The sequence below is a fragment of the Triturus cristatus genome, chromosome 2_2 (genome assembly GCF_964204655.1).
Source record: "Triturus cristatus chromosome 2_2, aTriCri1.1, whole genome shotgun sequence".
Lineage (NCBI taxonomy): Eukaryota > Metazoa > Chordata > Amphibia > Caudata > Salamandridae > Triturus > Triturus cristatus.
Window position 1 is genome coordinate 868442113 of NC_140582.1, and position 72089 is coordinate 868514201.

Genomic DNA, 72089 nt, shown 5'->3' on the forward strand with positions numbered 1-72089 from the left:
GGGTGCAGACTTGTGCCTGACATTGTGTAAGGACGAGTGGTGTGTGAAATGTCCATAATTTACTTTTGCGTGGCAACGCAGAAATGTTGACAAATGTACCCGTAATTATGCAAAATGCAAATCTATCATTTCACACTGTATGCTAGAGCAAAATGATTCCTTGCATTCATTTTTGAATCATGAATGTATTTTGCTTTTTAAAAAAGTGCATCACAAACAAACGCAGCTTACGATCAGTTTTTCTTGTGCATTCACAGTAATTTTGACCTTGAATAGCATGTTTGCAGTAAATACGCTCAATGGTGCATAATTTCACAAAGTGAACATAATGCCATCCTTTCAGGAATTTCACTTAACAAGGGTAATACCAAAATACGCAAATTACATTGGCGTAATTTAAATTTCACCAAGGCTGAATAAGGGTGCCAGTGTCTGTTCTGTGTTGAGGGTCTGTTGAGACTTATGTGATTTGAGACAACTCCAATCCCCTGACCCGAGAGTGTTTAAGGTCAGCTGCATACGGTCATCCTCTTCAGTAACTTTTATGATTTGGTCTAGTGAGAAGGGCAATGGTTAGATTTGCTCTACCACTAGTTCTATGTATTCTTCTGTCTTGTTAGAATTCACTTCCACCTCCTCTGTTGAAGCTAGAGCATAGTGCAATAGAAAGGCTGCAGGATTCTGAGAGCCTGGCTTGTATCTATGCAATGAAGGTTTTCTGTTTCTCAACAGGGTGATGCCTAGAAGATAAACAGATGTCCGACTCACCAAATCCCTGGAATGTGGTATGGAGGTCAGGCACTGTTAAAAGTGGAGGGATCAGGAGGGATCCGGTCCTGTCGGAACTAGGGTCCTAACACACCCAGCAAACTAGGTGTCATGCTTCATCATTTGGACCTGCTCCTCGTTGGGTCGGCACTGCAATCCCCAACGGGCTCCCTTAAAGGGGCTCTTTGTCCGAGGTCTTTTGTTCCTTGCCGTATGATTAAGTGGGTGTGTGTGGCCCGTGAAGTGGGTGGTTAAAACAAGTTGGATAATCCAAATAATACTTTTATTCAGGTTAGTTATCCCCTTGACTAAAATCGTGTAGAGTGGCAGCTTTCCTGGCTTCTAGGTTCAGTACAAGCTATGCTCATCTCCTAAGGTCAACATGTTTCTTGCCTCTTGGTTCTAATAATCTGTGGCAATTCTTCAGGACCTATTCTATGTGAAGTGAATCTATCTACACTCAGTGATGGGGCTAGTAGTTGCCTACCACAAGTAGTCACTATGATAAAGTTATTCAATAGTGCAGTTCATCAATCTTCCATAATAGGGGATATCGCCTCAATCCATGTGCGGCGTTTCAATTGGACACCTTGTAGTGCGGTGCCCATTCAGTTGTTTGTGGATCAGCAGACTCACCTACCCTCCAGGCCGGCACCTCAGCCGCCACAGAAAAGGAGGATTTCTGGACATGCAGTATTCACTCCTTAATCCTGGGTAGAGGTGTGGAAGCAGATCCAATGGATGACTGTGGTCTCCCTCTCAATTTGAGAATACCATTTCTCTATGGAGAGTGAGGGCTTGGCTGCCATATGATACAGGGGCTTCATTCTCCACAGGCCTGCAGTTGCAGAATAACAGCTCCCAACTATTTAGGGCTCACACCTACACACAGCTCAGAGTCTCTTCAAAGATTTAAGTACACCAGGGTAGATTTCACTGACAAAGCAGCTTTGGGGCTCTCAAACATTAGCTTATGCTCCTCCTCCCAGGTTCAGATTTTAGCGCCTTCCTGCACCTGGTTTTCCACCGACTACACCACACACGAAGCTTAGTTTTACATGTGTTGAGTCATCTGCTTGTAACTATGAACTCAAAATTCTAAACTAGCCTTCAGTGCATTCTGCTTCAACACTTGCGTCACAGTGCTATGGAATCCATCAGAAGACAAAAGGGTTTCATCATTTCTAACTCAAACGAAACTAAATAACCCCCTCTGTTAAATAAACACAATACAATTTTGTTTTACAAAATATATAGACAGATAGACATATTCAATTAAATCTATTCAATCAATCTTTTTGGAGCTTTAACTGTTTGACCTGATCCAGGTCTCAGAAACTGGGAACTGTCAGCACCAATGTCCAGGATCTGCGTCAGCAGTGTACAGGTAACAACAGTCACTAATGGTTCAGACCCAGTCTCTCCTTAAACAGTTAGATCTGATGAATGATTAGTTAAGTTCCGAAAGTGAGAAGAGTCTCTGGTAATAGACTTCCCAGGACACTGGGCAGTCACCATGTATCCCTTAATAGACAGTACTTGAAAAGGTTCTGAATCAAATGAAGCATCAGATTTTCTTCTCCACATCAATCATGTGATCACTCGATCTCCTTTAATGTACTTCACACATCGTCTTTGGTCAATATCAGTTTTCATCTTTTGCTTGTTCACCAAGTCTTTCTCTTGAGTTGCTTTCTAACCTTTCTTTCTCTGGTTGGTCCATTAAAGTAACTTGGTGTTCATTGCTCTACTGAACAATAATTTCAAAGGAATTTCACCTGTGGTCAAGTGAGGTGTTGACTGTCAAGGTAGAATTCAACACCACTTTCAAATCAAGCTTCCCGAGAATAGCACGCTGCACTACTTCTTTAGCGTACTCATAAAAAGCTCAACAAGTCTGTTGGCCTATGGCAACAAAGGCGTGCTCTTCTGATGGTTTATATTCTAATGCTCCAAGAAATCTTTAAACTTTCTACTATTGAAATGCGGGCCATTGTCAGACTTTACTATGGATGGAACACCCCATGTTGCAAAGATGCAAGCTAGTCTTTCAATGACTCGTTCTTCAGTAGTAGATGATAGATCTTCAATTAATGGAAATATTGAAAACTCATCCATAATCACCAGCAGGTTATCGAGTGGACCGAAAAAAATCAATGGCTATCTTCTCCCATGCATGCTTTGGGAGTTCTGACATGCTAAAGGAGTGGTGAATTGTTTCTGTAGAAACTCAGTTACATAGATGACAGGCCCTTAATTCCTTTTCAAACCTGTCATCAAGATAAGGAAACCAGACTGGCAATGATACAATGATGCCCTTCATGGGCCACTTCAACAATTTCTGTTGTAGATTTTCCAGAATCAGAATTCTTGACCTTCGTAGGATAGCTCCTCTCTGAGACATGGACAATTCATCCCTAATTTGTGTGTATTTTTTATATTTACCCTTAGTGGTGAGCAGTCGACGGTGTTGGTTTTATGAATAAAGTGTAATTAAGTCTTTCAGCTTTAACATGTAACTATCACAGTTCATGGCAGTGATATTCTGGGCTAAAGAAATGGTAGCTGATGTGATTGATTGCGAGGTGACATTTTGGCCTTTGAATTACCAAATATATTCAATAAAGCTTGATGATCAGTTCCTATCATGAAAGGCTTTCCATCCAGGAATATATGGAAAACGTCAAAACCCATACCACAGCTAAGCCTTCTTTTTAAGGTTGTGAGTAAGCACGTTCTGTTTGGGACAAACATTTAGTTACAAATGCCACAATATGCTTTGAGCATTTGAGCATCCACTGTGTTGTGCAAGGATAGAACTTAACATGACTGGGCTAGCACCAACAACAACCTCTCTATGAAGCTTCGGATTGAAGTATGCCATTTCTGTAGTATTCTCAGTGACTTGTTTAATTCTTTCAAAGCTTTTCTCACATTCATGTGACCAATGAAATGAAGCATTATTTTTCATCGTCTCTCAATGGGTCACTTACATTGACAAAGTCTTGTATATATCTGGAACAGTAACAGGCCATGCCAAGAAATCAACGCACCATAGAAGCTTTTGTGCAGAAGCAGTAGTTAACAGTGCTTGTACTTTAGTAGGATCTGGTGTCATATTCCCAACTGAAAATATATGGCCAAAGAACTTTGGGGCAGATTTATGTTTCCTGGCGCATCCCTGCAAATCAGCAAGGATGCGCCAGGAATGATGCGTCACGCAAGTTTACCCTTGCGCCACACATGATGCGCCGCATTTACAATGCGGCGCATCAGGGAGCAGGAATAAACAGATGCGTGACGCATCCGATGTCGTAAGGTTGGCGCAGTGCTTCAGTTGCATCGCAAGCGCGACGCAACTCCAGCACTGTTCCAACCTACCCTATCCCTAACATGGTGCGTCAAGCCTTACGCCTGCTTCAAGCAGGCACAGGGTTTTGGCGCATCAGCGTTGGGAAAGTGACTCAGTCAAATCTTATAGATTTGACTGAGTCACTTTTCAGGGGCGATCCTGCGACGGAATGCCCCCCCCTCTGTCGACACGCCCACGTGAAACCTGACGCAGGTTTTACGTGGCGCAGGGCTTTACATCGTGACGCATCTCCATAGATGCGTCACGATGTAAATATGGCGCAACGTGGCGCAGGGTTTACACCGCCGCTGCGTCACAAAAGTGACGCAACGGCGGCGTAAAAGTGGCCCATCTCCAATATAGATCTGCCCCTTAAGCTTTGTCTTATGTAACTCACACTTATCGGATTTGAAAGTCAGACCTGCTTCAGCAAGCAAAGGGCATACTTGTGTAAGAGCTTTATCATGTTCTTTTTGTGTAGCTCTGAAAACCAATATAAAATTGCTACAATTGAGGGCCTTCATGTCAGGCTGTACGATACCTCGAATGATGTCTTGAAACAGTTAGGTAGTGGATAGCACATCAAAACGTAGTTTTTTTAATCAAAACAGACCAACATGTGTAGAAAAGGTTGTACTGTACCTGCAATCTTCTTCAAGTTGTAACTGATGATAACCTTCATTTAAATCAAGGTGACAGAAGATCTTTGTACCATTTAATTGCATTATCATGTCAGCAATGTGTGGACCTGGATGTTGTTCTCGTTCAATTGCCTTGTTTGCCTGACGTATATCAACGCATATATGTACAGCTCCTTCACTGTCCTTTTTAGGCTTTGTAACTATGGGAGAAACCCAAGGCATTGGACTAGTTGAACCCTCAATAATGTCATGCTTAAGTAATGCCTCAAGTCCTTTTTCAACAGTTTCTTTCAAATGAAAAGCAATTTGTCTATGTCTCTGAGCAATGGGATGGACGTCATCATTAATATGCAACTTTATTTTCATAGTCTTAAGCTTTTCCAAACCATGAAATAACAAAGGGAACTGACTTACTATTTAGCAGTGAGCATTCATGTTGTATTCAGGGAAATCAGTCCCGTATCAGCAGCTGTGATGAAACAGTAGACAGGCATTTGCCGCTGTGATTTGAAGCACATGGATGGGTGCTTGTACGTTAGTTTTCTTTTGTTTCACTGTTGCTGCAAATGAGCCTTGACTTTTTAAAGGTGTGGATCCAGCACATGTACACACTTTGGTCTTCGATGGCGTATATTGCTGCAATGGAGATAGTTCAGTGTATTTCTCCTCAGGCATAATGTTTATCGATCAAACACTGTCGATAATGAAAGATATCCAATACCCATTTGCTTTCAGTGTAATCTTCAGACATTGTTTGAATGACTTTCGTGCTTTGGCATGTGGAACTTTTCTTGACTGACATTTTTGTTCACAAGCGGCCAACCCAACTTTTGCACACTTTTCTGAGGTGAACATCTACATGGCACAATCATTTTTATAACTTACACTTAATACTGATACAGAAGAACTGTTTGATGATGATGTATATAATTATCAACTTTGTTCAGTGTCAATTTGTCTCAAAGGATGTCATCGTTTGGCATTGTGGGTGTGCGTCGAACGTTGCTTCTGGAACGTTTTGGTGGCCATTTTATCTTTGCGCTGTGACACACTTACTTTTTCCTTCGCTTTGCAAATCATCAAAATTGTTCTCCTTCCCACAGCCTTTACATATCTGTCCAAAAGCAAGAAATTTAACTTCGTGTGGAAATGAAAATCCACAACAGCTTCTTTTTACGTTTAGACATCACTTTGTATCCTTCAGTCTTTTGTTTTGACATACTTTTCACATTCATGATAGATTCATTCTGGGAAACACCAGCGTCCAGGTCAGCATCTTGTCAATCAGCAAGCTCATCAGCCCTGGCAACTATTAACATTCTCTCCAGACCAAGAGTTTTTCCCAGCATTCGTCATCTTTTAAATGCATATGACAAGCATTTGTCAATAACTCTCAGATTAATAGTTCTTCATCATTAAATTAATTGAACTTACAATGTTTGATGATTGTCAAGTCTCTCCACAAATTCATCAAAGGTTTCACAAACTGTCTGCCATTTTTGGTTGAATAGGTATCATATATAATCAGCATTTGGCAGTGGATTAAACTTAAGATTCAACACTTCTTTACTCTGACAATATGTGATTTCTTCATCAGTTCGCAGCATTTTCTAAATGACTTTTTTACACCATCACCAAAAAGATTTTTGAGATACTTGATAATCTTTTTGTTATCTGCCTCTTCAAGTGCATAAATGAAATCATCAAATGTCTCTATTCAAGCAGTCCATCCATTGCCAATATTTAGCTTTTTGGCGATATCTAACGGTGGTGGTAGTTTCAGGAAAGGTGAAGCATTGTAGCCATTTCTGGGAGTGGTTGAGATTTAGGGTGGAGCCGTCTTTGACTCCCTCCGTGGTTCATCTTGAATCGGTTAGTGTGAGCCATCTCAAAGGCCTTGAGATGTGCTGGCCTCTGGATCATCCATGATGACTTTTGGAAAGACAGCCCCAGTCTTTGCCTCCTTTGGAAAAACATCATTTAACTATTCCAAAGACATTGGAGTCTTTGGTGATTGTTGCTAGCCTGTCAAACACAACCCCTGTGCTTGGTCTCGGTTGTGACACCTATCACTGAAGTCGTACTGTATCACTTGACTCAGGTTCAGGTGAGTAAATAGCTCTTTTATTCTTTGTTGTTTCTTTGGGTGCTCTGTCTTCATCACTTTCAAATTGTAGCATTATTTGCAATTTGTGATTATTAATTGCTGCTCTTTGAAATCATGGTTGTATCTCCCATCAGTGTTAGCGCTCCAGATTACGTATGAGTGTATATTGCGTTGCAGCTCTGTACCTTTATGTATGGTCTGACCAGTAGGTACTCAGTCACCGTGTTAAAAGGTGAATTCTTTGATGAATGAAGAAGCAGGAAACAGTATGTCTTCTGAAGTAGATTTAATCTTCAAGTTGCTGGAGAAAAAACAGCTCAGCCACCCAACTGACAGCAGGCTCATCTTAATCTAACACAAACATTCTAACTCTGAGCCAGGGCAGCTTTGTATTCTAGAACACATACATGTCACCAAAGGATCGTGAAAGATATAAATGATATAAGTAACATTACAACACACCGATATGTATATTTCTTTGTGATGGTTTTGGTGTTTTCAACTTCTTTACAGCGACTGGAGTAGCACTTTGATTTCACATGCATTAAGCATTGATTCTGTACTTCGAATGCAACACAGTTTGCTTGTACCACGGCCACCTCTCTGGGAGAGAACTGTTGATCATCGGAATACTTATCTCCTAACTCGTCGCCAGTTGTAACACCTTCCCGAGACTGAGTATCTGCCAATGAGTACGCCGCACACGGAGCTTACTTTTACACATCTTCATTCTTCTGCATGTAACTGCAAACTCAACATTTTAAACCAGCCTTAGGTGCATTCCTTTCTAACACTTACGTCACACTTCTATGGGGACCATCAGGGGCCAAATGGGTTCCATCATATCTAACTCACAAGACACTACACAGCTCATTAAGGCTTTTATCTGCTTTCAGAGAGAGGCTTCGAGGGATGTCAGATTCTTATCTGCAGTAGTTGACCATGCATAGGAAACTTCTTACTGCTGTTACCAAGGACGGTTGGTGTTATTTCATGTCTCTCACTTTGACAGTGTCTGGGTGCCACCCCCTTGGCAGAGAAACAATATCCAAACAAACTGATGTCATTCCTCAGGAACTTGAATTTGTTCCTGTTCTGTGCAAGTCTCCCTCTTTGAGACTCTGGAGCACCTTCCAGAAGTGAGTGGGATGTTCTTATGGTGTTGGAGCATACACATCTATATTGGTGCTTACATTGAGGGATACAGTTTACTTTGAAAATACTCATTGCATTCTGGAAGCAGGTGCCACAAAGGATTTTCCAATGTTTAGCGACTGAGGTCAAGGTGAATAGAGAATTTTGTAAGGTACATGGATTCAGAATCCAGCATCTTAGAGAACCGTCATGACCCCCTTATTTCACTCACTACATCATCCACTGTTGGGGGTGATGTGCCTCTTTCCCTTGATTGCCAGATTTGCAAGGCACATGATTATGCAGACTATCATCTTCCAGGGCTGCTTGGATTTTCTTGGCACCACAATATGCAAAACACAGGGTGGGCTGCTCCACCCGCTCAATGATGTCAGCATCATCCAGCTTGTGAAGCTCTTCTTCTACCTTGGGCCATAGGTAGAATGCTATTCACAAATGATGTAGCGCTTTGGGATGCATTGAGTGGTCTATTTAGACACTCATCATTTGATTCCTCAGAAGACATTCTGGAATTCTCCTAGCAGGAAGAATAGCAGGAAGTATAGCTCGCTGGTATGTTCACTGAGTGTGAAATGAATCAGATGAAGGTTTTGTGTTATGTGACAACTCAGTAGTATGCCAGTCCCTCCATGAGTGGCATATATCTTGGCATGGATATTGACATTGATTGAGGGTCCAGTGTAATTTGGCTGCATCAGAAGATTGCCGGTTGAGGTGGCTGCCATCTTGGGGGTAGCAACAGGTAGCGGGCTAGTTATTTTGCCCTGACTGCATAAAAGTCTGCGATAGTGCGCACGTGCAGCACCTAGTGATTCCTGAGGCGGAAGCCGGGAGTCAACATAATCATTTGCACTCGTATTCACGCTTTGTTTTTAAATATAACTTGTATTACTTTTTAAACTGTGTTCTGCCATCCTGCGCACTCACCGTAACAGCCGAGTAGGCGCTGACCGGGGGGGGGTAATTTGGCTGTATCAGAAGATTACCGGTTGAAGTGGCCGCAAACTTGGGGGTAGCAACAGGTAGTGGGCTAGTTCTTTTACCCTGACTGTAAAAAAGTCCGCGATAGCGCGCACGCGCAGCACCTAGTGATTCCTGAGGCGGAAGCCGGGAGTCAACATAATCATTTGCACTCGTACTCGCGCTTTGTTTTTAAACATCACTTGTATTACTTTTTAAACTGTGTTCTGCCATCCTACGCACTCACCATAACAGCTGAGTAGGCACTGACCGGGGGGGGTAATTTGGCTGCACCGGAAGATTGCCGGTTGTAGTGGCCGCCATCTTGGGGGTAGCAACAGGTAGCGGGCTAGTTCTTTTGCCCTGACTGCATAAATGTCCACGATATCGCGCATGCGCAGAGGACGCGTGCAGCGGGCGTGCTGCCGGCGTACCGCCTGGCGTGCCAAAGGCAAGCCCGTCTGCGCCCGTCTGCACCCGAACGAGCCCAGAGGCAGGAAATGCTGCACAAATCAGGGTGAGCACCTTAACCACAAACCAATTAATTTATTCGGCCAAAACCCTGCTTAATATTAGAACTAGGGAATCAACCAAACACTGTGCCAACATATGTTGCTCTAGAAAGTTCCCAACTGTCCTGGAAGGACCGGTAGCGTGCAGGACCTGCTTCTTTCAAAGAGATCTGATTATGACCAGCACACTGCATCATAAAAATGAAATTGACCAAGACATTACTAGTCCCAAGAACATTCTATGTAATGTTAGATCTCTAGCAAAACATCCCATTGAAATATGGGATATGATTACTACACACTCCCCAGAGCTCTGTTTTTTTACCGAAACTTGGTTAAATCCCGCAAACCACCCATTGATCAATCTAGCCATCCCGGATGGCTATACATTTATTCATCTAGACAGGGATGGCAAAATGGGTGGCATTGCTATAGCCTTCAAAAATCATCTCAAGGTACAATGGACTTCCACCTTAAGTAATGACAGCTTAGAACTGGGTATCTTCAAAATAACTAACTAAACATGGACAGTTGGAATGGAGCGCTGATTTATCGGCCTCCAGCACCTAGAGCCACTTTTTCCAATTACTAGATTGAGCAAATAGCCATGCAAGTCTTAGCATCCAGCAAATGTATTCTGCTCGGGGATTTTAACTTTCATGGCAAAGATTTCTCTAATCCAGAAGTGAACAAGCTTATAACTAGTCTTAATTGAATTGGACTTTCCCAAATGGTCCCCGGCTCTACACATCAGGCTGGCCACGCCCTGGATTTAATCTTTACTAATATTGATCACCTGCCCTGTAACTCTCCTTATCCCCTAACATGGACTGACCACTCCATGGTCATGTTTTCCATCCAATCTCAGTCCACTACGATCCCAGCAGGGACTGCAGGACGGAAGAAGGAGTTGCGTAGACCTTGGCATAACCTATCCCTGGAAACTTTTAAGGAGGTATTGTGTCCATATACACCAGAGAGTGGCTCATATGATTCTGACGTCTCTGGGATGCTGGAAGGGTTTAACGCCACCTTAGTGACAGCACTAGACTCCATAATCCCTCAAAAAAATATAGCCCAGCTCAGCGGTGGCAATCAGCCCCCTGGTACACATCGGAGCTAAAAACTGATAAATCCAAGTGCAAGACATTGGAGGGACGATGGAGAATTAGTAAAGATTTGTTGGACAGACAGGCATATAAACTATCTCTATCTAGTTATCATCAGAGTATAAAAACTGCTAGGCGAACCTTTATTATGAATCAAATTGACCAGGCCAGTAACTCATCCAAAGTCCTGTTCAACATTGTTAAGGACTTTGTGTCACCCCAAGCTTGTAGACAATCCCCGACGGAATCTCAAGAACTATGCGACTCATTAGCAGCCAATTTTCATGAAAAAATTGCACATATTTATGCTAATTTTTCAACTACTAAGTCCCAGAATCCTGAACCCCCCACTGGACCAGGAGAGCAGGGAATATCGACAGCGTGCACTCTTGATCAGTTTGAATAAATAACGTTAGATGAGGTCACCAATTCTTTATCCTCTGCTAAATCTGGTTCGCCAAGTGACCCCTGCCCCCCCAAAATAATAGCCCTTCTATCTACTAGTTGTGCTTCTGAAATTCAAAAAAAGTTTAATTGCTCAATTCAATCAGATATTATCCCCACACCATGGAAAGAAGCATATGTACGACCCATATTAAAAAAAAACAACTGCAGACCCTCAGGTACTCAGTAATTATCGACCAATATCCTTGTTACCCTTGTTGGGTAAACAATTGGAAACTGCAATAGGCAGCTAAGCTCATATTTTGAGTCAAATAATATTCTGGACCCATCACAATCAGGGTTACGTCCAGGCTTCAGCACTGAGACCGCTATCCTGACAGTGACTGACTCCCTTAGGCAGGTAATGGATGCTGGAGGATCGGTAGTCCTGATCCTCCTAGATCTCTCCGTGGCATTTGATACCATCTCACACTCAAAGCTCGTGGAGAGACTACATTCCTGTGGTATTCAAGGCACAGCCCTAAAATGGCTGCAGACATTTTTGTCTGATAGACGTCAAACGATTATGCTAGGGCCCTACCTTTCAGAGAAAACTCACTTAGACAAGGGCGTACCCCAGGGCTCTTGCCTAGGTCCAACATTATTTAATGTTTACATGGCCCCTTTGGCAAAAATTGTAGAACCATTAAGGTTCAAGATAATTTCATATGCTGATGATACTCAGCTTATGTTTACAATCGGCTCCAACATAGAAGCTGAGAAAATCCGATTTTCGGCAGGTATGCTCGCCATCTCAAATTGGATGATGGAGAACTGCCTTCAGTTGAATCCTAGCAAAACCGAGGTTATGCTAATGGGGAAAGCTTCAACCATTTGGACGGATGATTGGTGGCCGTCTCAGCTGGGAGTTGGTCATCCCCAAACAATCTGTGAAAAATCTTGGACTAAAACTTGATCAGACATTATCTATGAAAGATCATAATATGGCCATTACCAGCTCCTGTCATTAGAGCCTACGTCTCCTATGCAAGATTTTGCCCTATCTGCCCACCAAACACCGCAGAACCCTGGTCCAGGCTATGGTGATTAGTCGCCTGGACTATGGAAATGCACTGTTGGCTGAAGTAGGCGAGACGCTGCTTGCTAAATTGCAAGTGATTCAAAACACAGCAGCAAGAATGATTCTGAATCGCCCGGCAGGTTCCCCCTTGGGCACCTTGCTGAGAGAGCTTCACTGGTTACCAGTAAGGAAGCGATCTAACTTTAAGATCTGCTGTCTCAACTACAATGCCTTAAACGGCAAAGGCCCCTATTATCTGCAAAAGAAATTTACCAAACAGATATCTGGTCGTAACCTCAGATCTAATTCCTTAGCTCTCCTAAAGGTCCCCCGAATACGTCTCAGCCGCACAGGGGGCAAAGCTTTCTCGTACCTTGCCCCTCGGTACTGGAACCAATTCATTGCCCTGCGTGAATGTACCTCTTATAGCATCTTCAGGAAACAATTAAAAGCCTTTCTGTTTTGAATTTATGTATCAATTTGATTCTGGTTTCATCCATCAGTCTCCTATCACTATGTAAGCACCGCGATGCCCCCGGCTGAGTCGTGCGCTATAAAAATGCACCTAACATAACAACATAACATAACACTTAACATCCCACTATTCTTCTCAAAGACCTGGAGGGATTAGTGTCTAAAATGAAATCAGGGTCCCCAGACGACCCCCGAAGACCTGATACTTTCAGAAAAGCGCAACAGGCTCTTCTTCCAAAATATCTGGATCTACTCGATCTATCTCTTACCTCAGCGGTGGTCCCAAAATCATGGAAACACGGAAATACCTTCACTGGACACTTCCAAGTCAGAACACTACCGGCCAATATCATTGCTTCCATTTCTGTCCAAAACTTTGGAAGCCTTTGTGAATTCGACATTAACTCACTTCTTGGAAGCTAATCACATACTTGATAGTTCCCAAAATGGCTTCCGACCGCCATATAGCACCGAGTCAGCACTGCTGATGGTGGTAGAGCAATTGAGATCTGCTGCGGACACCGGCAGGACCTCAGCATTTGACACGATCTCCCACGAAATCTTGCTCCTCCGTTTGGAGGAGATAGGGATTAGTAATACAGCCTTGTCATGGTTCTCTTCCTTCTTGACCAACCGGACCTTTCAAGTTATAGCCCCTCCCTTCGCCTCCCCTGTCCACTCTCTGCAATGTGGGGTCCCTCAGGGCTCGGCGCTGAGCCCCATGCTCTTAAACTTATATATGAGTCCTCTGGCACGGTTGGCCAAAGTAAGGGGAATGTCCCTGGTGTCATACGCTGATGACACTCAACTGTTGATCACCCTGTCCAACAATCCCAGCCAGGACAGAGCAAAATTCAAAGAAGATATATTGGCCATTGCAGAGTGGATGACGGCAAACTTTTTGCAGCTGAAATCGTCAAAATCCGAGATCCTTCTGATTGGCAAAGAGTCCCACCTCTGGAACAATGAATGGTGGCCTCCAGCTCTTGGAGACCCTCCGGCCCCCAAACTCGCAGTGAAAAACCTGGGCATCATGCTTGACAAAGATCTAACCTTCGAGATACACGCCAAATCTGTGGCAGGGAAATGCTTTGGGCTGCTACGTGGCCTCAAACCGATACTTGGTCTATTTATTGCCCATATGCGGCAGCTGATCATCCAAGCCTCCATACTAGCCCAATTGGACTACTGTAATGTGCTTCTCCTTGGCTCTAATAAATCTGTGCTGAACTGACTGCAACGGGTCCAGAACGCTGCAGCACGCGCCATGTTCTCCCTCCCCAAGTACAGCCATGTTACTAACCTCCTTCTCCGCCTACACAGGCTGCCCCTTGCACACTGTGTACGCTTTAAAGCGCTCTGCACCGTGCACAAGATCTTGACCGGCACCTGCCCACACATTCTGAGCGACATGTGCTCCCTCTACTCCCCGCCGCGTGCGCTGCGATCGGCTAATCTTATCCTCGCACGAATCCCACGCTTTCAAAGGACTTGATCTGGGGGCCGATCCTTTTGACGACAGGCCCCTACGTTATGGAACTCCCTTACTCTGCACATCCGCTGCATCGTTGATCACCAGATCTTCAGACGCCTTGTGAAGACTTGGCTGTACTCTCAACTCTGATCCCTTCTCTGTCCCTCACTTTGCCTTGCGTCAGCGCTGGGACGCCTCTTTGCCAAGGCAGTCATGCGCTCTGCAAGTATTCTAATCTAATCTAATCTATACAGTGTCAATGATGCCTCTCACTGGCCTCATTTCAAACAGTGTGTGATGCTTTGGTGGGCACTGTGCTGGAGTTTGGGACTGGTCCACAGCATGCATGATGTGTATCAAACCACTTGCTTCTTCACTGTAAATGTCATCTTCAGGCAAGCCGGCGCTCACAGTTATCATAGCATTCATTGCTTTCCGTAGGGTGGTTCATTGAAGTCACGATGATTGGCATAGCTTTGTAAAATGGTTCAATTTCCTTCATGTTGATCATTTCTTTCCCTTGGCTAGGCAGTCTCCAACATTTGGACACAGTGCCCGCAGTTTTCACAACATTCGTGAAACTTTTGAGTCCCCTTTCCTTTTGGAATGGGCAGCTCTGGAAATCTGGTGGAGTGATTCATTCTTTATGGGTGTGTGAAGAGCTACCTCCATGTGTTAGACTCTTGCTTCTGGCAGATCTTTGGATTGACATAGAATCAGGATTCCTTGCATCGATTTGCCGGATTCCTGCAAGATCTTTTACCTTCAGCTTTGCCGATGTGCAGCCCTGAATGAACTGGGAGTGGATTTCGTCTGCTTCATCGAGTAGTGTACAGGTGCTGGCCAGTTCAATTAGTCCTAAATTAAAAACATCCACTGACTCACCTGGGGCTTGTTGAGCTTGGCACAAAAGAAATCACTCATAGTCCGGGTTCAAAAAAGGTTGTTGACTGCAGTTAACATAGTGTCATACATGAATTGAGGCCCTGCATCTGGCGGACTGTGTGGCAGTTTATAGATGCCTTTCCCTGCCAGGTGTAGGAGAAGTGGGTGCTTTCTGTGGTCTTTAATGGATGTGGCTGCAAAATGCATTACATGTCTTGCGACCCACAGTTTCCAATTTGGTCCGTAAGCTGAAGTTGAGCCTAGGATGACAAAACATTTGGTTGCTAAAATGGTTGCCATGTTGTGCTAGGACTAAAGGTCCTTTCTTCCCTCACAATCTGGTTCAGTGGTGGGATACGCTTGGCTCTCATAATGTCCTGGTATTTTGAGCTGGGATCTCTTCTTTGCCTTTCTTCACTGCAGGTTGGCATGATGCTGGAGCAACCCCTATGTTGCAGCATTTCTCAAAATTTCTTTGCAAGAATGAGTGTTTTGTTTAAGAGCATCTGCTTACTTATTTGTGTGATTGCACCTTCTAGAAGTACATGTGGTTACTTTGCCTTTCAGTAATTTTTAGGAAGCCCATACTTCTGGTAAGTATTGGGGGTGCATCCTGTGTGGTGAATTGAGGGGCTACATCAAGTCCTGCAACTTTACTGTGAAATGCACCACCTTGTGGGCATGTGGAGTCATCAAGTTGATTCCTTCTGCCTCTGAAGGGCCCATTATGCTCTTCTGGCCAGAGGAATCCATTCCACTTCACACAGCTCAAAGTGGGTGTTCGGTTCCAGCACCACCAGTTTACAGTAGTGTTGGCAGAACACTGTATAGAGACTTGCCTGTGTGAGATGTGTGCCTACGGCCATAAGTGGGGCCAGGATGTGGTTCTCAATGGCTGTCAAGCATGTCAAGTATCAGATGGAAGTGTGTGCCTCTGTACTCAGCAGTGGTGGTTTCTCACTGTATTAAATTTGGCAGTGGGTTAAGGCGTGGAGCGCATGTCAGCTTTCTGGCCTCTTTGTCATAATGTGTAGTCTATTATGGACACACAACATAGAAGACTGACACCAGTAGTACTACAGCCATTTCCCACTTCCACATTCACCTTCATTTTTATCCTAATGTCATCAGGATCAAACCAATAGTCATGTGTCCAGAACAATAGTTTGTTCCAGACATAGGGCATACTAGTATTACACATCCGCAGTTACAGCTACAGGTTGATCTTTGCTCTAGCTATGCTGCCACGAGTCCTGGAACAAGCAAGATAAGTCTGCCCCCCACCCACTGGCTAGAGAGTAAAATGAATCCAGAATTTGATGCATTGAGCCCCTAATACCATAGGGCCCGGGTGCACCTGGGGGGGGCGGAAATGGCACAGAAGGAAATAAATGTCCGTTTTTGACGATACCTTTGCTATTAATGAAGTTATTCAAAGCCCTGTGACGCCACTAGAATAATTCATTATTTTTATTAGAACTTGGTTGCTCCTGCCACACTAAGTACATTCGTTATGTTGTTTTCTTCTTCTGTGTGCAAATGAAGGGTTGCAAATATTGAATTGGCCTACATGATCAGAGTGTTCAGCTTAAAGGAGCAGGCGTTATGCTGAAATTGCATAGTCCCTTTCAATGTCTGTTCGTGTGGCTATGCAGTGCCTGACTAGTGGTGTTTATTTTTTTTAATACTATATAGAGACTGTTTCTCATTTCAGTTTTCTTTCGAGATTTTAACAATTTCCTAAACAGCAGACTTCATGGCATGGAAGTCATGCACAAATGCCTGATTGGAGAGCTACTGTTCTCAAAATCGATGCTGTTGTTGAATTGGTAGTTGATATGAGAACAACTTCCATGGGAAAAATATTTAAAGATGGTGTAGAAGGTAATCTAGAAATGACTAGGGAAAATCATAAATGATGTGTATCTCTTTACATATGTCCTTTGAGCAAATGCCAGGGACAAAAAACAAACATATAGATGTTTTATTCTCAAAGTTTATGTGAGGTAAGAGAAGAAAATGTTTCCTGTAATTTGCTGGTCAGCTTTTAAGTAGCTTTGCTTTGGTCATTTCTGGTGACACGCAGTTCAAAGCACAAGGCAAGATTGTGCATTCTGCAGTTTCTTCTCGTTTGTAAATCATCATATTCTGATAGTAGCATTTAACATAAAAATATTTTTAATATTTTTCTCTGAGTAAAATAAACTTAAATAATTGTCCCCATACTTTTCAAAAGGGAGACTCCATTGTGTGGGTGGAAATTGCAGCATGGTATTGTACAGGGAAAATTAAAAAAGTTTATTATAAATGGAAAAGCATTGTAAAAAATATGTTTATGTTAAATATTATTGTAAATTAGTTGTACATATTTATTTTAAAGGTAGAACTAAACAATTAAACTTAATTTTTAATTAAATATAGAACTATCATAAATATGTTACATTAAATCGAATTTATTTTTCTTAAGTTTAAATTAAAAAATGCATTCCCACCTAAAGCAATTATTGTTATGCATAATTATTGCAAATGTTGTACAGAATTCATTTGGAATTTAATTATACTTTAATATCATTTATTTTTACATTTATTTTGAATGTCTGAAAGGCATTAAAATATTGTTATGTAATAATACATATGGACTATATTTACACTTTCACATTAAATTACAAATATATAATTATAATTGATTAAAAGGCAATGTGACATTAATTTTTAAACTAAAAAAAGGTTGTTCAAATATTTTACAAATTACAATTAACTAATACGTATGTAATATATTTATATTTTACCATTAAATTACGTTTTATACAATTATATTTGTTTAAAATTGACTGTTACATTATGTTTAAATTCAGAAATGTTGTTAAAATATTTTATAATTAGATAATAAATGCGTATTATTTGTAGATTATTTAAAAAAATATTCTCAACATGAAATTATATTTCTTTGTGTTCTTAACAGTTTTAAATAGTGTAATTGAATGTACCGATATTTCCTATGGGGTTTAAATGTAATTCCCTAACTCTATGGATGGTGTTGCAGTACCAGTGTTAGCCATGAACTGAAATAGTTTAGTACTGTTTTGGTTACCTTTTTGGATGTAGTAACTGTAGAAGTGCAGTTTGTGTGTAGCAACAGGCTTATTTTTTTTGGGTGGGTGGATATCCCTCCCTAAACTCCTCCCTGACCCTTCCTAAACTCCTTTTTACTCTTCCCTGAACCCCGCTCCTTTAGTCACATATATTCCTTATTTTCCAGCCTCTCCCCTCTGTCCCTCCCAAACTTTCCACTCAAATGTATACCTATGTGTGCAGAGACAGCAGCGGGAGATCTCTGTATAGAAAAAGACAGGAGAGGCAGATGCGGAAACTCTGCACGTAGGTTTGTGAATACCATTTTGTAGTATGTTTGTAGTTCTAATGTAGTACTACAAAACTTACTCCAAAATGCAGTTTCTGAATAGGCCCCCCCAGGTGGTTTGACAGCACACCCTCTCAGAGGATCCATCTGGTGGGGGTTTTGACTGGTTTCCTTGAATGGTATGTGTTGAAAGAAATGAGGGAAGCTTGTGTAATGGATAGTTAAGACTGCTTTGCAGAACTTGCCACTGAGGCAATACCTCATGCAATCTATAAGATAACATTTGGTCCCGAAAACTGCATTGAAATTTAATGTTCATTGACAAAGTGGACTTTGAAGTATGTCAAGATACTAGGGCAGGAGTATTGTGGACTCCGATTGACCCTACTGTCTAGGACCAAATAACAAAGTTATTGTGGCGAGGCTCAAAAGGCAAAAAGTAAATTTAATGTTGTCTTGTTTTGTTCATGTTAAATGTGGTTCCATCACAAGCAGTCTTTTTTACAGGTAATAAAAAGAAATGACTGTTGAGAGGAAATTCACAATTGCATCACAACATTGACTCCACTGACCAATACTCTAATAATGACTATAATTGAGAAGATGTTGAATGTCACATGCCCGGTTAAGTCAGCCTCTTTATTGTACCTAAATTTGATTGTTCTTAATGATGATAACTAGTGCTTTCTTACGGGAAGGGGAGAGGTGTTTTTTGCTCTTAACACTATCTTTCCAATGATAGTGTCTTTCCTTTTCAACATTTTGCCACTATCTCACCTGAATATATATTTGGAAATGTTGTCAGTGAAAACGCTAATTGTCTTTGTATTTAGAACTCAGTTCAATCATTAGACACTATTGAATAGTCCAGTAAACTCATTACTACACATTGATACTTCATAGTCACAAAAGTCCAGGATTTTGCAAAACATATTTAGTCTTGTGAGAGTTGCTGAAGCACTTAGAGGCCGATTACCAGTTTTGCGAACACATCGCTAGCCTGCTGATGCTGACAAAATGTCGACAAGTCCACTCCATCACGACCACCACATTATGATGTTCGCTTGTGCCTGGTGATGTGTGGGTGGCGCAGTCATGGCAGCGACAAGCTTCGGCTCTAAGAAAGAGTTGGAAGCCAATACTGTCCATACTGGTGCCTCCAGTCAATTGGGCGCATTGTTTCCGTACACCATGTTGTGCATGAAAAGAAGTGCGCCCATCGATATTGTTGGCATTGGAGACCACAACACTGGCACCAGCCACATTATACATGGGCTTTTGTGCTCTAGAACCACTTTTTGGGGCTCATTACCTGCCTTTCCACCGTGATTTTGGTCGGCAGAAAGGCAGGTCGTAATGTGGTCAGATGTCCAGGAGCAGGGACTGCCTCCATTGTCCACCTCTCCCTCAACTGCCACTGTAGCAGGAATGGTTGCAGAGGCGGCAGTCTTGAGGCGTCCCCCTCACTGCTGAAAATCCAGCAGACGGAACACCATGTATGCGGGCGGTCGACCGCCAGAAACCCACGGCAGTTCACAGACTGCCAAGGTCATAATAAGGCCAGTAGGGACCTCGAGCCTAGCAAAGCCAAATGAGTGGGTTTCTATATGAAAGAATCGAACAAAAAGATGATTAGTTCTTATCAAAATTATAATTTGCATATCTATCTCTCACATACTATCACATATCACACTGCCAGGTGCTGATAACCAAACGTTGGTGGTTATCATGCACACCTTGAAAACACTTCCCTAAAAGCTCATAGCAGAAACATCACCCTTCTAACCACACACCCTACACAGCACAAGTTGCTGCATGTGTGGGTGAGCACTTCAGCCCACCACATATGGGTAGCAAGTGGGATGCAAATGCTGCAATGCTAAATAACAATAAAACTTAGCATAGACCAGGGAAATCTGGCTTGGTCACAACCAGTGTAGCTTCCACGGTCGAGTGATCACTTTGAGCTTTGCCTCCTCTTTACAAATGATCCTTCTGATACCAAGATTCTTGTTTCAGATCCTTTCCTTTGTATTAATGAATTTAAAGTCTGTTTTGGAAACTGTCAATAAATACGCCTTTCGTTAGACCTGTAAGTCTTAGGGTGGCCTTCCCCCAAACTTTTTGCCTTACTCTGCCATTTCTACTGATCTCATTTTTTTGTTAGCCCTAGGACTAAGTCAATTTTACCACTGCTAACCAGTGCTAAAGTGCACATGCTCACTCTCTCTAAAACATGTTAACATTGGCTTATACCCAATTGGCACATTTAATTTACTTGAAAGTCCCTAGTAAAGTGGTACTACATTCCTGTAAACTAAATGCTACTAGTGGGCCTGCAGCACTTACTGTGCTACCCACTTAAGTAGCCCTTCAAACATGTCACAGGCTTGCACAGCCTATGTTTGCAGTTTGAAACTACCATTTTGATGTGCCAAAATAAACATTTTGCAATACCTAAGCCTAATTTTCTAATACATATAAGTCACCCCTAGGGTAGGCACTAAACAGCCCCTAGGGCAGGCTGCAGTGTATTTAAAAAGGTGGACATATACTGTTAAGTCTTACATTTCCTGATAGAGAAAAACTTGTAAGTTTGTGTTTCACTACTGCAAAGCCTACCTCTCCCAAAGCATAACATTGGATTACCTTATTACATTTAATACGTGCTACCTTGCAATGGGGAACAAGTAATAATGTTGAGTTTAGTTCTTAAGAACTGTAATTGAAACCCTTTTTAATTGTAAAGTCAAATTTTAAGTCACAATTCTGAAAATGCCATTTTTGGAAAATTGTTTTTTTATTGTACCAGTCATTTCGTGCCTGCAACCTGTTCCCTAGGTCTCATGACTAGGTGTAGCTGGCAGTTGGTATTTGCTCTCATAAAGTGAGACAGAGGGGGAATAGGTAATAACAGAATGGGACATCTCTGACTTGACCACACTTACACATCTTAAAGCCTCTGCCTGAGCACACTCACAAAATGTTTGACACTAGTCTCTTGTACCCCCAGACAATTTGAGGCCAGAGCAGATAAGCAGGAAATTCCAAACACCTCTGGGGGTGGAAACCTCCAGAACCTTCTCCTCCTTCAATAAATATTGTACCCTCAGACCCAACCCTTCAGTACACAACTAGACCTGTGGATACTAGAGAAGATGGACTGCAGTGCTGCTCTGCTGCAGGACTGCTATCACACTGCCCTCCTACACTGCGCCCTGGTTGCTGAGAAGGAAGACTTGACCCGCACCCTTCATTCCAGGCTGAAGTGACTCCAAGAGTTAGTTGACTTTCCTCCTGTTTTGAGCTGCGAAGACATGACATGCTCCTGAGACCTCCCTGCATCTGCACAGCTGACCTGCTCCGTGGACGTGCAACTGGACCTGCCTGAGCCCTGCCGAACTCTGCTAGAATGAGTTCCTGAACAACAAGAGGGGCCCCTCAGGTCCTGGACCCTTGGTCAGGCATCAGTTGAGCTCTCCTACAAAAAAGGAGACATCCTGAAGTTTTGGACTCTTTGAAACCACAAATGGGCCTGTTTACACCAAAATCTTGCTGCCAGTGCCGACCTTAAATGCGAAACTCCAGTGCACCCTACTCTTCGTGCTACAGCGACAGTCAACAGCGATCAGCAGCGCAAGATCTGCACTTTGTGCTACAGCATCCACAGCCTGTGCTGACTGCCAATGCAAATCTCCAGCAATGATCCTCCACAACACCTGACAGGATCTTCACACTATAGTGGCGATCATCCGTGATGCCCGGACTGCTCTTCAGGCTACTTTGATGACCATCAGCGATGCTCTCCCTGCTCCTCGTAGCCCCCTCCACCATGAACAGAGCACTTTGCACTGGACTTTGGAGATAACTTTTTCAGCTGGACTAGCCTGGTCCCTGTTTCCAGCCCATGCACCATCGCAGTTGACCTGAACGTGTGATTTTCATCCAGTCTTGCATGACCAGTTAACCACATGTGGTGCTTTTTGCTCTTAGACGCTATGCTTACCTGGAATCTTTAAAATTGCATATCTCCGGTTGTACTGATTGGATGTTTGTTTGTTTGGTCTTAAATATTTTACTAAATGTGACTCTATTTTTCTAAAGTAGTGTGGGATTTTTCTTCTGCAGTATATTCTCTTTATTACTGTTCAAAGTGCTGCATAGATACTTTGCACATTGCCTCTAAATTAACCCTGGCTGCTATTGTGCTAAACTACAAGAGGATTGAGGAATGCTTAATTTTTGGGTTTGCTTGTGTTTCACACTGACAAGAATTGTGGTTGCTGCTTGAGTATAGTTTCACCCCCTAAACCAGTAACCCCGATTTCCTACACCTTTTATGATATTACTTCCTGTTTTCTGGTAATTAGCAATACCTATTGTGTCTTCTTTATGGGTTCTTCGCACAAAGTTAGATCAAATGCTATTTGAGACACTGTTAATAAGACTTCATTCATCCTTTGTGCCACTTCACATTGGATTTTCTTTTTTTTGTTTTTTTTCCCTGTTTTTGTTTGGTTTTCAAATGTAGGGCCTAATTGCGATGTTGGAAGGACCGGAGTCCATCCGACATCGCTCTGGAAAGGTAACCGAACTACCTTCTGTCATCGGTTCCATTCCAGCTATTAGGATGTGACCAAACCCTGTTCGGTCGCAACCCTTTACTTTGTTATGAGAGCATGCATTCCAAATGGAATGCATGCTTTCACAGCAAAGAGCAGGGGTGCAGTTCATCCCTGCACCTCCTGGCAGGCACCTCCAGCTGCCCCCTAGGCTGCCTTTCGGTGGCCTTGCAACCATGGGGGCTGCTGGGGGCCCCCAAAGACAGTTTCCCAATGCCTTTCTGTGTCGGAAAGGCCGGCACAGAAAGGAAGTGGGAAACTACCATTGTAATCCCTCTGCAGGAAAAAGCCTGCTGAGGGAGTGCTGACGACCTTCTGAATGGCAGGCGGGCTCTCCGAGTCCATCGTCAGCTATTCGGAACTCCTGTTTGTAATAATTTCCAACCGACTCCATCAAAATGGGTCGGTCGGAAATTATTACAAACAGGAGATTATGATGCGGTAAGCATGGCTCCGACCGAGGGTTTGAAGCCGTTCCTTACTGCATCGTAATCAGGCCCTTAGTCTTTTTCTCTTGTCAATCCCGTTGTTATTCACAAACTCATATGAGGTAGTTTTTTAATGCATGCTAAAGTATCTCAAATGGGTTCTGGCAGATCTTAAGAATACATAGCTATATTAGATGTTTTAATGTTTTGATTTTTTTTCGTTCGTAAATGTCATCAAGGGTGCCACAGCACATCAGGTACTAGAGAAAACATAGTTTTAACAAAACAGTAAGGAGCATATCAGCAAGGGCCAGCGATAATTATCGCTAAGCGCGCTTGGCGCGAGGATAATTATCGCCGGCTATCACTGGATTTTATCGCGGAGATAGCGTGCTATCAGCAACGCTTATCTCCAAAGCGATAAAATTTCAAGCGCAAGCTGCCAAATGTGCGATTATCGCTGGAAATCTAGCGATAATCGCACAACGTTTGGCGATAGCTTGATGATAGGGCAGGGCAGACTTAGCCATTATATCCACCTTCCTTTGGATATAATGGCTAAGTCAGGCTGCAAGCAGGCGTAAAGAAACCTGCGTTAAGCACAGTTAGCGCTACTTTTATGATCGCTATGCAGGTTAGCGATTACCTTGTTAATTGGAGAAAAGTCGGTTAGCGACATTTCTCACGTTGTTTTGGGGAGAAACGCCCACTTTGCATCTCATTAATGATTTAAAGCTGGGCGTTAAGGGAAAGGGCGCTGATGCAGCGCGACCTTGCTGATAGTGCGATAAAATTATCGCCGCTTTTAGCCCGCAAACGGACGCTAAAGCGGCGATAATTTTATCTTGGGGCCTTGATAATATGCCCCTAAATTAACAAATACAAAGAGATATATATTGCATAGCAGGTGCTCATAGTTCTTCTAACAATTACAATAAAAATGCAATCAGGCTTGTACAGCCTAGATCAATGGTGTACCGCGGGGTTGGTCACTGGGGCGGTTGACCCAGGCGCAACATTCTTAGGGGGTGCTATTTTTGGTTGGAACATTCGTGCTACTAATTTTTCTCTTTTAAAATTTTGCACCATGAGGTGCTATGCCGTTGCCCTCGATAGAAAGTTACAGCTTAGGAAAGCATTAACTCATGGGAGGGGTAGCAGTGAATTAATTAGTCTAGCATTTAACAATATACATTTGCGTGAGTAACACCTCCGTGAAGTAGCTAAGCAAATTTCACTCAAGTAATTTATAAAAAAAATTATTGCAAATTTGAACATACAGCTATTTTGTAATAGCATTCTCCATGAGAACATGATTTCCTGCTTCAGCGACTGGGATAAGCCATTTACAAGCCTTAAAACGAGCAATGGGTAAAACAATTTCAGCCTAAAAAGTAAGCACAGTCTGCGATCTCAGGGGTCCTATCTCGGTTACCATGACAAGTGAGATATTGTATTTCTGCCTCTTCGTGAATGTAAGCTGCAGTAAACTGGGAAAAGGATGACCTTCCATCTGAGACTGGCTTCACAAAAAGCTGTTTCTAAATTAAGTAGTAAAAAATTGTCCTGAAAGATTAATGTGCCCTAGAGAACAGTGTGTTTTCTGGGTCTAATCCAGCCTTTATATTCTTTATCAGTCAAGACATAGAAAAAAACAGAACTGAAGTCATCAGAAGGAAAAAGAAAGTGCAGCCACTAAGAAAAATGTCCTTAAAATCAATGTGGAGCAACCAACATCCAATATTCTTTCCTGGCCATCAGTTTCATACACATTCATCAAGAAAATGATAACTTATGCATGAAGGCACACAAACTGAGCCAAGTGTAATTTAATTAAGTGGCCTCAGAGCTCTGCCTTGCTACATCCTCCTCCACACACACCATGTCCATTTTCATATTTAATGCAAGGCCTTAATGTTCTGCGGATGAACCTAATGCCCATGTGCGTCACTGAATCTTTGTATTTGATGCACAAGTCGCTGTAGGCTTCATAATGTTTATTAAATACATCTTAAATAAAAAAAAAACGACTATTTACATTACAGCAGCTGGGCCACTTTTTCTAATTTGTGTTGACATATACTGAAATATAGGGTGGCTGCTATGATTTTCATGCGCACGGCATTAACATATGCACTATGTAATTTGCATCATGAATTACCCCACATACCCATCTTTGAGTTATTCTCATGTAATCAACAGTCTTAAGATATTGGTGGATGTTAATGAGATGAGTCGCTTTGAATTCTATTGAAAGTTACACATGAGTTACACTAAAGGTGCGGCAGAAAGAAGGAAAGCATGTGGGAGGGTCCACAGGGTGGAGGATAATGCCTGGAGTGTGAGGTTAATGCCTGGAGTGTGAGGTCAATGCCTGGAGTGTGTCTGGTGAGAATGGATGACACAAATCCAAACTCTCAAGGTGAGCAATCGGTCTCCCAGGAGCCAGCAAGGATGACCTAGGAGCCTCCATGGCGAGTAGAGACAGCAATCACTGCTCACAGTGAAATTAAATGCAGGTCATTAACATGCTCCTTAGTATTTCTATTTGTGAAGTTTGCACTCGGTATTTCTAAAGAAGCATTAAGTAAAATGGTTCAGCAAGCTAAGATTGTATTGTAATTGACAATTTCAAAGTACACTATTTCACCGCTTGATATCGGGAATATAAATTAACAAATGGAAACTATTTTCAAGGTCTGTTTGGCCGAGCAATTAGTTTATTGCTTTCATATTTTTACTTAATTAACCAGCACATATTTTAAATAACTATTTGCTTAGCACTCTACAATAATGTGAAAGCGTTTCTTTAGCAGAACTCATTCTGTCTGGTGTGTATCTGATAAGTTTCCTAAATGCACTCTCTATCTTCGGTTAGTTTTTATTAGCACAGTGCTTCTTATCATAGCAAGCTTCAGGCACGAACATTTTAGTCAAGTTCAGAGCTTTAGCCAGAAGTTTATTTTTAGAGGGGCGTGGCCTTCAGCTATGACCAAACATTAAAGCCGTGCTCTATAACTGCCTTCTTCCCCAAATACTGGCTGTACTACTAAATATCGAACCCAAGAATATAGTGGTACAAGAATATCAAGGACAAAGTATTGAAAGGTAAGTGCATATAGGGAAGTATAGATGTACTATTCCTAACTCCACCTCTACATGCCTAGAAGATATATATATATATTGCGTACGTACATATAAGTAGAGTAAGATATTGAAAAATGATGGGGCTTATTCACAAGGAGTTAACACTGCCGTAGGGTCAATTTTTTGTGTTAAAGCAGCTTTTTTTTAATTGCCAAATTTACAAGTTGCCACAAACTCCATTTAGCGGCATTTTTTCAGCATTCACATGAATTATTCATAGTGCCACTTCGTTTAGTGTGGCTTATCGAAAATAAGATGCAAGGTAGGCCTTTCTGCAGAAAAACCTCCCACAAAACACACAATGTGATATTGACAAGGATTTCCTTGTAGGCAACAAAAAAAAAAACTGCTGCTAAGTCACATTAGCGGCCGTTTCTTACTGCTAGGAGTTACCTGGTCTTAAAAACTACGTTAACACACTTCTATAATAGGGGCCACATTTATGAGGTTTTGGCGGAGGGCAGCGCCACAAGGAATCTTGCTGCGCTGCCTTGCTTCAAAAGAAAAGGGCAGGAATGCACCATATCTATAAGATACAGTGCATTCCTGCCCTTTTCCCCACTGCTGGTGAACAATGGGCTGCCATGTGCCAACACAGGCACCCTTGTACTAGGGTACAAGGGTGACTGCGTTGCAGGGCTGATTGATTTGTGCTGGAATCAATCACTCAATCAGGGATTTATATCACGTGGCTACTCACCTGTGAGGGACTCAAAGTGCTGGGTTGGTGGCTGATCCGTCAGGGTGTGGAGGTTTCAGTCGAAGAGCCAGGTCTTGAGGTCCTTCCGGAATTGGGTCAATTACACGGATTGCCTGAGGTGGAAGGGCAGGGTTTTCAAGGTCTTGGCAGTGAGGTAGGAGTAGGATCTTCCTCCGGTTCTTGTCTTGTGGATTAGTGGGACGGAGGCCAAGGCAAGTTGGGCAGAGCAGAGTAGTCAGGCAGGCTTGTGAAAAGCGAGGCGGTGGTTCAGATATACTGGTCCTGTATTGTGGAGAGCCTTGTAGGAGTGTGTGAGGACCTTGAAGGTGATTCTCTTGTTGATTGGGAGTCAGCGGAGTTGTCAGAAGTGTTGTGTCATCTGGCTGCGGTGGGGCATGTCGAGGACCAGTCTGGCTGTGGCGCTTTGGACATTCTGCAGTTTCCTAAGCTGTTTCTGGGTGACGACGGCGTAGAGTGAATTGCAATAGTCGAGTCTCCTGGGGATGAGTGCATGGGTGACAGTCTTTCTGGATTCTGTGGGGATCCATCTGAATTTATTTCAAGGCAGGCAGAGCGTGTGGAAGCTGGATGAGGTTACTGCATTGATTTGGTGATTCATTGTGAGCCTGGATTCCAGTATGATGCCAAGGTTGCGTGGCCACTAGGAGTCATCCCAGGCTGAGGGGGTGGATCCCAAAATGAGTACTTCAGTCTTGTCCGAGTTGAGCTTGAGGCAGCTGTCTTTCATCCAGGTAGCAATGGCCTTCATTCCGTTGTGAAAATTGATTCTGGTGGCTGTGGGTTCATTGGTGTGGGAGATGATCAGCTGGGTGTCATCTGCATAGGAGACGATGTTGAGTCTGTGGCTTCTGACAATGACTGCAAGCGGGGCCATGTAGATGTTGAAGAGGGTTGGGCTCAGGGAAGAGCCCTGGGGAACTCTGCATCAGATATCTGTAGGTTCTGAGAGGAATGGGGGTAGTCTGAATCATGGTGTTCAGTCTGCCAGGAAGTAGTGGATCCAGTCAAGTGCCTTGTCGTGGATGCCGTATAATTGCAACAATATCTCAGCAGGAGTTATTGTAATTACTTAAACTTGTATGTACAAGACATTACAATAGGCGAACAAAAGAGAGGAGGCTTCAAGTAATTCAATCCATGTGCCCATAGGCGTCATATATTATTAGAAGATTAATAAATGTACAAAACAGTTGTTAAAGCACTGTTGGGTATAATTACCCAGGCAACCGTAGTGAAATGTGTACAATGTGCTCGTGACAGTGAGGTATCGGCGCAAGTGACAACGTGATAAACACCACAGCATACGGCGCAAGAGAGTTTGCAATATATATACAGATTAAAAGGTTCAAACGTCAGCTTGTTCAATTATTCAATAAGTAATTTCCGTTATGTTAATGAACCAAGGGAGGTGCAATTATACTGTACCTACCCAGATCTCAGTTTGGTTTATGGGTTAAACTCCTGTGGTTTTTCTATATTGTCGTAGATGCCAGCGTTGTGGAGTCTCATTATTTAAGGTGGGTGGGAGCCAATGTCGAAGGCGATCGAGAGGTCCAGTAGGATGAGGGTTGTGGTTTTGCACCGGTCAAGGAGGGAGTGGATGTCGTCAGTGGTGGGCGAGGAGTACGGTCTCGGTGCTGTGGTTGCTTCGGAAGCCGGATTTGGAGGTGTCCAGGATCTGATTCTCTTCGATGAACTCAGAGAGTTGGGTGCTGATGGTCTTGTCAATGACCTTGGCTGGTTAGGGAAGGAGGAAGATGGGTCTGAAGTTCTTGAGGTCTGTTGGGTCAGAGGATGGTTTTTTCAGCAGGGGATTCATCTCAACGTGTTTCCAGTCCTCAGTAAAGGTGGCAGTTTTGATGGAGCAGTTGACTGTGCGGCAAAGCTGGGGAGCGATGGAGGCGACTGCTCTATGGAAGATGTGGTATGGGCAGGGGCCCGATGGGGCTCCTGAGTGGATGCTCTTCATAGTCTTGAGTGTGTTGTCTGTGGTGAGTGGAGTCCATTTAAGCATGATCTGTTAGGGGGTACATTGGTTGCGTTTGTGGTGGTGAATGTAGTGGCAGGGTCTTGGGTGTCGAAGATGTCGTAGATCTGCCTGATCTTGTTGCAGAAGAAGGTGCCAAGTTTGTTGCAGATCTCTTGGGATCGTGGGATGTATGGTCTTGCTGTTGGGCCTGGTGAACTCCTTGATGATGGCGAAGAGTTCTTTGCTGTTGTGTGCATTGGCATTGATTCTGTCTTGGAAGGCCTTTTTCTTTGTGGTTTTGAGAAAGTTGTGTGCATTGAAGGCAGATTTGAAGGTTCCGTTGGTTTCCGGGGTTATGTTGTTCCTCCATCTCTCCTTGAGCTGTCTGTAGGTGCGTCTGGACTCGTGGAGAGGAGGAGTGAATTAGCTGGCTTTCTTGGAGTGTTGCTTGCCTGGTGTCCTCTTGAGGGGTGCCAGAGTGTTGGCATAGTTGGCGATCCATCAGTGAAGGTTGCGCGCTACGGTGTTGGCGTCTGTTGGTGTTGACGGAGTGGTCATTCTGAGGAAGTAAACAAGAAGTTCTTCAGTGGCTTGTTCTAGCTCCAACGGGGGAGTGATGAGTGCGGTGGTGTGCGGTAGGCATGGCAAAGGCGAGATGTACGCAGTGGTGGTCAGTCCAGAGGAGTTTGGTGGTGTGGCTGTAGGTGAAGTTCCCGCTGGTGGACAAAATGGGGTACAGCGTGTGTCCAGCTGTGTGGGATGGTGCTGTGACTAGCTGCTTGAGTCTAATGTTGTTGAGGCTCTCTAGTAGGGATGTGGTATTCTGGTCACTTGGGTTGTCCAGGTGGAAATTGAGGTCTCCGATTAGGATGTAATCAGTGGATGCCAGAGCCTAGGGTGCGATGAGGTCTTCGATGGCGTTGCTGAAGGGTGGGAGGTAGTCAGGGGCATGTAGACGAGGAAGGGACACCTTCCTACACATAAACAATCCTTCCCTCCAAAGCAGACACCCTTGCATTATGGTGCTAGGGTGCTTGCGTTGGCACTAAGCAGCTGAAATTTGCACCAGCGTTGGGGGAAACGCAGGGCTGCACAGTAGTGTTGTAAATATGCCACATCCATAGTGATGCTAGGATGGCACAATGGAAAGTGATGCATCACTGTTTTTCCCCAGCGATGCACCGCTTTTCATAAATGAGGTCCAGAATCTGCACTTTCTCTTCCCCTAGGACTCTGGCTGGGCATCCTGGCTGTTGGTGGGGTTGGAGACGGTTGTTGACCTGTTCAGAACATGGTCCTGGCTGCTCAATTCTGCATTTTCGTGATTTATTGTTTCCTTAGAGGTGTAAAGCGATGTTGGGCTGACCATCTTCAACTTTTTTACCGTTATTTGGCCATCTGGCACTTTTTCCACACTAACGTGAATTTTTTTATCGTATCGGCGATAGAGTTAGCGTAATTGTTTGCTGGGTCTATCTGACCCTAACGCCATGTAGCGACGTATTGTAAATACTTTGCAAGCATAGCGTCAGGATTTGGCGATTGGCAGCAGTACACAAATTGCTGCTAAACAGTGTGAAAAGTGCTTCGTGGCAATTCTATATTTACTAAACTGTCAATATTTTGGATTCGGTATTCTGTCCTCAATATTCTGTGCTATCAACCAAATTCTGGTTTTGATATTCATGTGCACACCGTGAGATATTATATGAAGGAATATGTGGATTTTTCAAAGTAAATATTGAAGCACGCTCAATCAACTTATCACAATCCAACTTTAAATCCAGTTGTTTAGATGGGATTTCAAGTAGAAGGGTGTAAAGTTGTAAAGTAAGCTGACACAACTTTGTATAAAACTATTCAAGCTTGTTCAATGCAAAGCTCATCTGGTTCTTTTTTATTTTTAATATAAGTTGGTCTCAGCTCAGAGCTCTCACTCCCGCACCTCTCACATCTGGCTGGAGATTGTCCTACCTGGAACATTGTACATCAAGAAATCATCACACCTGGAAGTCCCAAAAGGATAAACCATACATAAGGTAAATTTAAGAAACTCCATCTGTTTCTTAAAGTGTGAAGTTTCTTCCTTCCGGCCAACTTCGTAAATGAAGTTATTATTGAAATCGCCACAAATTCAAATTAACTTTACAGAACATTTGGCGAACTGTGTGGTTTAAACATTTTATGGATGCAACAATGGTGAAAACTGAATAGAATATAAATGTCACTTTACAGAAGAAGTTGGGAAGGTCCTACAAGGAATCAGGTTGTCACAAATGATGGATAGTTCACTTACAATCCATCTAAAGCACCAGTCAAAAAAGCTTGGACATCAAGCAGCCTCCAAAGTTGGAATACACCCCTCATAGTTACAGGCAGCTTGTGAGAAAGGTATTGTACAATAGTAGACCTTTGTTAGACATCGACCAGCAAGACAAGTAAACACAGTAAAGGATAGGTGATTGTGTGAGCCCGGGAGGGGTTCATTTTAGGACTGTGGACTGACAGGGGACACTAGTTCAATCTCCAACTAGAGGAGCTGTAGATGGTCTAGCAGGCAGAAGTGTCTCTGATGCTTTGAGAGGAGGTTTCAAAGTTTGCATCTAAGATCCTGCTCTGTGATAGCATCTTTGTTTGAATCTGCTTGCATAGTACCTCCCATAAGGATACTACGAAGTCCTCCACTTCCACTATTCTTTCACATGCATAAGATCCTCAAGGTGGCACACTCTATGTGGCTAACACTGTTTTAACGAGGATACACTTTTCTGCTTGATGAATTTAGAAAGCATGGAAGCCTGCCATGTGTACTAGAAATTGAAAATATTTTCTTTCAGTGGGATTATTCAGCATAGATAATACTCAAGCTTCATGTTATGAAACAGTTAAGAGAATGCCATATTTCAATGTAGAATAGAAAGACAAAACACCTTATTAGAACTTGGCCTTCTCAGCAAGCAGGTTATACTTTCCAGCGACTATACCAGCAAAAGTAGGCATAACTTGTCTGCATTAAAAGAGAAGGTTTCAGCACCTCTCAGCAAGAGCATGTAGTAATGAAAAACAACGGGGTGCTTAGCAATTTGCAAAACACAATGCGGATCAAATAACAATCGTTAGACCTTATTAGGTTTTTTAAGACAACTATGCAAGGTGATTATTGGGTCTTACACTATATAAGCTAGATTGATTTTAGAAAATAACATGGAAAATTGTGCTTTGAAATCACATTAGGCCAGGTGTACTGGTCAAAACATGATAGCTATAAATTTCACTTAAAATCCCAAATCAGCATTTCTCTATGGGTACCTAACTCTCATTTTGCTCTTTTATGCTCTCTTTTACATTCTATATTTTCTCCCAATCTCTGACCCTGCTGACCCTCTCAAACTTTTTGCCATTATCCATTTCTGTTTTCTGCTTCATCTTTCTTCTGATTCTAATCTTTCCTGCTCTCTATTACTTTTTCGATTTACTCTTCTTTATTTCTCTCAATCTTCCCTCCTGTTAGACCTAGCATAATCGGCGTGGGTTTCCCCTGTATTTTTGCCTTTGCATCCTGTTATTTTGCTGTATGTTGGACTTCGTTTTTGCTGGTCTAGATGCTTTGGGCACTTTGCCACTGCTGTTCAGTGCCAAAGTGCAAGTGCTCCCTGTAAATTGTTGTTATGGATTGGTGATTCCATGATTGGCATGTTTGATTTACTAGTCAATCCCTAGTACAGTGTACTATGTGTGCCCAGGGCCTGTAAATCGAGTGCTGCTAGTGGGCCTGCAGCACTGATTGTGCCACCCACATAAGCAGCCTGTAAATGTAAATCAGACCTGCCACTGCAGTGTCTGTGCGCAGTTTGGTACTGCCATGTCGACATGGCAAGGGCACCCACTTACCTGGCCCTAACCTTCCCTTTTCTTACATGTGGGTCACCCCTAAGGTAGGCTTAAGATACTCCTGTGGGCAGGGTGCAGTGTATGTGACAGGTAGGACATGCCCTTATGTGTGTGGCATGTCCTGATAGTGAAATACTGGCAATTTAGTTTTTCACGATTGTAAGGATATCTGTCCCATAGAATAGAATGAAAGCTTATTTACAACATCTTCTATACCTAACTTCCCATTGGGACAAGATGGGAAGATAACGTTTAGTATGCCTGAACTCAGAATATAAAGATGCATCTTTTAGAAAATAGGTATTTTCTTGCTTAGCCATCCTGTGTGCCTCTGCTAGGTTTGTGTATTGACTGTCTGGCTTAGGAGTGACAGGGGTGGGTGATATGCACTCTGTTCAGACAGCCACTTGGGGGGAGGGATCCTGCCTTTCCTGGGTGAGTCAGGGATGGACTGAATATACCTGGGCTGCATTCAGAGTAGGGGGAGGAGATTTCTTTCACACCTGAATGGGCCTGGTTTGCCTTTGACAATGCCATCTCCACCTCCTGCCAGGATGCTGCACCAGAGGGGACAGAACTGGTTTTGGCTGGGCAAGGAGCATGTCTGCCACCAGAGAACATAGGATTTTGGCTATAAAAAGTGGGGCCTAGACCCCACACTTTAAAATTACTTCTGCGATTCAAGAGGAACCTTTGCCAAGGAGAAAAGCTGGAGAAACTGTGGAGAAGTACTGCTCCTTTGCTGGGTGCTGTCTGGGGTTGGCCTGCAGTAGCTGTTTCTGCCAAGGAAAGGACAAGGACTTTGCTGTGTGCTGTGTCCCCTGCTTGAGGAATCTCCAAGGATTTGAAGTAGAGCTTTCCTCCTGTTTTTTAAGTCTCAGGGATACAAAGACTTCACCCCCAGCTCCCCTGAACTTCCTTGCTGGGAGTTCTGACCTACCAGGAGGTGACTGCTGCTGTTCTGGGCCTCTGGAATTTGTTCCTGCTGTTGGGAGCTGTGAAAGTAATGCGCCAACGAGAAGCGCAATGCATCCACACCTGTTTCTGACACATCATCGAAGAAAACGATGCAGCACCTGCCCACAGCTCAAGAAATTACCGCACCAATTTCACTGAGCTGTGAAATCCGAGATCACCATACCAATTCCGACACAGGCCCAGCTGTGCAGCTGCACGAACCTATGCATCGTGGGACCGCGGCTGGAGAGACAGATGCATCCCCAATCCTCATGCATCACATCTGGGTGCCATGCCTGCAAGAACGCCGGGGTCGCAGTAAGAAACCACGCATCACCTCCCCTTCAGTAAGGAACCAACACATCACCTTCCCTTCAGTAAGGAACCAACACATCATTGCCCCTGTGTGGCAGTAAGGCACCAACCCATCACCTCCCCTGAAGTAAGAAACCAATGCATCACCATCCCTGGTCGTAAGGAACCAACGCATCACCTTCCCTGCAACAGTTTTTTTTGTGCACGTGACGCATCCAAGGTACTTTGTGTGAAGAGTGGCGCATCTGCAATTTGCTCTGAACAGAACTGTTTCTACCTTATGAAAGTCATATTTTTATTACTTTATTGTGGATTTTTGTCATTCTGGTCTTGTTTGGTTTAGATAAAGATTGCTTATTTTTTCTAAACTGGTGTGGTGTCCATTTGTGGTGTTAACTGAATTACTGTCTGTGTGCAAAAATGCTTTATACACCGCCTTGAAGATAAGCCTTTCTGCTCGTGCCAAGCTACCAAGGGGGTGAGCAGGGGTCATTTTAGAAATGTATCGCCATTACCCTGACTAGGAAGAAGGGTCCCTACTTGGACAAAGGTGTAAACCATTGCCAACGAAGGACCCCCATTTCTAACACCTCCTTTTCTAGAACCTCTTCTTTCTATCTTCTCTTCTAACTTGTTTGTACTTAATAATTTGTATTCTCTCTCTAGCCCTCTTCTCCATTGAGAATGTGTGCAACGGAAACTTTCTCTTAGCTGTGCATGACCATTAGCAGCACCTGCCACCTTTCTTTGACCAGTGTACTGTTCACTGTTACCCAGTCCCAGAAGCTTATCATTCTGGGGGGCCCTCTAGAACCGAAGAAGAGTCCTACAATCATGGAACAAAGAAATGAGTGCACTGTGACCATCATATCTGTTAAAAAACAAAATCCTTGTCATTGTGAAGTCACAAGAAAACCCAAAATTAATCTGTGCTGAATCCTTCTAATGTTTGGCAAATAGCTGTCAGGCTTAATTTTAGACGCAATGTGTAAAACATTTCTGCAGCACTTCAAACAGTCATAAAATTAAACGAGAACAAGAGCAACCCTAATGTTCCCGTGAGCATGGGTATCAAGAGACCTCGTAGTGTCACAGACTTTTCTGTGTGGACCTAATCTATGTAAGCATTTAAATATAAGCTGTTTTCATGACAGAAATTGTCTTATACTGATTGAATCAATATAAACATTTCAAAAAGAGAGAAGCCAGTATCCTCTGTTATACTTCAATTCAACTGAACCTAATTTTTTTTTTTCTTCTAAAAACAGTTGTGCAATCTAAGACATTTGTCAAAGATGTGAGTGATAACAGATTTTGTTGGAAGAGAATAAAAATAAAACTGAATAAGCACCAAGTGAAAGAAAACCAAAACTGAACCTGAAGGAAATGCAATAGTCAATAATGTGAACATATGTGGTAAATTGGCAATTTCATCCACAAGACATCCAAATAGAATCAATACAATGGAAAACACAGAGAATTTTATGAATGTGCCACCTATACAAAAATACAGTCTGTCTTTATATATGTGTAGACTGCGTTTTGACTATAATTCCTATACTAGGGTCTCTCTAGGACTGTCATAATCTGGGGATGGCTGATTATAGTGGATCCTTCCTGCTCAGTTGGGGACCCAGATGTGAGGTTCACTCGTTGGCTCAGATAAGTCTGTTAGGTGGCAGTTAGTGCTAACTTAGAGGGGCATAGTATCCCTTGTTCCTTCCGTAAGGGTTCCACAAAGTTCAACCACAATTGGCATTTGCTTGATGATGTGTGGCCCGTATTTGTGATTTGCAGTTTAAGGGTATGAGTGGCTGCTCTTCCAATTGGAGATGCAGTTAGCCAATAGTAGATTGCTATCAGCTACCCGCATTTCCGACCAGGAGTGTGGGAGAACTGCAACTCATACCTAGAGTGTGCCCAGGCAGATGCTTTGTGATATGCCAGTGTGGTAGGTAACAGCTCCTCCCCCTTGTTAACTCAGTTTGACCCGTTCTGCCACCACGTAGCTTCTCTTTGACTCACTATCTGGGAGCAATACTCAAAGACAAACTGGCAACTACATCTAGTAAAGTGATCCAGGATACAGGCAACAGACACCAAATGGTTGTAACAGGAAAATGAAAACTTTCTAAAAGTGGTATTTTTAGAATTGTGATTAAAATCTGACTTTACCAATAAAATGGGTTTGGAATTACAATCTTTAGACACAAAACTTAACTTGTCCATCTGCTCTGAATTGAAAGTTATCACTTATTAAATGCAATAAGGTAACTCCATGGTAGAGGCCTTGCAGTAGTAATAAATGAATTTAAGAGTGTTTTACCCTCATGACATGTAAAACTTAAAAGTACATGTCCACCTTTTAAATACACAGCACCCTTCCCTCTGAGCTGTTCAGGGTCTGCCCTAGGGGTGACTTACATGTATTAAAAAGAAATGGTTGGCCTGGCAAAATGTTAATTTTGCCAGAGAGGAATGGCAGTGTAAAACTGCACACACAGGCTTTAACCGCAGGCCTGAGACATGTTTGAAAGGGTTACTTAAGTGGGTGGCATAATAAGTGCTGCAGGCTCACTAGTAGCATTTAATTTACAGACCCTAGGTACATGTGCTACCACTTTACTAGCAACTTACAAGTAAACTAAGCGTGCCAATTTGTCATATGTCCCATGCAGGCCCATTGTCGTATTCCCTATGTTAGCATGAGCACGGTGCAGACTGCCCTCTACTTTGCGCTCATTACTATACAAACTTAATTTGATTTGTGCCAAACAGTATTTTCACACAGAACCTGCTGTTGTTTTTGTGTTCTGTTCTTTCCTGGGATCAGGAGGCAAATGGGAATTAGGCCCATTTGAGACCGTAAAATAGGTCTGCCCCATGTACAAGCCTTGTTTTGCGAGTCGGTAACCTATTACTGACTGTCAAAATAGGGAGTGTGACTCACTATCAGGAAGGGGCATGCCAAGGGGTCCCTTCCTAATAGCGAGTCCAACTGCAGTGTAAGAATGTTTTGAGGCTGCAATTGTGGCCGCAAAACTCTTGCAGTTTACCACCCATTTCAAATGGGTGGTAAGCCACACACAAACAGGAAGGGGTCCCTAGTCCCTAGGGGACCCCTTCCACCTTTGTGATTGGCACTGAAATTCTCTTTCAAGGGCAGGCAGTGGTCCCATTGACCATTGCCTACTCATAAAAAATGAAACAGATACATTTCATTTTTCTTTTTTAAATGCAACCTGTTTTCCTTTAAAAATATAAACTTCTCTATTTAAAAAAGCAGTCACAGACATGGTGGTCTGCTGACCCCAGCAGGCCACCATTCCTGGGAGTGCTTACCATTCCCAATGTGGTCGCAAATTGCAGCTGTCTCATAAACATTAATGAGGCAGGCAATTTGCGACCCCATTAGGAATTGCAAACAGTGTCTGAGACACTGTTGTACATTGCATTTTCCGAGTCGCAAATTGCGAGTCACAAAACAACGCAATTTGCAGCTCACAATTTGTAAGGGTTATACATCTGGCCCTTATTAGTCTGAACACCGTAGACAAGGTCAAACAGCAATGCCCCTTGTTATTTTGTTCTGGTCAGGCCCTAGCACTTAGACAATACACAGAAGTACAGCTGTTGTTTGGGAACACTTACTTTTCTCCTACATGTATACACGGATAGGTAGCAACACACTTCCAGGGAAAAAATCGTGACAGCACCTGAGATGTAAAACTTTCATCTGTGTATGCTAAGGTACGCGATCTGCTTCCAACACCCAGAGATCTTCTGATATTTAATAATTTTGCTTCTGTATAAGGGGAGGAGGGTTAGGCTACCCTGACTTTTATAATGACAGCTCCTTTTATGATTTATGGACTACTTACTATGCTGACCGCATTTGTGTGCAGCATTTTCTTACCTCTTTTGGCACGTATACTGCCTACTAAAGCACGATAGCTAAACTAAACATTTTAAACTTTTCTCCTGTCTCTGTCACATCTGATTGTGGACTAGTACAAGTGTGGAAGTGAAAGGGTGTGTTCTGTAACCGCGATTCCTGAGAGAGTTGGGAGTGTTGTGTTGTGGGGTATCTAATCACGTTTTCCTCTGTGGCAGAGTAGGAGAGCAAATGAGACACAATAGCTAGTCGGTCCCGGCTACATAGGTACAAAGGTGGTAGGATGATTCAGTCATGGGTACTATGGTTCTTTGGTCCCAAGCATAGTTCTGTGCCAATGCAGAATCCCTGCCACAAATTGGGTGCAAGCCAGATTCTGCCATGTTTGCAGGAGAGAGCAGAAGCAATATAGCACTGCTAGCAGTGGTAAAGTGCACCAAGTCCTAGGGCCAACACAAAATGAGATCAACAAATATAGGAAGGGTGAAGACAAAATGTTTGGAGGGAAGACTATCCTAAGGCTGACAGGTCTAACGATATCCCTACAGCTTGTTGTCAATTCGTGTTTAACAGGACATCAGGCTGCATGGATTTGGTGAGTTTTACCACCTTTAGAGCAGACAGAAACCTGTCGACATCCACCACACTACTTTCACACTGAGGTGTACTTTAATGGGTCATCCATAGTACCAAAAAAGCTAATGTTTCAGGTTAAACATCAGAAGCCGCCCTTCATTTGCCTGTGTTTACTGTTTTTCCCTCATCTTTTGCTGCCCTTCATTTGCCTGAGTCTACTGTTGTCCCTTTATTTTCTGCTGCCCTTCATTTGCCTGTGTTTACAGTTGTGCCCTTAATGTGCTTGGATTCTCACTGTTGCCTTAATTGTGCCCGTCTCATTGTCCATTTTCCCCGCCTGTCTCCTGCTCCCTTCCCGCTGCTGCTGCCCCCACAGCCCCTCCCCTTGCCAATTCCAACCTCCGAGCTGCGCCTCCATCCCCCCTCCCCTATTTATGGCAGCTGCTGTGCTGGAGCGTGAGCAGGACCTCTGACCTCCTGGCCAGAGACCTGCCCTCTCCCTCTGCAGCTCTGCTGCTGTGCCGGTGCCACCGCCCTGTGTAGCGCCAGGCGCAGGTAGGAGTTCGAGCCTCCACGTCGTGCCTGCTGTGTCTCTGTTTTTCCCTTTATTTTTTGCTGCCCTTCATTTGCCTGTGTTTACTGTTTTTCCCTCATCTTTTTCTGCCCTTCATTTGCCGGTTTTTTATGTTGTTCGTTTACTTTTTGCCGCCCTTCATTTAACTGTGTTTACTGTTTTTCTCTCATCTTTTGCTGCTCTTCATTTGCCTGTGTTTACTGTTTTTCTCTCATATTTTGCTGCCCTTCATTTTCCTGTGTCTACTGTTGTCCCTTTATTTTTTGCTGCTCTTCATTTGCCTGTGTTTACTGTCGTGCCCTTATTGTGCCTGGATTCTCACTACTGCCTTAGTTGTGCCCGTCTCATTGTTGTTTTTCCCCACCCGTCTATTGCTCCCTTCCTGCCACTGCTGCCCCCATTGCCCCTCCCCTCTGCCAATTTCCATCTCCCAGCTGCACCTCCTTTCCCCTCCCCTATTCATGGTGGCCGCTGCGTGTCTGCCTGCAGCAGGCACGCTGCTGGCGCACTGAAGGCGAACCAAAGGCAAGCATGTCTGCGACCCATTCTTGACCAGCGCCAGAACCCCTGAATCTCTGACCTTGCACTGCTACGAACCTGCTTCCCTCCTCGCACTCAACCCAGGGAGGAACAACAACTGCCAGCTATCCACACCGAACACCACCCATGGCCAGTTCTCCTGCAGCCACTGCTGTCAGACTTTCGCCTCCAACCATGCCCCCGCAGACACCAAACCCACGACGAATGCCAACACCTCCGTAGCCCTGAACTGCATCCTCCTCAAAGTGCGCTCCCTGTACAGACATGCCATAGAGATCTGGGACCTCCTCGACACCCTCTCACCAGATGTCGCCTTGTTTATAGAAACCTGGACCACTGCCTCCTCCGCGATCAACATTGCCACCGCTGTCCCGGACGGATACAAGATCCAAAGAAAGGACTGCCCCAACCGCCCAGGAGGAGGACTCGCAATTGCACACAAGAGCTCCCTCTGACTCCACACCTCTACCTCAAGCTACCCCCTCTCCAACACCGAACACCTCCATTTCCAGATCCAGACTGACCCAAGAACCACACTTTGTGGCACCCTCGTATGCAGACCTCCCGGACCTCGCGCTCCATTTGCCACCGCCATCACTGACTTCATTGTGCCCCACGCCATTGCCTCCATGGACTACATACTCGTCGGAGACCTGAACTTCCACCTTGACAACCCCAATGACCCCGACTCCACCACCCTCCTGGACAACCTCGCCAACATCGGACTGAAACAGATTGTCTTCATTTGCCTGTGTTTACTGTTTATCTCTCATCTTTTGCTGCTCTTCATTTGCCTGTGTTTACTGTTTTTCTCTCATCTTTTGCTGCCCTTCATTTTCCTGTGTCTACTGTTGTCCCTTTATTTTTTGCTGCTCTTCATTTGCCTGTGTTTACTGTGGTGCCCTTATTGTGCCTGGATTCTCACTGCTGCCTTAATTGTGCCCATCTCATTGTTGTTTTTCCCCACCCGTCTTTTGCTCCCTTCCTGCCACTGCTGCCCCCATTGCCCCTCCCCCCTGCCGATTTCCATCTCCCAGCTGCACCTCCTTTCCCCTCCCCTATTCATGGTGGCCACTGCATGTCTGCCTGCAGCAGGCACGCGGCTGGCGCACTGAAGGCGCAACAAAGGCAAGCATGTCTGCGACCCATTCTTGACCCGCGCCAGAAGAACCCCTGAATCTCCGGACCTTGCACTGCTACGAACCTGCTTCCCTCCTCGCACTCAACCCAGGGAGGAACAACAACTGCCAGCTATCCACACCGAACACCACCCATGGTCAGTTCTCCTGCAGCCACTGCTGTCAGACTTTCGCCTCCGACCATGCCCCCGCAGACACCACACCCACGACGAATGCCAACACCTCCATAGCCCTGAACTGCATCCTCCTCAAAGTGCGCTCCCTGTACAGACATGCCATAGAGATCTGGGACCTCCTCAACACCCTCTCACCAGACGTCGCCTTCCTTATAGAAACCTGGACCACTGCCTCCTCCTCCCTCAACATTGCCACTGCTGTCCCGGACGGATACAAGATCCAAAGAAAGGACTGCCCCAACCGCCCAGGAGGAGGACTCGCCATTGCACACAAGAGCTTCCTCTGACTCTACACCTCTACCTCAAGCTACCCCCTCTCCAACACCGAACACCTCCATTTCCAGATCCAGACTGACCCAAGAACCACACTTTGTGGCACCCTCGTATGCAGACCTCCCGGACCTCGCGCTCCATTCGCCACCGCCATCACTGACTTCATTGTGCCCCACGCCATTGCCTCCATGGACTACATACTCGTCGGAGACCTGAACTTCCACCTTGACCACCCCAATGACCCCGACTCCACCACCCACCTTGACAACCTCGCCAACATCGGACTGAAACAGATTGTCTTCATTTGCCTGTGTTTACTGTTTTTCTCTCATCTTTTGCTGCTCTTCATCTGCCTGTGTTTACTGTTTTTCTCTCCTCTTTTGCTGCCCTTCATTTTCCTGTGTCTATTGTTGTCCCTTTATTTTTTGCTACTCTTCATTTGCCTGTGTTTACTGTCGTGCCCTTATTGTGCCTGGATTCTCACTGCTGCCTTAATTATGCCCGTCTCATTGTTGTTTTTCCCCACCCGTCTTTTGCTCCCTTCCTGCCGCTGCTGCCCCCATTGCCCCTCCCCCCTGCCGATTTCCATCTCCCAGCTGCACCTCCTTTCCCCTCCCCTATTCATGGTGGCCGCTGCATGTCTGCCTGCAGCAGGCACGCTGCTGGCGCTCTGAAGGCGCACCAAAGGCAAGCATGTCTGCGACCCATTCTTGACCAGCGCCAGAACCCCTGAATCTCCGACCTTGCACTGCTACGAACCTGCTTCCCTCCTCGCACTCAACCCAGGGAGGAACAACAACTGCCAGCTATCCACACCGAACACCACCCATGGCCAGTTCTCCTGCAGCCACTGCTGTCAGACTTTCGCCTCCAACCATGCCCCCGCAGACACCACACCCACGACGAATGCCAACACCTCCGTAGCCCTGAACTGCATCCTCCTCAAAGTGCGCTCCCTGTACAGACATGCCATAGAGATCTGGGACCTCCTCAACACCCTCTCACCAGACGTCGCCTTCCTTATAGAAACCTGGACCACTGCCTCCTCCTCCCTCAACATTGCCACTGCTGTCCCGGACGGATACAAGATCCAAAGAAAGGACTGCCCCAACCGCCCAGGAGGAGGACTCGCAATTGCACACAAGAGCTCCCTCTGACTCCACACCTCTACCTCAAGCTACCCCCTCTCCAACACCGAACACCTCCATTTCCAGATCCAGACTGACCCAAGAACCACACTTTGTGGCACCCTCGTATGCAGACATCCCGGACCTCGCGCTCCATTCGCCACCGCCATCACTGACTTCATTGTGCCCCACGCCATTGCCTCCATGGACTACATACTCATCGGAGACCTGAACTTCCACCTTGACAACCCCAATGACCCCGACTCCACCACCCTCCTGGACAACCTCGCCAACATCGGACTGAAACAGATTGTCTTCATTTGCCTGTGTTTACTGTTTATCTCTCATCTTTTGCTGCTCTTCATTTGCCTGTGTTTACTGTTTTTCTCTCATCTTTTGCTGCCCTTCATTTTCCTGTGTCTACTGTTGTCCCTTTATTTTTTGCTGCTCTTCATTTGCCTGTGTTTACTGTCGTGCCCTTATTGTGCCTGGATTCTCACTGCTGCCTTAATTGTGCCCGTCTCATTGTTGATTTCCCCACCCGTCTTTTGCTTCCTTCCTGCCGCTGCTGCCCCCATTGCCCCTCCCCCCTGCCGATTTCCATCTCCCAGCTGCACCTCCTTTCCCCTCCCCTATTCATGGTGGCCGCTGCATGTCTGCCTGCAGCAGGCACGCGGCTGGCGCACTGAAGGCGCACCAAAGGCAAGCATGTCTGCGACCCATTCTTGACCCGCGCCAGAACCCCTGAGATCTCCAGACCTTGCACTGCTACGAACCTGCTTCCCTCCTCGCACTCAACCCAGGGAGGAACAACAACTGCCAGCTATCCACACCGAACACCACCCATGGCCAGTTCTCCTGCAGCCACTGCTGTCAGACTTTCGCCTCCGACCATGCCCCCACAGACACCACACCCACGACGAATGCCAACACCTCCATAGCCCTGAACTGCATCCTCCTCAAAGTGCGCTCCCTGTACAGACATGCCATAGAGATCTGGGTCCTCCTCAACACCCTCTCACCAGACGTCGTCTTCCTTACAGAAACCTGGACCACTGCCTCCTCCTCCCTCAACATTGCCACTGCTCTCCCGGACGGATACAAGATCCAAAGAAAGGACTGCCCCAACCGCCCAGGAGGAGGACTCGCCATTGCACACAAGAGCTTCCTCTGACTCTACATCTCTACCTCAAGCTACCCCCTCTCCAACACCGAACACCTCCATTTCCAGATCCAGACTGACCCAAGAACCACACTTTGTGGCACCCTCGTATGCAGACCTCCCGGACCTCGCGCTCCATTCGCCACCGCCATCACTGACTTCATTGTGCCCCACGCCATTGCCTCCATGGACTACATACTCGTCGGAGACCTGAACTTCCACCTTGACCACCCCAATGACCCCGACTCCACCACCCTCCTGGACAACCTCGCCAACATCGGACTGAAACAGATTGTCTTAATTTGCCTGTGTTTACTGTTTTTCTCTCATCTTTTGCTGCTCTTCATCTGCCCGTGTTTACTGTTTTTCTCTCATCTTTTGCTGTCCTTCATTTTCCTGTGTCTACTGTTGTCCCTTTATTTTTTGCTGCTCTTCATTTGCCTGTGTTTACTGTCGTGCCCTTATTGTGCCTGGATTCTCACTGCTGCCTTAATTATGCCCGTCTCATTGTTGTTTTTCCCCACCCGTCTTTTGCTCCCTTCCTGCCGCTGCTGCCCCCATTGCCCCTCCCCCCTGCCGATTTCCATCTCCCAGCTGCACCTCCTTTCCCCTCCCCTATTCATGGTGGCCGCTGCATGTCTGCCTGCAGCAGGCACGCTGTCGTACTTTAATCTCTGTCACCGCGTGGGGGACAGGGCCCTACCCCTGTCTATCCTGGTATTAGCGAACCGCAAATGGTTAATGCAGTATGTACAAGTGCTTTGTATGACGTTCTAGCTATGGATGCACTGTGCACACGTTGTTTTACATTACTACGCGGGTTCCATCTTGGAGCGGTGGCCGTCTTGTCATTGCCCTCACATAGGCTATAGTGAAGCAAATACGGGCCTCCCAGTACATGTGTTTTCCTTTGACTTCTCTGTGACCTGGGCAGCTGGCTCTGCTGCCCCAGGTCAGTCCGGTCTCACGAGCACCCCTTCCTCCGTCCACCTGTGATTAGTATCAGGGCTTGACACGCTATAAAACCCTTTCATTCTACACGAGCCCCCGGCTAATCTCTTTCACACCTGACTGTTCCTGCTTTATGACTTGTTTCTATCAACAGGAGCTGCCCGAGTTTATTGGGGCCTATCGATATCTGATGTGGGATCTGAACCTTGCTGGGTAAATAATTGTGGGCTGGCTTAACTGGAATGTGGGATGGTCATCATGACTCTGCTCTTTCGTTTGAAATGTACACTTGTATATTGCCGTATCATAAAACCTGGGAATGTATGCCTGAAGCAGGAAAAAGCGTATTTAAGGAGAAGTCCGTTTCTATGATTTTTAGCAGTCTCCTGAGAACATACACGCTGTTGTACTTCTAGGATACCTGTAATTGGTCTGCAGCCAATAAATGAATCTTTGACTTCACCCAGAAGACTGTGTGTTTCTGTAGGTCCGGAACAGGGAGAACCCAGATGTCATAGGGTGTGTGCCCCTGCACCGCTGGGACTAAAATACCCAGTACTTCAGTTTGGCGCCCAATGTGGGGCGATTTCAGCGGTACCAGTCCAAGCCAGAGGTTCGTGAGGAGCTTCGTGTGGAAATTCCGGAGGAAGGCCGCCACTTCATCGACCCCTGCATGTCGACGTGGTCCGAAAGTCTTTTCTGCGAGGTTCTCCGCGTCCCGGCGGCTACGAAGGACTGCTGCCCTGATTAATCGACCTGTTTTGGACCCTTGACGAGTTTTGATAGAGCGAAACAATCGAGAGAGTCTTCTGGTGACGCCATCGATCATCAATAGTCAGTTAAGTATAAGTGGAGCGTCTCCCATTTGTTTGGTATCCCTCGGGATCATTTTGATTTGGAAATTTGGAGTTTGCAAACGCCAAAGCCAGAGGACTTGTGTATTCACGAGACTATCGTAATCGATAATCCTTTGAGGTTTGGATCTAGACTAGTGAGCAAGGATGCCTGGTTTTAGAATATTTGGTAGATTGTTTTGTTTGGGTTGTGGAAGAGATTTCCAGCTGGAGGAATCATGTCCGGTTCCTCCGGTTGGAACTCCAACTTATGAGCTCTATGTAAAACATGGCGTAGGTCCCATTGCATATAACGAAGTATGGATCCACTACACCAGAAAAGACGGTGTTTTAAAATGGCCCCAAAATGGTAGTTTCGATACCGATATTTTAGACAATTTGGAAATTAAATTGTTTAAAAAGAAAGCCCGGCCGGCGATGTTTGATTCTTTCCGCTTATGGCGGAAGGAAGCCAAACAGAAGGAAATTAAGCTAGCGAAAAAGAATAAGAGAGAGAAAGGTATGACGGTAATGCAAGCAGCTGTACAATTCAGGGACAATGAAGAGGAACAGATGAATGAGCAATTGCACAGACAGCGTAAGTTAGGGATCGACAAATGTTACCCAGCTTTACCGCACTCTAAGCAGAATGAGTCCAAAGAAAAGGAGAAAGATCCCCTGATGTCGCATTTGTTGAGTTCGCCACCCCCGTATGCTCAAAATGCCACGGCGCCTCCCCAGCTTGTGAATATGCCACCTCCAGTTAATATACTGCAAGCCTTGCCGCTACCGCCAGCTGCTTCGCAGCCGGCTCTTACCCATATAGCGCAGCCCTCTCAAGGGCCGCCAGTTGTGTTTCCAACTGCCCCCGCGCTTCCTGCGACTTTGTCTAATTCAGCAGCTGCCTCCCCTGACACTCTTCCTTGCACTACTCCAGTACCTGTTTCTACATCCTCTTTTCTCCCCTCTGTTTATCCCCCTGTTTTCGCCTCAACTTCTCCTTCAGCGCGACAGCGCTTAGCTAATGTGGTTACTACGTTAATGTCGCCTCTCTTTGAGTCATCCGGTGCGACTCCTGGCTTACAGCGTAAGCAATTGCGCAGTCAATTGCCTAACCCCGATGAGAAAAAGGTAATAGATCGCATGGCGCGTAGATGGATTGTTTTCCCTTCACTATATGATGTGGAATCAGTTGTCAACGTTTTCCATCAATGGGATGCCCCAAAACAGAGGTATGTCTTTGAGAAAATGTGCGAAATTCTCTGTGAGGAATTGGATGATAGTGGTAAAGCCCGCAGGAGTTGTGTCGAGTGAGATTTGATTTTGGAACTGGTACCATTGTGGATCGCAATGTAGATAAAGCAGTTGCGGTTGTATTCTCCTTCAGGAATGATGATTGTCAACAGCCATTGTTTGAACCTGATGTCCCTGTGGGAAAAAGGGTAAAAGCACGTCAATATCCGATGCGTGAGGTTCCTCCAGTTTGGAGACCTGCTGATCCAAATGCTAATCCACCTGTCCTAGCACATTTTCAGCGTATTTGGGTACATGTTCCATGGAAAAGATCTGAGGTATTAGCACTTAAGCAGACATTGCCTGATCCCCGTAAAAACCCTACCGGTTATTATAAGGAGTTGTCACAAACTGCAGAATCCTGTGTAATGAATCTGGCTGACATAGATATGCTGTTTGGGAATGTGGTTCCACAGCCTTTGTGGGGATCCATTCGTAATACGGATCATGCTGCAGAACTAGGGGACACATGGGCCAACATCATCGCTGCTGACGCTAGACAGACTGGTGGCGCGAAACCTGAGCCTTTAATAGCAGAACTCCCTGGTAGAATCATCACGTATATGAAGACAATAATGCCCGCGATGCGCGTCAATTGGGATAAGCTATCTGCATGCAAGCAGAAGAAAGATGAGACAGTGTCAGACTTCTTTACCAGGTTTGAAGAAACGTTTATTGACCACAGCAGGCAAGATATGAGTACTGAGGGTGGCCAACGGTTATTTGTGGATAAATTTGTGCAGAATTTACTTCCTGACCTGTGTAAAAAGTTAAAAGATTCAGAAAGTTCTTGGGCTGTTTCCTCTTCAGCGCAAATACTGGCTACTGCACAGTATTATGAAAACAGAGATAAAGACGAGAAAGATAGAACAGAAAAGAAAACAAAAGAACTAAAAACAAAGGTCCTTTTACAGCAGGCCTATCCGCCACGTGGAGGTCAGAATAATTATAGGCAACCCCAAGGTGTCTATCACCAACCCCAACAATTTCAGAACAATCAGCAAATGAATGGGTATTATCAACCACGTGTCCCTGTAGGTCCCAACCAATGTTCATACTGCAAAGAGGAAGGTGATTTTAAATATAGTTGCCCTAAATTGATGCAGCGTAACGGCAATATGTATGGCGCCAGAGGGAGGGGTGGTCAGCAAGCTCCTAGAGGCAGAGGGCGTGGAAGTGTTCCCCAGAACGCGCGTCCTCTTCTGCCCCAAAGTGCCATCAATAGCTTTGATCAGCAAGCCAACGTGACTAGTAATACAGCTCAGTACTACAATAATGATTATTATGCAGAGGACGGCGATGCAGAAAATAATGATTACTAGGACAGCCATAGGCAGAGAGAGGGAGTTGTTTCAGTGCCAGTGGATCAGAGCGGACCGTATGTTGAGGTGACTACAGCAAATGTAACGGAGCCCTTTCTGCTAGACACTGGTGCTGCAAAGAGTTCAATCATGCATTCAAAACTCCCTGGCGCACCTTTGTCTGGCGATATAAATGTTTCAGTAGGTTTTTCTGGCGCCCCAGTTAGGAACCCGATTTCTAGTCCCATGTCACTTTCTATTGGACCTTGCGAGCTGAAAGCACCCCTGATTCTAACAACAGGTTGTGGTGAAAATTTGCTAGGGTTAGATTTGTTGAAAAGATTGCATGCTACACTGTATTGTTCACCGTCAGGAGTACAACTTACATTAGGTAGGAAAGTGATTTCCCCGATGTACTTGTCTAAAAATACAATGCCGCCTGAATTGTCATCCCTTCCGGATGTCCTTTGGGCTACTGGTCCCAATGATGTGGGCCTCTTGGAGATACCGCCATACGTGGTAACTTTAAAGGCTAATGTCAGACTGCCACGTATTCCCCAGTACAAGATCTCTAATGAAGGCCAGAAAGCATTGTTAGACATTGTCAGCGACTTGATTAATAAGGGTGTAATTGAAGAGACAAGAGGCAACGTTTGCAATAGTCCGATTTTGCCTGTCTTAAAACGAACAGACCCTTCACAGCCACCTGTTTACAGATTTGTGATTGATCTTAGAGAGGTTAATAAGATTGTTGTGCCACAGTTTCCAGTTGTCCCTGATATAACTGCCTTGTTAACGATGATTCCAGCCTCTGCTGCATGGTTTTCAGTGATCGATTTAAAGAATGCTTTCTTTAGCATCCCAATTGCAGAGGAGAGCAGAGACATTTTTGGCTTCAGTCTGGGAGGCCGAAGCTTCCGCTTCAAACGCGCTCCCCAGGGCTACTGTGAAAGTCCATCAATATACAGCCAAGCTTTGAAAGCGCAGCTTGATGCACTTGTTTTACCTAGTGGCGCTATCCTGATTCAGTACGTTGACGATTTACTAATTGCCGCGGATACTGAGAAGATCTGCAAAGAAGCCACATTTTTATTGTTGCATCATTTATCTGCTTTCCACCACAAAGTGTCTCTCTCAAAGCTGCAATATTGTCGACAAGAAGTGACCTACTTAGGTCATCTCTTATCGAAGGAGGGAAGGAAACTGACCCCAGAAAGAATTCAAGCCATCGCACAGTTGAGTGAGCCAAGAACGCAGAGAGAAGTGCGTGCTTTCTTGGGCATTACTTCATACTGTAGGCATTGGATTCCTAATTTTTCCTTGTTGGCAAAACCGTTGTTAGCATTAACATGCAAAGACACACCGAATCCTATCCCATGGTCTGAAGAGTGCCAGAAAAGTTTTGTGGAATTGCGCAATGCATTGTGTTCAGCTCCTGTGTTGGGTACCCCTGACTACAGCAAGCCTTTTACATTGTATGTTCACGAGAAAGATGGTTGTGCGTTATCAGTGTTGACACAGCCTTTTGGCGACAGACCGCGCCCATGCGCATATTTTTCATCAACCTTGGACCCTGTAGCGAGTGCATTGCCAAGCTGTCTGAGAGCGACAGCTGCTGCAGCTATGTCTATCCGACAATCTGCTGGTCTGGTAATGGACAACACATTGATCGTTATGGTGCCACATGCTGTAGACACATTATTAAATCGGACCAAGACACAACACTTGACTAGTGCGCGATTATCAGGCTATGAGCTCACACTGTTAGCAAATCACATACACATAAAGAGATGCAACACGCTGAATCCAGCTACGTTATTGCCGAATCCAGCAGACCTAGATGAGATTGAGCAACATGACTGTCTGTTCCGAACAGAGGAAGAGACGAAAGGGAGAGTAGATCTAAAAGATACTCCCCTGACTGAGTGTGATGGTACTTTATGGGTGGATGGTTCGTGTTTCAAGCTCCCTAATGGTGACACGACTGCTGCATATGCTATCACGACTTTACACACGGTCGTGGAAACTGCACGAGTGCCACATAATTCGGCCCAAGCAGCAGAATTAATCGCCCTCACAAGAGCATGTGCATTGTCTGAAGGAATGAGAGTGAATATATACACCGATAGCCAGTACGCCTTTGGCGTGGCTCATAGTTTTGGGCGATTGTGGAAAGAACGTGGGTTCCTGACTTCGCATGGAGCTAAAATTCAGAATGGCAAGTTGGTGAATGATCTCCTTGAGTCACTGACCCTACCGTTGCAAGTTGCGATCATGAAATGCAGTGCGCACAGGAAAGTCACTGATGATGTCGGACGTGGGAATGCGTTTGCTGATGAGATCGCGAAAGAAACAGCACAGAATGTGAAGACTAGAATGTATGTTGCAGGCCCCGCAAGATGGGTAGATGATGTTGGAATGTGTGAGAACACGATAGAGAGTGTTAAGTCCCTTCAAGCTGAAGCCACAGAGAAAGAATTAAGCAAGTGGAGAGAAAGTGTGGGTAAGTTGGATGAGAATGGTTGTTGGATTGATCTGACAGAACATAGGCGATGGTTGTTGCCTGATGCATATGTGCTTCCAGTAGTTACAATGGCACATGGAATGGCACACATCAGTACGAAAGGAATTTGTAAGTTGTTGGCTCCAGTATGGCAGAATGCTGGGATTCCCAAGTGTGCAGAGAATGTGGTCAAGAATTGCATGGTATGCTTGAAATACAACCCTGGTAGGGAAACCCCAACTCCAGCTGGTCATTTTGCGCCTCCATCATGTCCATTTGAAGTCTTGCAGCTAGATTTTATCCACATGGAAAGATGCAACAACCTGAAATATGTATTGGTGGTTGTTTGTGCTTTCTCGAAATGGATAGAGGCTTATCCTCTGAAAGATAACACTGCCCTATCCACAGCCAAAGCCCTTGTGAAAGAATTCTTCCCTAGGTTTGGAATGCCAAGAATGGTGTGGTGTGATAATGGAAGTGAGTTTGTGGGTAAAGTAATGAAGAATGTGTGTGAGGGTTTAGGCATCAAGCAAAAGTTTCACGCTGCAAATCACCCCCAATCAGCTGGATTAGTAGAGCGCTACAATGGCGCTCTAAAACTTAAACTGGCCAAAATCCAGGCGAGCACCGGTCTTAAATGGCCTGACGCTCTGCCTTTAGCACTCCTGTCCACCAGAATGACCGTACACTCACGAGTGGGACTTAGTCCTTATGAAGTGTATTTTGGCCGCCCGGCCAACATATGGGGTGTACCGAGGCCTACGAAATTCAGTGAGATCGAGCATCCAGTACTACTCGATTACTTGTATGATTTGACTGTTAAACTGCGTGTTTTACATCAACAGGTGCATGATAGTCTTCCCAAAGCTTCTGAAAATCCTGGACACCCTATCGACCCTGGCACATGGGTGCTGGTCCGAAATTTCCAGCGCAAGAGCAACGACGAGCCTCGTTGGATCGGCCCTCACCTTGTACTTTTATCAACAAGATCAGCGGTGCGAGTAAAGGGGAAGAAACACTGGATCCATGGCACCCACTGCAAGGTAGTCCCCTTGCCCCTGCCATTTGACCGGTGGGTCCAGGAGGGTATCACAGACTCTGAGACAGATACTGTACCTCGTTTTGTCCCATTCAGTGACGCACGCATAAGAGACACAGCTTCAGACCAAGAGAGTAACGATATTTTACAAGAAGCTGTGCCACCATCAAATCGATTGGACACTACAGAACCTGAACTTTTGTTCCAGGATCAAACAGCACCTGGCCGTCTCCGCTATAATTTGAGACCAAGGCCTATGGATAAATAAAGATTTCCTTACTATTTTTTCTTTTTGATATTATAAGCTCTCCCATCTGAAGGACTTTCTTGATTTTTGTTTTTCGAACCACCATCCGGGTTCAGCCGCAGGGTCGCGGTGCCAAGACTTTGGGGTACAGGCCGAAGATGTTAGGTCAACGGTTCTGGTTGGTCTAGGGCGTTCCCTGGACTGACAGGCGTACTCCTTAGCAGAAGAAACTCATCCGCCGCGAGAGGCCCGATTAGAGGATGGAGTTTTTTAAGATGGAGAGACCTGTTGAGGAAATGAACTTTAAAGCAAGGATGTGTAAAATTATAAAGAGTAAATGTTTTGTATTTTTGTGCCTATTTATACTATGTAGTATAATAATGTTTATCGTAGGATTTGTATTTTTCTCCGCTCAAAAGCCCATTGCACCCACTGTACAGCCTATACCTCTTTCTACTGCCTCCTCTCACTCTTTTCACCCTCTGCCTGAGCACGAACAAACCAGACGATCAGAGTTTGTAAATAACTTGTTTATTCAGCTCTTGCACCAGCACCAACTAGTAATGAATACAACCAATTGTTGGGTGTGTGGGTTAATGCCACATACCATTAATAAGGGTATTCCCTACTTGGTGCTGCCATTTAGTTATAATGGATCGTCATGGGCATTCCAGACTATGTTTCTCTATGCTCTAGACACGTACTCCCCTCGACAACCGCGTTCCATCAGACCTATCACCAATAATAAGGCTTTAGTGAAAGGAGTTGCCGATATGAGCAGAGATATCGATGCATACTCGTCCATACCCAAGGAAGAATTGAGACCTTATGTAGGATGGAACACAACAGGGTATAGTATTAGTCTGGGTGAAAGACAGCGAAAAATCTCATCCCCAATCTGGGTCGTACCCCACATAGGTCGGTTCTGCTTACAAGGTAATGGTCAGAATCCTAGGGCTCAACTGGGGGAAAGTGACTGTACTGAAACATACCCTTTCCCATCACAGTTTTCTCCTGCGTTTTTGGCTGCCAAGGGCACATATTTCATCTGCAAAGATCGAGCATATACATGGTTGCCCCCTGATTTCTCGGGCACATGTTATATTGCGAACTTGCTACCGCCAACATTTACTGCTGCCTCTGACTATCACAAGACCAGAGTTGTGAGAGGCGTGATAAGTAAGGATGATACTGCCGGTCAGGAAGCAGGAGACTTCTTCTTGGGTTTCCTGCCATTTTGGGGACCTATGGTAAATAGTAGGAACCTGAGACAACTGACTCGTGTGGTTGAATCCACTGTCAATGTAACGGCCGGTGCCCTCGGTAATTTGACAGCTGAGCTCCAAGCGGATCGCCTTATGACTTTGTAGAACCGCATGGTTCTAGACGTTATTCTTGCAGACCGCGGTGGGGTATGTAAGGTTATCCAATCCAGTTGTTGCATTTTCATACCAGACAACGCTCCAACAGTATATCAAGCCATCTCCAAACTGCATAAGATATCTGAATCCATACACGTGGATAAAGGAGATTGGTCACTGGTGGGGTGGTTCTGGGAACTGATATCTGCCTGGGGTTGGAAAGTTCTGATGGTCATTGGAATGATCTTAGCGATTCTTTTCCTGTTCTGTCTGTGTATACAGTGTGCTCCTGCGATATGTGGCCTCTGTGCTACATTATGTATAAGGAAACCTGTATCGAGGGACGAGCTAAGTAATAGGATGATGCTACAGCAACATCTCCATGACTTTGTGAACATTGACCTAGACTCGGATTAAGATGAGTATAATGATTGCCTATGTAAGGGCAAAAGGAGGGTCTGTCGTACTTTAATCTCTGTCACCGCGTAGGGGACAGGGCCCTACCCCTGTCTATCCTGGTATTAGCGAACCGCAAATGGTTAATGCGTTATGTACAAGTGCTTTGTATGACGTTCTATCTATGGATGCACTGTGCACACGTTGTTTTACATTACTACGCGGGTTCCATCTTGGAGCGGTGGCCATCTTGTCATTGCCCTCACATAGGCTATAGTGAAGCAAATACGGGCCTCCCAGTACATGTGTTTTCCTTTGACTTCTCTGTGACCTGGGCAGCTGGCTCTGCTGCCCCAGGTCAGTCCGGTCTCACGAGCACCCCTTCCTCCGTCCACCTGTGATTAGTATCAGGGCTTGACACGCTATAAAACCCTTTCATTCTACACGAGCCCCCGGCTAATCTCTTTCACACCTGACTGTTCCTGCTTTATGACTTGTTTCTATCAACAGGAGCTGCCCGAGTTTATTGGGGCCTATCGATATCTGATGTGGGATCTGAACCTTGCTGGGTAAATAATTGTGGGCTGGCTTAACTGGAATGTGGGATGGTCATCATGACTCTGCTCTTTCGTTTGAAATGTACACTTGTATATTGCCGTATCATAAAACCTGGGAATGTATGCCTGAAGCAGGAAAAAGCGTATTTAAGGAGAAGTCCGTTTCTATGATTTTTAGCAGTCTCCTGAGAACATACACGCTGTTGTACTTCTAGGATACCTGTAATTGGTCTGCAGCCAATAAATGAATCTTTGACTTCACCCAGAAGACTCTGTGTTTCTGTAGGTCCGGAACAGGGAGAACCCAGAAGTCATAGGGTGTGTGCCCCTGCACCGCTGGGACTAAAATACCCAGTACTTCAACGCTGCTGGCGCTCTGAAGGCGCACCAAAGGCAAGCATGTCTGCGACCCAGTCTTGACCAGCGCCAGAACCCCTGAATCTCCGACCTTGCACTGCTACGAACCTGCTTCCCTCCTCGCACTCAACCCAGGGAGGAACAACAACTGCCAGCTATCCACACCGAACACCACCCATGGCCAGTTCTCCTGCAGCCACTGCTTTCAGACTTTCGCCTCCAACCATGCCCCCGCAGACACCACACCCACGACGAATGCCAACACCTCCGTTGCCCTGAACTGCATCCTCCTCAAAGTGCGCTCCCTGTACAGACATGCCATAGAGATCTGGGACCTCCTCGACACCCTCTCACCAGACGTCGCCTTGTTTATAGAAACCTGGACCACTGCCTCCTCCGCCCTCAACATTGCCACCGCTGTCCCGGACGGATACAAGATCCAAAGAAAGGACTGCCCCAACCGCCCAGGAGGAGGACTCGCAATTGCACACAAGAGCTCCCTCTGACTCCACACCTCTACCTCAAGCTACCCCCTCTCCAACACCGAACACCTCCATTTCCAGATCCAGACTGACCCAAGAACCACACTTTGTGGCACCCTCGTATGCAGACCTCCCGGACCTCGCGCTCTATTCGCCACTGCCATCACTGACTTCATTGTGCCCCACGCCATTGCCTCCATGGACTACATACTCGTTGGAGACCTGAACTTCCACCCTGACAACCCCAATGACCCCGACTCCACCACCCTCCTGGACAACCTCGCCAACATCGGACTGAAACAGATTGTCTTCATTTGCCTGTGTTTACTGTTTTCCTCTCATCTTTTGCTGCTCTTCATTTGCCTGTGTTTACTGTTTTTCTCTCATCTTTTGCTGCCCTTCATTTTCCTGTGTCTACTGTTGTCCCTTTATTTTTTGCTGCTCTTCATTTGCCTGTGTTTACTGTCGTGCCCTTATTGTGCCTGGATTCTCACTGCTGCCTTAATTGTGCCCGTCTCATTGTTGTTTTTCCCCACCCGTCTTTTGCTCCCTTCCTGCCGCTGCTGCCCCCATTGCCCCTCCCCCCTGCCAATTTCCATCTCCCAGCTGCACCTCCTTTCCCCTCCCCTATTCATGGTGGCCGCTGCATGTCTGCCTGCAGCAGGCACGCGGCTGGTGCACTGAAGGCGCACCAAAGGCAAGCATGTCTGCGACCCATTCTTGACCCGCGCCAGAACCCCTGAATCTCCGACCTTGCACTGCTACGAACCTGCTTCCCTCCTCGCACTCAACCCAGGGAGGAACAACAACTGCCAGCTATCCACACCGAACACCACCCATGGCCAGTTCTCCTGCAGCCACTGCTTTCAGACTTTCGCCTCCAACCATGCCCCCGCAGACACCACACCCACGACGAATGCCAACACCTCCGTTGCCCTGAACTGCATCCTCCTCAAAGTGCGCTCCCTGTACAGACATGCCATAGAGATCTGGGACCTCCTCGACACCCTCTCACCAGACGTCGCCTTGTTTATAGAAACCTGGACCACTGCCTCCTCCGCCCTCAACATTGCCACCGCTGTCCCGGACGGATACAAGATCCAAAGAAAGGACTGCCCCAACCGCCCAGGAGGAGGACTCGCCATTGCACACAAGAGCTTCCTCTGACTCTACACCTCTACCTCAAGCTACCCCCTCTCCAACACCGAACACCTCCATTTCCAGATCCAGACTGACCCAAGAACCACACTTTGTGGCACCCTCGTATGCAGACCTCCCGGACCTCGCGCTCCATTCGCCACCGCCATCACTGACTTCATTGTGCCCCACGCTATTGCCTCCATGGACTACATACTCGTCGGAGACCTAAACTTCCACCTTGACCACCCCAATGACCCCGACTCCACCACCCTCCTGGACAACCTCGCCAACATCGGACTGAAACAGATTGTCTTCATTTGCCTGTGTTTATTGTTTTTCTCTCATCTTTTGCTGCTCTTCATCTGCCTGTGTTTACTGTTTTTCTCTCATCTTTTGCTGTCCTTCATTTTCCTGTGTCTACTGTTGTCCCTTTATTTTTTGCTGCTCTTCATTTGCCTGTGTTTACTGTCGTGCCCTTATTGTGCCTGGATTCTCACTGCTGCCTTAATTATGCCCGTCTCATTGTTGTTTTTCCCCACCCGTCTTTTGCTCCCTTCCTGCCGCTGCTGCCCCCATTGCCCCTCCCCCCTGCCGATTTCCATCTCCCAGCTGCACCTCCTTTACCCTCCAATATTCATGGTGGCCGCTGCATGTCTGCCTGCAGCAGGCACGCTGCTGGCGCACTGAAGGCGCACCAAAGGCAAGCATGTCTGCGACCCATTCTTGACCAGCGCCAGAACCCCTGAATCTCCGACCTTGCACTGCTACAAACCTGCTTCCCTCCTCGCAATCAACCCAGGGAGGAACAACAACTGCCAGCTATCCACACCGAACACCACCCATGGCCAGTTCTCCTGCAGCCATTGCTGTCAGACTTTCGCCTCCAACCATGCCCCCGCAGACACCACACCCACGACGAATGCCAACACCTCCGTAGCCCTGAACTGCATCCTCCTCAAAGTGCGCTCCCTGTACAGACATGCCATAGAGATCTGCGACCTCCTCGACACCCTCTCACCAGACGTCACCTTGTGTATAGAAACCTGGACCACTGCCTCCTCCGCCCTCAACATTGCCACCGCTGTCCCGGACGGATACAAGATCCAAAGAAAGGACTGCCCCAACCGCCCAGGAGGAGGACTCGCAATTGCACACAAGAGCTCCCTCTGACTCCACACCTCTACCTCAAGCTACCCCCTCTCCAACACCGAACACCTCCATTTCCAGATCCAGACTGACCCAAGAACCACACTTGGTGGCACCCTCGTATGCAGACCTCCCGAACCTCGCGCTCCATTCGCCACCGCCATCACTGACTTCATTGTGCCCCACGCCATTGCCTCCATGGACTACATACTCGTCGGAGACCTGAACTTCCATCTTGACAACCCCAATCACCCCGACTCCACCACCCTCCTGGACAACCTCGCCAACATCGGACTGAAACAGATTGTCTTCATTTGCCTGTGTTTACTGTTTTTCTCTCATCTTTTGCTGCTCTTCATTTGCCTGTGTTTACTGTTTTTCTCTCATCTTTTGCTGCCCTTCATTTTCCTGTGTCTACTGTTGTCCCTTTATTTTTTGCTGCTCTTCATTTGCCTGTGTTTACTGTCGTGCCCTTATTGTGCCTGGATTCTCACTGCTGCCTTAATTGTGCCCGTCTCATTGTTGTTTTTCCCCACCCGTCTTTTGCTCCCTTCCTGCCGCTGCTGCCCCCATTGCCCCTCCCCCCTGCCGATTTCCATCTCCCAGCTGCACCTCCTTTCCCGTCCCCTATTGATGGTGGCCGCTGCATGTCTGCCTGCAGCAGGCACGCGGCAGGCGCACTGAAGGCGCACCAAAGGCAAGCATGTCTGCGACCCATTCTTGACCCGCGCCAGAACCCCTGAATCTCCGACCTTGCACTGCTACGAACCTGCTTCCCTCCTCGCACTCAACCCAGGGAGGAACAACAACTGCCAGCTATCCACACCGAACACCACCCATGGCCAGTTCTCCTGCAGCCACTGCTGTCAGACTTTCGCCTCCGACCATGCCCCCGCAGACACCACACCCACGACGAATGCCAACAACTCCATAGCCCTGAACTGCATCCTCCTCAAAGTGCGCTCCCTGTACAGACATGCCATAGAGATCTGGGACCTCCTCAACACCCTCTCACCAGACGTCGCCTTCCTTATAGAAACCTGGACCACTGCCTCCTCCTCCCTCAACATTGCCACTGCTTTCCCGGACGGATACAAGATCCAAAGAAAGGACTGCCCCAACCGCCCAGGAGGAGGACTCGCCATTACACACAAGAGCTTCCTCTGACTCTACACCTCTACCTCAAGCTACCACCTCTCCAACACCGAACACCTCCATTTCCAGATCCAGACTGACCCAAGAACCACACTTTGTAGCACCCTCGTATGCAGACCTCCCGGACCTCGCGCTCCATTCGCCACCGCCATCACTGACTTCATTGTGCCCCACGCCATTGCCTCCATGGACTACATACTCGTCGGAGACCTGAACTTCCACCTTGACCACCCCAATGACCCCGACTCCACCACCCTCCTGGACAACCTCGCCAACATCGGACTGAAACAGATTGTCTTCAATTGCCTGTGTTTACTGTTTTTCTCTCATCTTTTGCTGCTCTTCATCTGCCTGTGTTTACTGTTTTTCTCTCATCTTTTGCTGCCCTTCATTTTCCTGTGTCTACTGTTGTCCCTTTATTTTTTGCTGCTCTTCATTTGCCTGTGTTTACTGTCGTGCCCTTATTGTGCCTGGATTCTCACTGCTGCCTTAATTATGCCCGTCTCATTGTTGTTTTTCCCCACCCGTCTTTTGCTCCCTTCCTGCCGCTGCTGCCCCCATTGCCCCTCCCCCCTGCCGATTTCCATCTCCCAGCTGCACCTCCTTTCCCCTCCCCTATTCATGGTGGCCGCTGCATGTCTGCCTGCAGCAGGCACGCTGCTGGCGCACTGAAGGCGCACCAAAGGCAAGCATGTCTGCGACCCATTCTTGACCAGCGCCAGAACCCCTGAATCTCCGACCTTGCACTGCTACGAACCTGCTTCCCTCCTCGCACTCAACCCAGGGAGGAACAACAACTTCCAGCTATCCACACCGAACACAACCCATGGCCAGTTCTCCTGCAGCCACTGCTGTCAGACTTTCGCCTCCGACCATGCCCCCGCAGACACCACACCCACGACGAATGCCGACACCTCCGTAGCCCTGAACTGCATCCTCCTCAAAGTGCGCTCCCTGTACAGACATGCCATAGAGATCTGGGACCTCCTCGATACCCTCTCACCAGATGTCGCCTTCCTCATAGAAACCTGGACCACTGCCTCCTCCGCCCTCAACATTGCCACCGCTGTCCCGGACGGATACAAGATCCAAAGAAAGGACTGCCCCAACTGCCCAGGAGGAGAACTCACCATTGCACACAAGAGCTCCCTCTGACTCTACACCTCTACCTCAAGCTAACCCCTCTCCAACACCGAACACCTCCATTTCCAGATCCAGACTGACCCAAGAACCACACTTTGTGGCACCCTCGTATGCAGACCTCCCGGACCTCGCGCTCCATTCGCAACCGCCATCACTGACTTCATTGTGCCCCACGCCATTGCCTCCATGGACTACATACTCGTCGGAGACCTGAACTTCCACCTTGACAACCCCAATGACCCCGACTCCACCACCCTCCTGGACAACCTCGCCAACATCGGACTGAAACAGATTGTCTTCATGCCCACCCACAAAGCGGAACACACCCTCGACCCCATCTTCGCGGGAGGCAACAACATCCACTTTAGCCACACCACGGAACCATCATTGATGGACCACCACTACATTCACTTCTACGTCGACAACCCCACGCCGCCCACACCCACACCATGCCTACCATGAAGGAACTGGAGCAAGGTCAATGAGGAGCAGCTCAACTCCCCCCTCAACCACAACGCCCCTACCACCTCAACTGACACCAACCTCACAGCCAAAGAACCCCACTGATGGATCTCCAACTGTGCAGACAAACTTGCAGTCCTATGTTGCCCCGACAGACAGCACCCCAGGAAGGCCACCTGGTTCATCGTCGACCTCCAAGAATCAAGACGCACTTGCAGATGCCTCGAGATAAACTAGAGAAACAGCAAAACGCCTGAAGACCAGACCACCTACAAGAACGCCTCGACGGAATAACACCAACGCATCAGAGCCCCCAAATAGACCTTCATGCAAAACAAGATCCTCGCCAATTCCAGCAACTCCAAGATACTATTATTCAATGTCATCCAGGAATTCATCAAGCTCACCAGAGAAACCAAGGACATCGCCCCTTCCCAAGACCTCTGCAACAAGCTCGGATCCTACTTCCATCTGAAAATCAAGAGCCTCTAAGACAACTTCAACGACCAGACACCCGACTCCGAAACCACCTCCCTCTCCAGTAACGCCAGCCAGCACACCATCTCCTCCTGGACTCCAGTCACCACTGAAGACACACCGCTTTGACAATGAAATGGAACCACTCAGGGGCCTTCGGGGACCCCTGACCACCACACATCTTCCACAGAGCCATCACAACCATCGCTCCAGAACTATGACACACCATCAACGCCACCTTCAAGACCTGCATTTTTTCCGATGACTGGAAATACACAGAAGTCAGACCCCTGCTCAAGAAGCCCTCAGCTGATCCCACGGACCTCAAGAACTACCGGCCCATCCCCCTCCTGCCTTTTACGGCCAAAGTCACTGAGAAGACGTCAATACACAACTAACAAAATTCTTCGAAGAGAACTCCATCCACACCACGACCTCTCTCAATCCATATTCCACAGTAATCACAGCACCAAGATTGCTATGCTTGCAGCCACAGATGACATCCGCACCCTCCTCGACCAAGGCCACAACGCTGCGCCCTGATCCTACTGGACTTCTCGGCAGCCTTTGACACCATCTCCCACCGCACACTCACCGCTATACTCCACGATGCCGGCATACAAGGAACAGCCCTCGACTGGATCAGCTCATTCCTGACTGGAAGAACCCAAAGAATCAGACTTCCTCCCTTCCTCTCCAAACTCACGGAAATAAAGTGCGGAGTACCCCAGGGATTATCGCTCAGCCCAATGCTCTTCAATATCTAGATGGCCCCCCTCGTCGCCATCGTCAGACACCACGGACTCAGCATATTATCCAGCGCGGACGACACTCAGATCATCATCTCCCTCACCAAGGACCCCAACATGACTAGACTCAACTTCCAGGATAGAATGAATTGACGTTGCATCTTGGCTGAGCAGCAGCTGCCTGAAGTTCAACTCGGAGAAGACAGAGGTCCTCATCCTCGGACCCTCCCCGTCAGCTTGGAACAGCACCTGGTGGCCCACCGCCCTCAGCAGCCCTCGCCCCCACAGCCCACACCTGCAACCTTGGTATCGTACTTGACTCCTCCCTCTCCATGACCTGACAGGTCAACACTGTCACCTCCAGCTGCTTCAACACCCTCCGCATCCTCAGAAAGACCTTCAAATGGATCACCCCGAATCAAGAAAGGCCATCACCCATGCACTCATAACCAGCAGACTCAACTACGGAAACACCCTCTATGCCGGGATCAACAAGTCCCTCCAGTCGCAAGCTCCAGACCATACAGAACACCACAACCAGACTTGTACTCAGCATCACCCAACACCTGTGAAACCTCCCTGGCTCCCTGTTGAGAAGAGAGTCACCTTCAAGATACTCACCCACGCATACAAAAGCCTCCACAACATTGGACCCGAATACCTCAATGAAAGAATCTTCTTCCACATACCACAAAAGAAACCTTTGATTCGCCGACCTCATCCTGGCTGAAACCCCTCACATCTGCAGAGCCAGAACAAGTGGAAGAGCCTTCTCCTACATCGTGGTCAAGACCTGGAATGAGCTCCCGACTGAAATCAGACACGCCCCCTCCCTGAACATCTTCAAGAAGACACTCAAGACCTGGCCCTTCGACTGAACTGAGCTGCTATCCCCCCTAATGCCTTGAGACACTCACAGGAGAGTAGTGTGCTTACAATTCCCCTGATTGATTGATTGATAGAAGCATTTTATTTTACAAAATCATAGTTGGCATGCAAGGGAAATGCTGCCCATGAGCCTCAAGATTGATTTTTTGCTTTGCTGTATTGCGCGAACAAAGCAAACACAAGTAGATGATGGATGGAGCACTGAAACATTTCAGACACTCACCCCCATTCAAAGCTCTGGATTGAATCCATCATCGTTCTTTAGGTCACTTCGTCAGCCCAGTTCAGACCAAGCCATATGTAAATCAGTCTTGACCTTGTTCCCCATGGGAACAGTCCAGACCGAACTGCCAAGCCAGGTCTTCCCGGGACCGGAAACAAGCATCCTGGGACCGCTTTTGGGGTAACACCCCATATCAGCCAAGCTAGCTTGAATCTAGTGGCAAAGTGAGCAAAGGACCCACGTCTGGGCATATGGTGCCCAATTGGGGCATTTCAAGCAAACAAAAGGAGATGATGGATGGAGCGCTGAACTTTTCAGACACTCATCCACAGTCACAGATGTGGGTTGAACACCCATCATAGTTCTTTAGCTCGTTTCACCATCCTGGTTCAGACCCAGACATATTGAAGTCAGTCTTGACCCTGTTCCTCATATGAACAGTCCAGCCAGAACTGTCAAGCCAGGTCTTCCCTGGACTAGAAAAAAAACATCCTCAGACTTGGTTCAGGCTAACACCCCTCATCATCATGCAAGCTAGCTTGAATCCAGTGGCAAAGTGAGCAAAGCAAACATAAGGAGATGATGGACGGAGCAATGAAACTTTTCAGATGCTCACCCCTAGTCACAGATCAGGGTTGAATCTATCATCATTCTTTAGGTAATTTCGTCAGCCCAGTTCAGACCCAGCCATATGTAAATCAGTCTTGACCCTGTTCCTCATGGGAACAGTCCAGCCTGAACTGCCAATCCAAGCCTTCCATGGACCGGACAAAAGCATCTTGGGACTGGTTTCAGTGTAACATCCCTCATCGGCCAGGCTATCTTCAATCCAGTGGCAAAGTGAGTAAGGGACCCACATCTGAGCATACTTTGCCAACGTAGGGCGAACACAGCAAACACAAGGAGATGATACACAGAGACTGAAACTTTTCAGCACTCACCCCCTAGTCTCAGATCCAGGTTTAATTCATAATCGTTCTTTACCTCTCTTTGCCACCCCAGTTCAGACCCAGCCATGTGCAAATCAGTCTGGACCCTGCTCATCATGGGAACAGTCCAGCCCGAACTGCCAAGCCAGGTATTCCCTGGACCAGAAACTGGTTTCGGGGTATCGCCGTTCATCAGCAAGGCTAGCTTGAATCCAGTGGCAAAGTGAGCAAGGGACCCACGTCTGGGCACACCTGGCCAACTTAGGGCAAACAAAGCAAACACAAGGAGATGATGGACGGAGCTCTGGAAATTTTCAGACCCTCACCCCCAGTCACTATTAGATCCGGGTTGAATCCATCATCATTCTGCAGCTCAATTCGCTACCCTAATTCACTCCCAGCCACATGCAAATCAGTCTTGACCCTGTTTCTCATGGAAACAGTTCAGCCCAAACTACCAAGCCAGGTCTTACCTGGAGTAGAAAGAAGCATCCTGGGACCGGTTTTGGGGTAGAACCACTCATCAGCCAGGCAAGCTTGAATCCAGTGGTAAAGTGAGCAAGGGGCCTACCTCTGGGCACACCTTCCCAACTAAGGGTGAACAAAGCAAACACAAGGAGATGATGGATGGAGCGGTGAAAATGGTAATTCCCTCACCCCCATTCACTATTAGATCTGGGTTAAATCCATCATCGATTTTCAGCTCACTTCGCCACCCCAGTTTATTCCCAGCCATATGCAAATCAGTCTTGACCCTGTTCCTCATGGGAACAGTTCAGCCCAAACTGCCAAGCCAGGTCTCCCTGGACCAGAAACAAGCATCCTGGGACAAGTTATGGGGTAACACCCCATATCAGCCAGGCTAGCTTGAATCCAGTAGCAAAGTGAGCAAGGGCACCAATTCTGGGCATACTCTGCCAACTTAGGGCGACCACAGCAAACACAAGGAGATGATACACAGAGCGCTGAAACTTTTCAGCACTCACCCCCTTGTCACAGATTCAGGTTGAATCCATCATCGTTCTTTACCCCTCTTCGCCACTCCAGGTCTGACTCACCCATATGAAAATCAGTCTTGTCCCTGTTTGTCATGGAAACAGTCCAGCCCGAACTGCCAAGCTAGGTCTACTCTGAACTGGAAGCAAGAATCCTGGGACCGGTTTTGGGGTACCACCCTTCATCAGCCAGGCTAGCTTGAATCCAGTCACAACGTGAGCAAGGGACCCACATCTGGGTATACCCTGCCAACTTAGGGTGCACAAATCAAACACAAGGAGATGATGGGCGGAGTGCTGAAACTTTTTAGACACTAACCCCCAGTCACAGATCTAGGTTGAACCATCATCGATCTTTAGCTCGCTTCGCCACCCCGGTTCAGACCCAGCTGTATGCAAATTAGTCTTGACCTATTCCTTATGGGAACAGTCCAGCCCGAACTGCCAAGCCAGGTCTTCCCTGGACCGGAAACAACCATCTTCGGACCGATTTTGGGGTAACACCCCTCATCAGCCAGGCTAGCTGAATCCAGTGGCAAAGTGAGCAAGAGACCTACCTCTGGGCATACCCTGACAACTTGTGGCAAATGAAGCAAAACCAAGGAGATGATGGACGGAGCACTGACATTTTTCAGACACTCATCCCCAGTCACGGATCTGCGTTGAATCCATCATCGCTCTTTAGGTCACTTCGCCAGCCCAGTTCAGACCAGACCAAGCCATATGGAAATCAGTCTTGACCCTGTTCCTCACGGGAACAGTCCAGCCCAAACTGCCAAGTCAGGTCTTCCTTGGACCGGAAACAAGCATCCTGGGACCGGTTTCGGGGTAACACTGCTCATCAGCCAGGCTAGCTTGAATCCTGTGGCAAAGTGTGCAAGGGACCCACGTCTGGACATAACCTGCCAACTTAGGGTGAACAAAGCAAACACAAAGAGATGATGGACGAAGCGCTGAAAGTTTTCAGACACTCACCCCCACTCACAGATCTGGGTTGAATCCATCATCGTTCTTTATGATACTTCGCCAGCCCAGTTCAGACCTAGCCATATGCAAATCAGTCTTGACCCTGTTCCTCAAGGGGACAGTCCAGCCTAAAATGCCAAGCCAGGCCTTCCCTGGACCATAAACAAGCATCCTGGGACCGTTTTTGGTGCAATACCCCTCATCAGCCAGGCTAGCTTGGTTTTGATCGTAATTTGCATATGGCTGAATCTGAACTGGGGTGGCGAAGTGAGCTAAAGAACGATGATAGATTCAATCCAGATCTGTTACTGGGGGTGAGTGTCTTAAAAGTTTCAGTGCTCTTTCCATCATCTACTTATGTTTGCTTTGCTGTATTGCACGGCACACTGTGGCATCAGTGAGCATCTACAAGTGTCCTACTACACAGTGTTCCTACAGTTTTCTGATAATGATAGTACCCCAAATGTGTGACTGAGGTATCACCAATAAAAGGAAAGGCTTCCTTAGGCCTCTAGGACACAAGGGAGATGCTGCCTTGCAAAATGGCCAGTACTGGCAATGTGGGTAGCAGCAGTATTTAGGCCATGGCTCAGTCGACGCCCAGAGAAACCTGCCAGACCCAGACATTTCTGGATAGAAGGCATTAGGGTAGTCTTGGATGGTGTAGCTTGCATGGATCACAATTCCCTTCCTTGCCCAGGTGCGCTAAATATGCCAAACTTTGGTTCATCACAGATATGCCTCCTATTTCTGTGAAGGAAAATTCCAGAATCTGTAAGGATCCATAAAATTCCCACCAACCAGCATTCCCACACTTCTCCCAATGAAAAAACCTATCCCAAATGTCAACCAACAATTATGGATATAGAGCATTATTGACATAGGACCTCAGAATGGAACCCTCGCCTACAACCAACTGAACCATAAACCATCTCTACCTACCTTATCACCGACTTTGTAGCTCCCCTCACCATTGATTCTAGAGCCTACATTCTCTTCAGTGACCTCAACTATTATCTGGAAAACCAAAACGACCCCTGCTCCACAGCAATCCTCGAAAGTTTGAGAAACATAGGTCTCACCCAGCTTGTGACAGAACAAACACACACCACAGGACAAACACTGGACCCCATCTTCACCACAAGCAACAGCATCAAATACAACTCCACCACACAGCTCACATAGACCGACCACTCCATCATCCACTTCCAAATCAAAACACCTTAAACCAACACTCCTACCAGGTTCAGAACTCCACGTCGCAGCTGGGGCAAATCACAGAAGCAGACTGGCTCGGTGCCTTCAATACTGATCAGCCTAGCCACACAGACAACCTTGACTAGGACATTAACAACTTGAACAAATGGATCAAGAACTGCGCGGAATCTCTCTCACCCATCACACCCAACAAGCATAGTAGATCAAACTAGGAAGCCAGCTGGTACACAGAAGAACTCAGAGATACCAAACTTCTAGAAAGGAAATTGAGAGACATCCTTGACACCACCAGCAGGACTACCAACAATGCTGCATTCTGACACCATCACCAGCAAATTTGAGACACCAAGAAAATAACACTACTAGTCCGCATCGAAGGAAGCTTCAACAGCTGCATAGAAAATCTCCTCGATTGTCAAGGATTTCACCTTGCTCTCAGCCAATGTCAACAACACTGCTGCCTCCCAACAACTCTCCGACAACCTATCCAACTTCTTCCATAGCAAAATCTAAAGAAACTTTGCATACCAACTCAACCCCAGAGAACTCATGGCTGACCTACCCACCACCAACCAAGACAGGCACCTGATTGTATGGACAACCCTCACCAGAAATGACACAATGGCAATCATGCAGACTGTCCAATCAGGGGCCCCAGCAGACCCATGCCCCACCCCATACAGAACCTGGGAACATCACCAATCAGCACCATCCTGAGCCACATCATCAATACCTCCATCACATCTGCCAATGTTAAATTTCCTAACCTAGGCCTAAGTAGCAAAACAACCCTTTACCTACATTTGTCCTACCTTGCTCTGCATAATGGTTCTAGCACTGACCTTTTACCAAGCTATGTGCTGAATAAATGTTGATTGGTTTTATTGAAACTGGCGTAATTTATTATGCACAAGGATTCTTTGCATCATATCTTAATCCCCTGCACATGTGGTACATAACAGGACTCACATACTCTGTACAAAAGTAATCGCTATCTTCATCCTAGGGCTACTTTGCATGATTACAATTATTGATTTAGGCTCATCTACATAATCATACTCACAACATATTGATTGTGGTAGAACCCCTGAGTCTAAAAGAACCACCCCTTCACTAGGTAGACATAAGAGACTCTTCTACGCTGACACTGACACGGAGGTCCCTGCACGCTGAGGCTTTCACACGCAGCGGTCTGACATCCCTTGCGGGGTGTCCAACTCTTAACAAAGACGGGGTCCCATCAGGTCTTCCCTAGGGGATTCTTGGCTTCACACCCACATACATTCTAGGTACATTAAGGTACACTTTGGTATGGTAGGCATAGTAGGAGTACGCTAAGATTACTGTTCTTATATATGCCTGCATAAATGTGTTGCTTAGTACCATGGTAGAAATGTATTTACTATTTTCTCTGTTGGTGCTTGTAATCTTTTACATTTGCTTCTGTTTGTTTGATTGTCACAGCCAACATGTGTTATACTAGAATGACACTGGTTCAATAAAAACATATTGAAAATGCCCCCAACGTTTCTTCTGTGTATCTGTCTGAGACTAAGTGAGCACGTTTGACTGAGCAAAAAGTACTGTACTGTTTCCACGATCGATGAAGGTTCAAGGGTTGTCCCGTTCAATGGCTGCCGAAAACTTTTTACTCCTTGGCAACCTTCGAGGGCTTATAGTGGCACTGTGAGCTAGCTGGTCTACAGGCTGACATATCCTGTGGGGGTGTCCTGACTCAGTCTAGACACGAATCCCTCAGTTTAAGTTGTCTAACAAACGCACAGATCCCATGTATTTTTAGGAACTACACAACACCACTTAAGCGGATGAATGAGAACTTGCAGAAATCAACGCCTAACTCAAGAAACTCATGGTCGACCCAAATCAACTGAGTAACTAACGACCTAGCTCCCTACCATCTAGCCAAAGTGATTGAGAAGGCCATTAACAAGCAACTCACAACCCACCTCGAACATCACCATCTTTTAGACAACATACAATCAGGATTCTGAGAGAACCACAGCACCACAACAGCACTCAACACGGTTACTGAGAACAATTAAAACATCTTGGATCGATGAGAAACAGTGGTCATCATCGTACCCGACCATTCAGTGGTCTTTGACACTGTCTCCCACAACACCCTCAACAGAACACTCTACTGGATTGGCATAAATGGATCCACTCTCAAATGGATCTGTTCTTTCCCCACGGGAAGCACCCAGAGTCAGGCTGCCTCCCTTCACACCAGAGAGCAAGAAACCGATATACAGTGTTCCACAGGGATCATCTCTCAGCCCCACTCTTTTCAACATATACATGACATCACTTGCCAACATCATCCGAACACAAGACATCATCGTCATCTCCTACGCCAATGACACCCAACTCATCCTTTCCGTGGTGGACAAGACAAACACCACCAGAACCAACTTTACCAACAGCATGCCCATGGTAGCAGACTGGACACAAACCAACTGTCTGAAGCTCAACTCCCACAAAACAGAAGTAATGGTCTTCGGCAAAAAGACTTTCCCATGGGCGTCTACATGGTGGCCATCAGAGCTTGGACCAACAACCACAACCACAGACCAGGCAAGAAACCTATTGATCTTCCTAGATGATAAGCTCAACATGAAGGCTCAAGTCAATGCAGCGTGCACCTCCTGCTTCCACATCCTATGAAGGGTAGATCTTCAAATCGTTTCCTCAGAACATCAGATGGACCATCACACATGCACTGATCACCTGCAGGCTGATCAACAGCAACACTCTCTACACTCCAATCTCTAAACAACTCCTACACACACTCTAGACCATCTAGAACGCAGATGCAAGACTCATATATGACCTCCAATGCTGCACATACATCTCCCTGCACCTCAGGAAGCTTTACTGGCTTCCCATTCAGAAGCACAGACAATTCAAACTTCTCACACACAAAGCCCTATAGAACACAGGACCAGAATACCTGAACAGCCATGTGCACTTTCACCAACCCACCAGACACCTACGCTCTGCCTCACTCTCACTAGCACACACTCCCCACATCCGCAAAAGCAAAAGTAGAGGTCACTCATTATCCTACATTGTACCCAAGACATGAATGACCTCCCTCAATGCTAGGGGGTGGGTGGAACTCATGGAGTTTTACTCCACAGAATTCTGCAGAGTTACATAAAAGCTCTGGGAGATTCTGCGGAGTTCTGCAATTTGTGGTATATCGGCACGTCATGCTGCTCATGCTGATTTTTAGCACCTGGAGCTTGAGCCGCACTGTGAAATCAGCGCATGCTACACTATGGGGCATATTCTCAAGGATCTATCGGCAAGTTAGCGGCACTTCATTGCAGCCAAATTGGTGATACATTTATCGTCCCATTAACAAGCTGGTGCAAACAGCCGATAACACCAGTTTTCTGGCGATAACATCCTCAATAAAACATCGTCACAGATGACCCTGGCAACTATCGCTAATAAGATGCAGAGTAGGCATTCCCGAGGAAAAAGCAGCGACAAAACCACTCCACAACATTCTCAACGACCAGCCAGATCAGCGATAAGATCCCAAAACAGGCGATAAGGCGCGTTAGCAGCAGGATTCTACCACGTGCTCTGACCTGGTGTAAAGTCGGATGACTACCGGCAGCAGCCAAGGGAGCACAGCCAATAGCCAAATATGAAGAACAACAGATGCCCCCAAGCAACAGAACATGCAGCCCGGAGCCCCAATAGGGCAACAACACCCACAGCCACCCCCCGGACCTCACAACCCAGCCCTCCCTTTGGAAAAAGAGAATGCACATCAACTCCACAAAGCCATGAACCAAACAAATCACCTGAAGTCGCAGAATCACAACACCTAACATACAGGTGTGGCTAGAAAACTGGAAATCATACATTATCCAAAGAAAACATTTATTACAGATTAAACAAAAAACAACAATCTTGAAGAGGCACAGCAGGTCGTCTCTGGCCATCCTGTAAGTCACAGCCTGCAAGCCAGAAATACAGATAAGAAGGTGTGTGGGGAAGAGAGAGAGAGAGACGGAGAGAGAGAGAAAGAGAGGGAGAGAGAGGGAGAGTGAAAGAGAGGGAAAGAGAGGGAGAGAGAAAGAGTGAGAGAGAGAGAAAGAGAGAGAGAGAGAGAGAGAGAAAGAGCAGGAAAGCAAGAGAAAGAGAGGGAGAGAGAGTGCCGACACTGCGGACCCAGGCCTCACTGTTCACCTGCATCCACCGGTGTGTCTCAAACCACGTGCCGTTACACACTGCAGTCCCCCAGGTCCCTCATCAGAAACAGTTGCCAGAGACATGAATGGCTGAGTCCATACAGTAGCACACGCCATCATCGCTTGCCCTCCCCTGCACACATAGGCTGCTGCACCCCAGCCCCTCCCGCCACCCAGCTGAGATTGCCCACCCCAGCGCAACCAGGCCTCACTGCTCACATTCCGCCACCGGCGTGTCTTCCAGAGGGCCCACCACGTGCCGGTGGGAGCACCAAGCCCGGGGCCCACGACCATGGCACCCTCACATCATGCAGCCCCGCACCACGGGCCACCATGTCACACACTTGATTCTGGGTCTTGATTTTGCTCTGGCAGAGAACATATCAGTGCACACTGCATCATTGCAGACTGCACACCCGCGCAGCCCTAGAGGTGCCACTAACTCTGTGAACCGCGAGGCGACGCCACGTGTCTGTAGGCCCGCATTGCCCGTTGGCTCAGGCCTACACTGCGGTACAAAAGGGCTCACACTACTGCCACCATTCCGAACCGCCTGGAACGCGCATCATCGCAGGCTGTACACCAGCTCAGCACTTAAGGTGCCCCTACCTCAGTGCACCAAAATACACCATCCCGTGGCTGTGTGCCTGTGCCTGCCGCAGTGTATCTGGTGCCACCAAGTCTGTGCACCACAAGCCATGGACCCTTTACGATTGAGTCCTGTGGTGCGGACCACCTCCGGTAATGGTGAATGTGCTGTGCCTGGGCCCTAGGCCCTCAGGCAGGAATGATAACCACACGGAGACACCCAGTTACAGAATGGAAATGGCGTCCAGCATGTGCGCCAGGCCCTTTTTATTGGCAGAGTAACATGTCCTGTGCCGGCTGTGCTGGATGGGTGTGGTGTGGGTGTAAGCCAGCCATGAGGGAGTGGCTGTGGCATGCTGACAACTAGACCTGTGAGCAGCAGATCCCTAAAGGGTAGAACTGGCACATGTAGCGTTGTCCCCCCCGCATAAGCGGAGTATGCCAGTCCAGCGTAAGGGTGTGAACAATGACCCCGGGCTCTGGGAGTGGTTCCGTTGTGGGCTGAACAAGGAAGTAACTAGTGCGTGTGTCTCTGTTCTGGTGTCGGTGCCACCCGGCACACAATCGGCAATGTGTCACCCTGTGACCCAAGTCCCACAACATGAGCAACATGGACGTAAGGTGAAATCATTGACCCTACATGCATCCATACCTCCACACTTGCAAGACTATAGACATGACACATC